Genomic DNA, 72089 nt, shown 5'->3' on the forward strand with positions numbered 1-72089 from the left:
AGTTTAGCTGTCAAAATGAAAAATTTTATTTATTTATGAGCTTAATGCATATCTCTGGCACTGGAGAGGTAGATAAGAACAAAAAGACAAGTATAATTAACATTCTTCCCTTTGCCTTTTGGCAAGTAAGAGCAGGAGATGCCCAGTTAAATCTGGAATTTCAGACAATGAAAATATTTAGCACAAGTATGTCCCATGAAATACTTGGTATATACTTACACTAAGAAGCATACCTCATTGTTTATCTGCAACTTCTATGTAACTAGGAGTCCTGTATGTTACTTAGCAACCTTACTATAGAACACTAACTTTTTCTTTTCTTTCTGTGCAAGTATTGGACTTGAACTCAGGGCCTGGGTGCTGTCCCTGAGCTTTCTTTTCAAAGCTGATGTTCTACCACTTGAACCATACCTTCACTTCTGGCTTTTGGGTGGTTACTTGGAGATAAGAGTCTCACAGACTTTTCTGCCTGGACTGGCTTCAAATCAGATCTCATTCTCCTGAGTAGCCAGTAGTATAGGTGTGAGCCACTGGCATTTGGCAACAGACTTTTGGATGTTATTGTTTTTAGTATACTTTATTCCATAGATGCACATAGTATACTCTAAATGAGTTCACCCCCTCTACTATATTTACCTAACCCTCTGCCATCCTTCTCATTTTACAAACCATTGGATGGGTGAACTTTCTCATGTTATCCTCATAATCACTCACACACACACACTCACACACACAAACACACACGTACATCCCCATATATATATATATATATATATATATGTATATATATATATATATATATATATATATATATATATTACATTAGTCCTCTTCACATACCACCCTCTCCAAACCCTTTCCTTTCCTTTCCTTTACCCCTCACTCCTGACTGATAGCTTCTAGGACAGATTTTTAAACACTTACAAATTAAAGAGGTAGCCTGGGTTAGTACCTCTAGAGGTAGCTGATATTTCACGAAATTGCACATTTCAAATCATTCTGGGATCTGCCACTCTGTGCAAAAGTGAAGTTCCACATGCACCACTCACATCCCTTTTTCCCAGCACACTGTAGTAAGATGTGAGACTCATCTTTCGCAAGATCAGCCAGCCAGACAGCCTGGTAGGGGGGAGAGGGGGAGGGGAGAGGGAGCAAGCTGTGTGTGCTAGCTCAAGCAGCTGTGGGCGCCCTCTGGTCTTTAATAGTGCAGATCGATTTTGTAGGCACAGAATCTGAATTCATTATGTAATCAGTGATTACAAAACCAAAGCTAAAATGTGCAACAATACCATAGCCATCACAGAAAACCATAGGAAAGGAAGGTTGTGCAAGACAGTATCTTGCCTTGGCATCTGAGGCCAGGATCCCTTCTCATCAACCTGGTTTAATGAGAGGCTGGGTACTGAAGTCTCACCGTGCAGCAGGGAGCCTCATCTCAGAAACAGAGCTGTGCACTAAGTGTGAAGAAATGCCAGCCGAGTCTCTGCATATTAACATAATTTGGCCACACACTCAGCAGTTGGAAGATACCTTGTCAACACAAACTATAAGATTAATTTTTCAAGTCTTCCCTCAGTGGCTACATGGTAACACACTTGTGGTTCTTAGGTAGGAAATGACCTTCAGCTCAGGTGTCCTAGGCTGGCAGTTGTGGCAGAGATGGCAGCAGTGACATGGAGGTAGGAGGGGGTTCTAGCGAGATTTGGTAGATCCAGAAAGAAGCACCATTTAATTAACAAGCATAACTGAGGGACATATGATTTCAAATGTACCTCACAGCAGCATTGAGTAGCAGTTTCATCTGTTATGTTAAACAGACATGCAGTTATATATCTTTGTATCCTGAGGAGTAAAAACCAAATGAAAATCAGAACATAGGGACTGGAGATGTAGCTCAGTGGTAGAGCATTTGCCAACACCATGAGTTCAATAAAGAGAAAAGAAAAACAGTATATGGTGAGATTAAGAACATGGCTAATGGGCTGGGAAGGTGGCTCAGTGGTAGAGCGCTTACCTTGCATGCAGGAGGCCTTGGGTTCGATTCCTCAGCACCACATAAGCAAAAAGAAAAAAGCCGGAAGTGGTGCTGTGGCTCAAGTGGTAGAGCGCTAGCCTTGAGCTGAAGAGCTGAGGGACAGCACCCAGGCCCAGAGTTCAGGCCCCACGACCGGAAACCGCCCCCCCCAAAAAAGAACATGGCTAAGTGCTGGCCACCAGTGGCTTATACCTATTTTCCTAGCTATTCAGGAGCCTGAAATCTGAGGACTGTGATTCTAAACCAGAATCAATCAGGAAAGTCCATGAGAATCTTCTCCAATTAGCCACCATAAAGCCAGAAAGGGAGCTATAGGTCAACCGGTAGAGCACTACCTTTGAGAGAAAAATTTAAGGGACAGTGCCCAGATGCTGAGTTCAAGCCCCAGTACCAGAACAACAACAAAAAAAAGAATATGACTGATTACAGGGTAATCATATGTAGCTGCCATGAGTAAAACTTGTTGAACAACTACATAATACTTCTAACTGCAGAGAAAAAGGAAGCTCATGGTGTTTGAGGACCCACGGTGGGCCAGGTGCTTTGTTTTTAATCAACTCATTTTTTTTTGTACGTGTACACATTCTGGGGCTTCTTCCCTACCTGCCATATTAAATTTCAGTTCACAAAAGAAATATTCTGCCTTTTTTCTCTCTCTGTTCGTTTCTAGCTCTTGCTGCTCTTCTCTTGCTCTCTTGCTGCCCCCTTTTTTCTCTCTCCGTTCGTTTCTAGCTCTTGCTGCTCTTCTCTTGCTCTCTTGCTGCCCCCTTTTTTCTCTCTCTGTTCGTTTCTAGCTCTTGCTGCTCTTTTCTTGCTCTCTTGCTCTCTCTCTTTCCCAGCCACGTGGAGTGCCAACCTTGCCTGGTCCCAGCAGGTCTACCCCTTACCTGCCAACCTTGCCTGGTCCCAGCAGGTCTACCCCTTACCTGAATACCACGTGAGTGCTACTGTTCTTACCCCTCTCCCTCTGCTCTTTTCTCTCTCTTTCCTCTCTTCCCAGCTCTCTCTCATTCCCAGGCCTTTCCCAGCCACGTGGAGTGCCAACCTTGCCTGGTCTACTGAATAAACCTACCCCTTATCTGAATACCAAAAAAAAAAAAAAAAAAAAAAAAAAAAAAAAAGAAATATTCTGACCCTTTCCACTAATGAAAGGAAATCCAACAATGGTCACAGTACCTTTTTTTTTTTTTTAAAAATATCATTTTAGAATTACAGAAAATGTACATAACTAGCACAAAGGTTTTCCTAAATGTTCTATAGCAATTTTTCTGATGTTAACACAGCCCCATGATTAAAATTCAGAAGTTGGGCTGGGAAAGTGGCTCAGCAGTAGAGTGCTAGCCTTGCATGCATGAGGCCCTGGGTTGGATTCCTCAGCACCACATAAATAGAAAAAGCCGAAGTGGCGCTGTGGCTCAAGTGGTAGGGTGCTAGCCTTGAGTTGAAGAGCTGAGGGACAGCGCCCAGGCTCAGAGTTCAGCCCCCACAACCGACAAAATAAATAAATAAATAAATAAATAAGTAATAAAAATAAAAAAATCAGAAGTTGACATATGGACAATATTATTTACTAAATAGATGACTGACTTTATCATTTAGATATTTTTTTCCCCTTACTAATGTTTGTTTCCTGTTCTCAGTCGTATCCAATCGGGGATCCCATGTTGCATGTACTTGGCATACCTCTTGGATGGGCTCCAGCCTGGGCAATTCCTTAGCCTTCCTTGTTTATCATGATCTTGACACTTTTTATTTTATTTTGTCGGTCGTAGGGCTTGAACTCTGGGCCTGGGCACTGAGCTCTTCAGCTCAAGGCGAGTACTCTACCTCTTGAGCCACAAGCCATTTCCCATTTTCTGATGATTTATTGAAGATGAATCTCATGGACTTTTCTGCCTGGGCTGGCTTTGAACTGGGATCCTCAGATCTCAGTCTCCTGAATAGCTAGGATTACAGGGGTGAGCCACTGGTGCCCAGCTGACCTTGATACTTTTGAAGAGCATATGTCAGTTTGTAGATGTCCACCAATTTGTGCTTGTGCAATAATTGCTCTTGATTAAGTTGAAGTTGTGCATTTTTTTGGCAAGCATACCTTCCTCAGTTAAAAATACTAGGAGTACTTACATTGATATATCTTAATGATGGTGTCATTAACCCTGATTACAAAATTACAGTGATGTCTGGGATTTCTTCACTGTAAAATTACTGTATTTCTCTTTGTAATTAGTCACTGTAATGGGAAAAAATACTTTAAGGTTATGCAAATACCATGTTTTGTTTTTTTGTTTTTCCCTCAAACCTTCAGTTAGAACTTTTAGCATCCTGGGGCTGGGAAGGTGGCTCAGTGGTAGAGAGCTTGCCTTCCATACATGAGGCCCTGGGTTCGATTCCTCAGCACCACATAAGCAAAAAGAAAAAAGCCAGAAGTGGTGCTGTGGCTCAAGTGGTAGAGCGTTAGCCTTGAGCTGAAGAGCTGAGGGACAGTGTCCAGGCCCAGAGTTCAGGCCCCATGACTGGACCCTCCCCCCCCAAAAGAACTTTTAGCATCCATCCATGGATCTTGTCTGTATCCATTATTATTGTAATACTATAATAACCATTTTCTACTTTCTTAAATCTTTCTACATTTACTCACTGAAATTCTTTCGTAAAGAAGAGCTGTCCTTCCATGCCCCCATTTATTATTTATTTTGTTATTTATTGGTATGAACCCATGGATATTTATTTTATACTTTGATGCTTAAAAAAAAAACAACTAATCCAATGTCACCATTATTTCTAAAATATTTCCTTCTCTTTCTCTCATGCACATTCTTTCTCCTCTCTCCTGTCGCCACAGCTTTGTTGGTTCCCAGACCATGTGGTTCCTATGCCTGCTGAGCCATCTGCTCTAAAGGAAAGAGAAAGTTCACAGAGAGCCGCCATTCAAAGGGTGCTCCAGGATGCCTCTTTCCCTGCTGGGGAGGAGGGAAGGCACTGGGGAGGAGCCTTCTAGGGGCTACTGTGACTCCCTGGGAATGAGAGTTGAACACCTGAGGCCCAGAGGAAGACAAGAAAGGGGTGTGTGATGTTTTAATTTGGGGTTGTCAATGCAGTTGAATGAAGAGATACCTAGAGGAGTGGGAAAACATTATTGCTGGTTGTGTCATGAACATATTTCCAAGGAACTTGGTGGGCAGTACTCTCCAATCAGTTGGAACGGGGAACTGTGTGCTTTTCCTGGTTCTTCCTTCAGCAGTGAAGAGCATTTATCTGCTGCTGTCCTGGGATATCAGATCAATCTTGTAATCCTTTCTAATATAAACATTCTACTGATTGTGTTTCTTTGGAGAACCCTAACACAAGGGAATCCTCACACTTATGAGCAAGAAAGAGGACAGGAGTGGTGCTTTGGAGCACCTGGGGTTGTGGTATCTTCCACCTGGCATTTCTCAACTCCTGTGGCTCTGGTATGAAGTAAGGTGATCATGTAGGTCAAAGTCTCCAACTACAGAAACAAACCAAGTACTAACTAGGGGTAAACGCAAAGCCACCCTATGTAATGACTTGTTTGTCTTTATCATAGTTCTGATTTGAGCATATGAGGACAAAGTAATAATTTGGATGAAAGGTCTGTTTTATGAATGGATGTATTTTGAATAGTAGCAAGCAACCCCTTCTCCTAGGTGCAATTTAAAATTACTCCTGTGTAAAGGTGAAAGTCTATCTGGGATCTGGTAATCCAGCTAAAAACTGGGTTCAGGGTGAGAATGTCAGAACTTCAGAGTTTGATCTGGGAAATAATAGAGTGAAAAGAACAAGACAAGAACCACTTCTTATCTAAGTGGGATTTTTTTGTTCGTTTGCTTTTCTGTCTTCATTTTTTGGTGTCCTGGAGGATGAATGCAGGACCTTGCACTGTCCTTGAGGGTATTTTTGCTCAATGCTAGCACTCTACTACTTGAGCTATAAAAGCACACCTCCACTTCTGGATTTTTTGGTGGTGAATTGAAGAGTCTCACATCTTTCCTACTGAAACTGCTTTTGAACCCTGATCCTCAGATCTCAGCCTCCTAAATAGCTAGGATTGCAGGTATGAGACACTTATGCCTGGCCTTCTTTTTCTTTTTTTAAATATATTTATTATTTCAAATTGGCCCATAGTGGTTGTATATACTTACGGAGTTCAGGGTGATATTATAATCCATATATAATAAAGGTCAGATTAATGTAATTGACATATTCATACTTCAAAGTATCCTAGTGATTTTTTTTGGTATGGAACTTGAAGTCAGGTCTTGGACACTGTTCCTTAACTTTCTCTCTGTCTCTGTCTCTGTCTCTGTCTCTGTCTCTGTCTCTGTCTCTGTCTCTGTCTCTGTCTCTCTCTCTCTCTCTCTCTCTCTTGGTCATGGGCTTGAACTCTGGGCCTGGGTGCTGTCCCTGAGCTCTTCAGCTCAAGGCTAGCACTCTACCACTTGAACCATAGCACTACTTCTGGTTTTGTGGTGGTTAATTGGAGATAAGAGTCTCATGGACTTTCCTGCCTGGGCTGGCTTTGAACCGGGATCCTCACATCTCAGCCTCTTATGTAGCTAGGATTACAAGTGTGAGCCACCAGTGCCCCACTCTCTTTTTCTCTCTCTCAAGGCTACTATTCTACCATTTAATCCACACACAGCTCCACTTCTGGCTTTGTGGTGATTGACAAAAGATAAAAGTTCCATAGACTTTACTGTCTGGGCTGGCTTGGAACCACAATTCTTAAATCTCAGCCTTCTGAGTAGCCATGGCACCTGGTATTCTAGTGATTTTAAGTGAAATAAGTAGTTGTATTTCCCAAGCCTTGACAAAATGCAAGGCATTGCTGTGAGCACTTGACATATTCTTTCACCAGGACTTACAGTTTCCAAGGTATAGATCTCTTATCCCTCTCCAGATTCCACCTGGATTCAGATATGATTGAATTCAAAATTGTTCATGTGAAGAGACAAATCTTATATGCAAACTGAATTTTTTGTAATAGCCCAACCAGGTCTGGGGCAGTAGCTCCATCAAACATCTTAACAAGTCTGCAGCCAGTCTGTGGGTAGTCATGCTTACTGAGATGAATTAAGAGCTTAGAGCTCAGGTCAGGTTTTGCCATCAAACAGATTTCCTGCCAACTTAAAAAACAATTGATTTTTTTCAGAGTCCTTTGGATTTCAGAATTGCTGATAAGGGCTTATAGATCTTGAATGATATTATTTCTGAAGTACAGATGAGAAAACAGAGATTTGGAGACATGAGGAACTTTCCAAGGTCATAGGATGAGAGGGTGGTGGGACCTGGGCCTGGTCTAGCTGCACAGCTCCTTCCAACTTCTGCTTTGACACCAAAGCTTCCTGTGGCAGGAGCTAAAAGCATTCAGACCCCTCCCACATCTACAGAAGGAACCATCTTTTCTTATAAATTAATAGGCTGGAGAGCACTGAAACCACACACCAGTCAGTCTGGAGAGAGGAGAAAGGCACATGGAACTTTCCCATTCTTAGTAAGAAAATAGTGTGTCTTTCTATTATTTCTGTACTTTCTTCTTTTTCTTCAGATTTAAAAAATTTTTAAAACTGTTATGATAAATGTGATGTACAGAGGGGTTCTAGTTACACAAGTCAGGTAATGAGTACATTTCTTTTTGGATAGTGTCACCCCTTTCCACTCTCTCCCCCTGTTTTTCCCTCCAGTTCCCACCCACAAGTTGCACAGTTCATTTTCAACATGATGTCTTGTGAGTGCCACTGTTGCCTTGGTTCATCCTTTGTCCCTCCATTTCAGTGCCCCTCTTACCCATCCCCCCAAAAGATAAATGAACAAACAAGACACAAAGAACAACAACAGCAACAAAGAAAAACCTCTTGTATCCATTTCTGTACTTTCTTCTTTGGCTCCATTTTACATTAGTTCATAGAGTTAGAAGCGCTTCTGGTTTCTGTTCAGACAGATTCTAGTAATGCTGGTTTCCCTCTGCTGGCCACCTTTGCTGCTGAAATGTTTCTTGTTCTTTTTGCTTGTCCTTCTTCTCTCAGCTGAGGCCTCTCGACCACTCATTCCATTGGCCCCATTGTTCAAATACTCACAAACCCTTCCTCATGCATTGATTTCACTGATTATGGAAATCTGGTTTCCACAGTCACCTGCTGACTGAATGTTAGAGAAATGGAATAATTTCATATAAATATCTTCCAGCTTCATTCTAGAACTGAACTACTTGCCATTCCTGTTTTAGGCCAGAAGTGGTGGGGCACACTAGAATTCCAGCACTTGAGAGACTGAAACAAGAGAATGAAGAATTGGAGGCCAGCCCATTCTACATTAGAGACCTTGTCTTTAAAAAAAATTTTTTTAAAGTCTGTTTCAGGAGATGGTAGAGAACAGAAACAATTGTAGTAGCGTGAGTATCTATTACTGCTATTCTGCCAAGTCCTCTGTCTCCCTCCAAGACCAAAAGAATGTGAGCACCTGGCCAGCTACTCAGCAAGACCTCAGCTTCCAGGGAGCAGAGTGGAGTTGAGGGAGGTACTGATTAGCCCTTAAATGTCTGCATTTCAGCTCACCTGATCCTCTAGTGATAGCTACTTGGCTAACTGCTCTGGAGGACAAGCTCTGTGGTTGTAATAAATTGACATAAATAATAATAAATAATAAATGGACATGGCTGCCTTTGTCTTTATACTTTTTCAATTAAATATACTAACCTTCTTAAGGCAATCTTGAAATACAGTCAAACTTTAATGGAGCAGAGCAATTGCTGGTATTTGTTCAGTTTATTGGGTGGAGTTTGAGGCTGAGGAAAGAAAAAAGAATAGAAGTGAATTTGTTTTCAACAGTGATCTTTTTCTTGTGAAATCCTTTTACCCTGATGAGCTTATGAAATACACTCTTTTGTTCTTTACATTATGAGAAAACAGACCACAGAAAGTAACTACAGTGCTACTGATTTTCATTAAAAACTCATGATCATGTAGATCAAATCTCTTAATTACAAAGATCAAAGGAGACTAATATAGGCATCTTATTTTTATTTTTTATTTTTTTGTTGGTTGTGGGGCTTGAACTCTGGGCTTGGACACTGTCCCTCAGCTCTTCAGCTCAAGGCTAGCACTCTACCACTTGAGCCACAACACCATTTCTGGTTTTCTGAATGGTTTAATGGAGATAAGAGTCTCACAGACTTTCCTGCCTAGGCTGGCTTTGAACCGTGATCCTCAGATCTCAGCCTCCTGAGTAGCAAGGCATGAGCCACTGGCTCCTGGATAAGACCAATATATTTTAACCCAAGGTTTTTTTTTTTTTTTCTTTTCTTTGAAACAATGGAGCCCAGTGAGAGCAAGTATTCCCTAACTCAATCTGTGACAATACATTCCATTAGCTAATTTACTCAGCTCGGTGCTTTGTTTAGAGTGTGCTGGTGTAGTGGGCCTTACCCTCCTTGTCCTTTTTTTTTTTTAATATATATTTTTATTGTAAGAATACTGTATAGAGGGGTTACAGTTACATGAGCAAGGTAATCAGTCCATTTCCTATGGAGCATTGTTACACCCTCTTTTATATTTCCCCTACCATCCCTTTCCTCCCCACTTGCCCAAATCCTCCCTCCTCTCTTCAACCCCCTCCCGCAAAGTTGTAAAGTTCATTTTCAACATACTGTCTTGTACATCTCATTGTTACAATGGGTCATCCTGTGTCCTTATTTCAGCATTTTGTTATTTTCATTTCCTCTCCCCAAATTAGAAAAATGCATATACAAGATGCAGGACACCAGCCTCCCTGTCTTTTCATGCTAGTGAAACACCAGCAGGACTCACACAAGGCACCATTACTGTAACAAGGCATTCCCTCACGCTTTCCTTGTGTGTATATTCCAGGGAAACTGGATATTCCCAGGCTCACAGTCTCCTCAGACCTTCTCTCTTCTAGCCTTTGGTTCTAGGTATTTTCTGAGGTGACCACTGTTAGGTAAGTTAAAGTAGGTAGCCAATATATGAGAACACCACACCATGTGATATTCAGGCAGCAAGAGAAGTTTATTGTGTTACTGAAGTGCTGCCCCACCTTGCATGGTGGAGAAGTGCATGGCTGGAGGGACAGTCCATCCCCAGGCCAGGATTTACCTAGGCCAGAGATGTGAAGAGGTGTGTAAGGTAGATTAAATAGGCAGGTTTAATTAGGTAGCCAATAAAGCCACGCAGTATTCAGTCAGGAAGAGAAGCTTGTTTTACCCAACTGCTTGTCCACCTGTGAATGGTGGAGAGGCAGGGCCTCTCCTTGAATTAAAATATATTTGTCTTCTTTGATCTTTGTAATTAAGAGATTTGATCCACGTGGTCATGAGTGTTTAATGAAAATCAGTAGCACTGCGGTTACTTTCTGTGGTCTGTTTTCTCATAAAGGAAAAGGGTGGGGCTGAGGTCTCACCTGGGTTTAAGTAGGGAAGGGGTGGGGAGAAGGTGTAGCCAGGTGAGGGAAAGTGTGGCCACACTGGATGCAGATGTGACCCCAGGGCCTGGGACCCTCCCACAGTCTTATGGGAGGTGTGATGGGGATGGCCCGAATGTGACCTGGGAGGAGGGGGAGGTGACTGCCCAGGTATGCCAGTTACCTGGGTAGCACAGGTACTGGGTGGAGACTTAGTCTTCCCAGGGGGGACCTTCTCACTACTACTGTTTGGTCCTCCGCATCGCTTTTCATGGAGCCTCAGAGCTAAGAACTGAATGCCCTCTCCTGGAACTTCCGTTGGGTTACACTGTAGTCACTTGAAGCCAGTGTACTCCCAACTATACTTTGTGGCTCAGAGCTGAGCATCAAACACTTCCCAGCCCCTCCCTACCACACCCTTAGTTCTTCTTTAACCTGTTCTTTCTGTCAATCTTCAAGCCCAATTGATGGTCTCACCCTTTTACCTGTCTCTTAAGCCACAAGCTTCTGTGGTCACCTCCCACAAGCTCTACATCCCTGAAATCCTTCCAGGAATGCTATGTTACATTCGATCCTGCTTTCTCACCATTTCCTGTAATTCCTCCCACAACCATGGTCTTCCTCCTCCCTTACCTGGCTATACTCTTCCTGTCACCAACTTCTATATTCCTAGGTTGTCCTTATTCATCCTTCCTAGCCTTACCCCACATCAGCTTTCCAGATGTGCTCTTCACTGTGTTCTCAAGCACAAAGCTGATCTTTTCCTTCTTCCTTGTAAGTCTCCAAGTGGAGAGGGAAAAACTAGAAGAGACTGAGGGGAAGGGTGATGTCCAAAAAGAAAGGTGCTCTTTACCTGACGTATGTAACTGTAACTCATATGCACAGTACCTTTATAACAACAATTTAAAATAAATAAATAAATGCAATTTTTTTTAAAAAAGTCCCCAAGTGTACCCCAGTACCAATGGCTCCTGCCTGTACCTTAGCTACTTGGGTGACTGGGATTGGGAAGATCAGATTCAAAATCAGCCTGGGCAAAAAAGTTCTTAAAACCCCTTCTCATCTGAGACCTGGGTGGCAAGACCTCTGTCTAATATCTTTGTATGATAAGAAGCCTACAACAGGCGAATAGTGGCCCAGGCAAGAAGACAGACCCAATTTCAAAAATAACCAGTGCAAAAAGGGCTTAAGGTATGGCTCAGCAGTAGAACATTTACCTAGCTAGCCTAAGACTCTGGCTTCCCCAGTACTGCCCCCAAAAGTCTTCAGCTATACCCTTTTATTTACAAAATAAAGTTCTATCTATGTTCAAGGCCTTCTTTCTGCCTCCATTATCTCCTATTCTTGATTTTGGCCTCCTAAGACTGCACAGAGAGCCTACCCAGACTGACCCTGAGCTTCTGACTTAAATCTAGGGGCTGACAATGTGGCTTAGTGGTAGAGTGCTTGCCTAGCATGCATGATGAAGCCCTGGGTTCGATTCCTCAGTACCACATAAACAGAAAAGAAAAGCCAGAAGTAGTGCTGTAGCTCAAGTGATAGAGTGCTAACCTTGAGCAAAAGAAACTAAGGGACAGTGCCCAGACCTTGAGTTCAAGCCCCAGGACTGGCCAAAAATTAATTAAAATTTTTTAAAAAGACAATGTGTGTTGTGGTGGTGGTTTGGAGACAAATTCTGCTATGTTGTCCAGGTTGATTTTTTTTTTTCAGTTTGCTGTGAGCTTTTATTTGCACAAAAGAAGATAGACAATATCGCTTTGCCATCATAAATCTTCTGGTATAAAAATTCAAACAGGTAACAAACCATCAAATCAACTATTGGAAATGATTGTCTACAGATGCTTGACTATTTATTTGCATTTTTGTTATTGTAAAAGTGATGTACATTTACATAAATCAGGTAAAAAGTACATTTCTTTTTGAACAGTGTTACCCTGTCCCTCACTGTCTCCCAGTTTTCTCTCCTATCTTCTCCCCCAGTCCTTCACTGTCTCCCAGTTTTTCTCTCCCATCCCCACCCATAAGATGTAAAGTTAATTTTCATCATAGTGTCTAGTGTGTACCACTGCTGCTTTGTGCAACCATTTCTGTGCCCTTCCAAAGATAGATAAAACAAACAAGACAAAAGAAAAAAGAAAACAGAAATAGCAACAAAGAAAAAAAAACTCTTGTTTTCAATAAATATTATTTTATATGATCAGATGCACATAGTTATTGCACCTTTGTGATCCTCCTAAGAAACATATGTTTCAAGGTTTCCCTCATTTATGGTTACTAGAATGTGTCCATAAATCTACAAGTAAACACACTGAATGTTCAAAAAACTACATTGGGACATAAAGTATACAGTTCTGTACACATTCACATAGAGTGAGACAAGACTGATCTTCATCTCCTGAGCTCAAAGTAGTCTTCCTGCCTCGTGTGTAGCTGGGACTATAGGTTAGCTCCATTATGCCCAGCAATGAGAGTGATGCTTTAAGTGACTAACTTTTTGGAAATTTGTTATATACTAAGAAAAAACAATGCAGGCTTGTGTTTAATTCCTTCTCTCTAATTACTGCTCCTGTGATCTTGGACTAACCTCTTTGAGCCTCTGTTTCTTGTAAAATGGGGATAATAATGCCTATTTGTTCATGAGATGTTCTCTCTTGAGCCTTTTTCCTGAGCTAGTCTCCATCCCCAGTATGAATAAATATGAATCCTCAGATATCTGCATTGGTGGACACTGATGGCATTAGTGTAGCGTTTTTTCCAACTGTGACTACAAAATAAATTTTGGTCAAATAATAAAGATAAATTTTATTTTTTGTACTTTCTTTATTGTAAAAATACTGTATAGAGGGAAATTTTATTTTTAATGTGAATATTAATATATAGTTTGATAAACTTCCTTTAAATTCCTGACAATAGGAGGAGTATTATATGACCTAAAGATAGAAATGAAGAAGTACAGTATTTATACTTAAGAGATGATGAGATTTTCTTTGATTAATGTTTCCCTCTGAGATGGCATGGAAGAGTCAGTCCCTAATATTTGGCAGAAGTAGGTGCTAAAGAATCCTGTCGGAACTGTTTCCATTGTAGTTTGTACAGTGTAATCTATGTACATACATACATACATAAGCTGGATTATAAAGATGAGCATAAATATTGACTTACCATGGGGACGTTTGGCAATTGTCTTTGGATGAAGATCCTAGGGGGAATCCTGATTACCATCCAGGGAACCAGTCTATCCTCAGAGGTACCTGTCAATGTCAAGTTTGGAGCCTGACTGACCTGCATCTGAACAAGAGGGAATAAAATGCCTTCTTAAAGGAACATCTTTGTGGAAGTCCGTATTGCACCAGCTTCATCTCTATTAAATCTCTCAGTCAAGACCAGAAAATACGCTCCCTAAGAAGCCTAGGAAAAACTTGTGAAGGATGAGGTCTAGAGTGTGTGTGTATGCATACCTCTGGAGGAGACATAGTGTGGGTTGCAGTGTCAGTCACTCATACCAAGCCACTCCTGCCCCTAACAGACATTCCTGGTTTCCCTGCTTTCCAAGGGGTGGGAAGAAGATGGGAGAACAGAGAGGATCTTGCTACGATGAGCAGAATCCTAAGGAGGAAAAATTCTCTCTAGGATACTCAACTGCCCAGTCTTTCCCTCCAAGGGAAAAAAAACCCAGAGAGACCAGGGAGCTGGTTGGAGGGAATAGAGCTGGAGATGTCTACATTCACCTAAACAGAGAAAGGAGAGGCTGGATGCTCTTAGTCCCCAAATATGCTGGGGCCTCTGACAGCCTCAGAATCCACATTCCCATGGGGTTGCCAAAGCCAAAACAGCCCTGGAAGGTAAAGTTTTCACTACCGACTGCTCTAACCACTGGGCTCAGAAACAAGACCAAGCACACAGGACTCCAGGGCCTGGGAGAGCCTTGGTTTGGGAAAGGCTCTCCCTTCTCCTCTATGTCCATCACTGTTATTTTATCATTATATAGAGGAGAAAACAGTTTTTAGCAAAGTCAAAGGGTCTTTGCAGGATGGTGCAGTCAGAAAAATGGCCTGAAAAAAAAAAAGACCCAGAACTCAGCTCTTCATAGCTAGATCTTTCAATCCTGTACTCTATCTTATGTTCTGCGGTAGGAAAAGAAGCCTGGGAAAGAAGCAGGTACATCCTCAGGAAGGGACCTCAGGAGCCTCTCCACCACCATGATTGCTTGGGCCACATTGCCAGTTAGGTGGGCAATAGCATGCAGTTCGATCTTCCCCAGTTCTCCGGTACAGCTGGTTCTATGAATCTCAGTCATGGGGAGCTTCAGAATGGCCTGTCAGTGACACAGGTTCAGAAGGCTTCTGGGGGGACTGCTATGGTTTAGATGGAGAATGTTGTTCAAGAGTCCATATGTTAGAGATTGGGTCTCATAGTGGTCATAATGGAAAGTGATAGAAGCCTTTAACAGAGGGGCCTATTAGGAGGTTTGAGTTATTTAGATCATGAGGCGTTTTCTCAAAAGGGATCATGGGAGGCCAGTGTCTTCCTATCTCTTTTATTGTTTGTTTCCTGGCCACCATGAGGTGAACAGCTTTGCTCTACTATGTATTTTGTATCATGACATGCTGCCTTGCCACCGTCCCCAAAGCCTGTAGGCCAGTTGATTATGAACCAAAACCTCCAAAACTGTAAGTTGAATCAATCCTTTTCTCTTTATAAGCTGACTGTCTCAGGTATTTGTTATAGCAATGGAAAAATCACTAATACAAGGCCACAGCACTTCCTGCATGGTAGTGGAGGTGAGGTGCTTAGGGGATGTAACAGGTGCCAGGGAGATGTGAAAACCTTATTTCCCTTATACCCTCCTCCCAAAAGCTGGAAGAGCCCAAGTCCAAGATAGACTATAGAGTCAAATGGTCTTAGAAGCCAGGTGCTGGTGGCTCATGCCTGTAATCCTAGCTACTCAGGAGGCTGAGATCTGAGGGTCATGGTTCAAAGCCAGCCTTAACAGGAAAGTCCGTGAGACTCTTATCTCCAAGTAACCACCAGAAAACCAGATGTGTCTCAAGTGGTAGAGCTGAAGAGCTGGGGGACAGTGCCCAGGCCCAGAGTTCAAGCCCATGACCAACCAAAAAAAAAAAGGTCTTAGACCAAGTTCTACCTCTGCAACAATCAGTTGTATGAACTCAAGCAAATTTGTTTTTTCAGTTTTTTTCCCCCTAAGCCTATAGTTCCTCTATAATAGAAATGAGAAAAAATAGTTCTACCTCTTTCATGTTGTTAAGGGGATTACATGAGACAAGGAATGTAAAGCACTAAGCACAGTGCCTGACCCATTGAAAGAACTCCTTAGTGATACATCGCACATACCATGAGACACCCATTCATTCATTTAGAAAGAATTCAATGAATGCTATAGCTCTGTTCAGCCATGTACCATGTGCATGTATAAAGCCATATGGACTTTACACTCTAGTCTCTTTTAGACTCTTACCACACTAAGGGTCTTTACCTATCAATATTATAACATCAGCTAATTTCAGAGACTATAAACTGGCTTTTGATGCTTAAGTTATTTCTACCTTTCACTCTTTTTTCACTTTCAGCTTCTGGACATCTTTTACTCCTCCAATACTCAGCTTCTCAGCCGCAAAACAAGAAGGATCACATCTTCCCCTAGGATTGGTGATTTAATGAAACAATAGATAAAACAAAACACAATTGTTTAATCGCCTCTACATTTTGGAGTGGACTAGGAATTAGCAATGCCGGGTTCTTCTGGCTTTCTTGGTTCTCGTTCTTCTCTCTGATGTCTTGGGGCTTTTAGGCTGGAGATTTCAGAAAAGAATGAAGAGAAGGATATCAAGCAGGCTGTGGAGGTTGTGAGATCTTAGATTGGGGGCCACAGCGGCAACAGGCAGGTAGAGGACACTGGAAAAATCTAATATGTTCTCAGTTAATGGCATTTTAACAATACAAGGAAAACAGCAGAGGAGTTTGGGAATTATGTTCCTTTGTGTAGATTCATTTGCTTTTTTGTAGTGATTGTAACTCCATTTGAGGGCCTTGTAAATAAGAGGGCCGTTGGGACCCTATCACCCTTCCTCATCTCTGTCCTGATAAGAGCAAAAGGAACCAAATTTTGGAAAATTCATGATGGAGCAATAGAAACAATCTGAATTTAGGTTCTCAGTTAAGAAGAGTTGGCTTCATCCATTGTGTTATTTCAGTAACTATCAGTGTATTGTCTGTACTTGGGGTGACAGCTTCCGTTTCAGTCTGTGAGAGTCCAGCACTCACATTGCATAATTAACACAGACTGTCCCTGGGCCTGACACCATGGGGATTTGCCTAGACAACATTTTTATATAATTTTTGTGTACTTCACATTTATTTTCTGTGTGTGAGACAGTACTGGGACTTGAACTCAGGACCTCTCACTCTCCCTTGGCTTTTTTCTTTTTTTGCTTGAGGCTAGAACTCTATTAGTATATAAGCCACACCTTCACTTCCAACTTTTTGGTAGTTAATTAGAGGTAAATGTCTCAAACTTTTCTACCCACGCTGCCTTTGAACTACAGTCCTCGGATCTCAGCCTCCTGAATAGCTGGGATTCTAGATGTGAATCTTGGGCACCCAGCTTAACTTGCCCTCTTTAAAAAAGATTTTCAGGGAATTGTACCAAACGAACAGCCTCACCCTTCCTCTTATGGGACAGGCTAAGTGCAAGGTCTAGTCAGAGGGTGAGTCAGAAGGAGGGATGGGACAGGGCACACCTGCTTCTGCCTGCCTGTGGGACATCACCCCTGCCCGGAAGACAGGGCAATGGTGTAATTTCTCCACAGCTTATCTGTTGAGTAAACATTGCTTCGAGCTTGAGCTTTCTGATGTTTCTCTAGTTTGGGAGGAAGTAAGTGTTGCATAATTGAAGCAAAATTATTGTTTAGGAAGTCCCACAGGGTCATCGTCTTTCTCTCATCTTCTACCCCAGTGTGAGGCAGCAAAAGTCATCTGTTTCGCTTAGTGTCCTGTTATTCCATCCCTAGAATAACACAAACAGCTTTGGCCAGTTGTGGCCAGCTGTTTGTCCCTTGACTTCCCTAATTGATACCAGCTCTATCCCAGAGTTTTCTTTACTGGTGGACTCTGCTCTAGTCTGAGGAAAGAAGCAATCACTTTTCCCTCCTTACCAAGAATAAAAGCTATACTTATGTAGACATCAGGGAATTTAAGGTTTTACAATGATAAGAATAAAGGGGAAACACTCCCAAAGATAAGAAAATAGGATCTCTGATTCTATTAAAAGTTAGTTTTAGCGGGGCAAGGTAGCTCAAGGTAACTCACAATCCTAACTACTCAGGAGGCTAAGATCCAAGGATTCTGGTTTGAAGCCAGCCAGGACAGGAGAGGCTCTTATCTCTAATTAACCACTAAAAAGCTGGAAGTAGGGGAGCTGTGCCTTAAGTGTTACAGCATCAGCCTTAAGAGCAAAAGCTATGGGACAGTGCCCAGGCCTTGGGTTTTAAGTCCTAGTACTGATATTAAAAAGAAAGCTAATACAGCCCCAAATAATTGCTTTGTTGCCAGTTGGCCTCCATTGCTTTCCAGGTTCCTAGTAAAAAATGGCATAAATATTTTTAATAGATAGATATGAGTGGAAGCAGGTTTGGTTTCCATTTTTTCCTTTAGCAGATAGTAAGTCATGAATGCGTTCTTTAAGAATACTTGTAAAGGTGCCCAGAGGTTAGTGAAAACTGAGAGCATATGATGCAGCAAATAATACCAGCTTTGTGTGTTCTCTTGGAAGTCCTCTGAGCTCAGGTCCTAAGCTGGAACTATTTTCTCCAATATCCTAAAAGATTATATAAAACAAAAGTCAGAGAAGCTTGTATAACCTAGAAAACTAATACTTTTGAGCAAATAAAGGTACTTATTAATGATCTGTGGGTAAGTAATACTCAGAAAAGAAAGTCTCAGAGCAGCTAAAATAGTTGGGATAAAATTCAGGCCTTTAAATATTACTAAGAGAGAGGTCCTTCGATAAACCTGCAGGGATTATGTAGTTTACACTCTTTCCTATGAGGTGTAGTTAGCGGACTCCAGTTTCCAGACCCCAGTCAGTAGGAGAACAAACATTTAGGAAATCGAGAGTAAAAGCCAGTTCCCATGGTTATAATCCTACCAAGGAAGCTGAGATCTGAGAATCACTGTTCAAAACCATCCCAGGCAGGAAAGTCTATGAGACCTTCATCTTCCAATTAGCCACCAAAAATCTGGAAGTTGAGCTATGGTTCAAGTGGTAGAATGACAGCCTTGAGCAAAAAACTTAGACAATGTCCAGGCTGTGAGTTCAAGCCCTAGTACGGGCAAAAGAGGAGGAGGAAGAGGAGGAGGAGGAGGAGGAGGAAGCAAACATCAGATGACAGAAATGAATGCTGAAAAGAAACAAAAATTAATATATGTATTGCATCATTTAAAAAATATTGAAATAGTAGTGTTGCTGGGTACCCGTGCTCATGCCTGTATCCTAGCTACTCAGGTGGCTGAGATCTGAAGATAGTAGTTTGAAACCAGCCTCCCTGGCAGGAAAGTCCGTGAGACTTATCTCCAATAAAGTACTCAAAAAAGCCAGAAGTGGCTAGGGGGTGGTGGTTCATGCCTGTGCCAGTACTCCTAGCTACTCAGGAAGCTAAAACCATTGTTTTAAGCCAGCCTAAGCAGCAAAATCCATGAGACTCTTATCTCTAATAAACTACTCAGAAAAACCAGGAAGTGGTGCTGTGGCTCAAGTGGTAGAGTGCTAGCCTCGAGCAAAAGAAGCTCAGGGACAGTGCCCAGGTCTGGAGTTCAAGCTCCAGGACTGGCAAAACAAAACAAAACAGTAATACTATACAATTATTATCCATCATGTGGAAAAATTTTTAATTTAAAAAAGATTCCTTAGCCATACCCCAAAGCATGATTCATCAAGTTAGATCATGCACATCACCCTCCAAGCAGGGGTAGATGTAATCATCTGTTTTAATTCTTCCATCTAAAGTGGTGACAAGGCTAAGCTGCAGGCATCTGAGCCATCCCCATAGGTGGAATGTGGCATTGCTCAACAGGAAGAGTCCGTGGGGACATCCTTCCACTGCCAGGCCAATGGAGCAGTCCAGGCATTTACTTCCTCCCTGACTCACTGTTTATAGGCAAGCCATTGGCTTCTCCAGCGCTTCTCCTCCAGTAAAACTGGAGGAAGCAGCTCCTGAAGGCTGCATGCAGACTGGAGACCTTTCTTTGATGGTGAATTCTGAAGCAATGTGAGGCTTTGTAATAGGGCAATTAGTATTTAGGCTGACCAGCATGGAGACGCTGAAAACAACCTTTTCAGAAACAAACACAATGACATGAGGTATTTGGCAATAATGTGAAAAACTTAGGGGCTCAGGGGCTCGAGGGAAGTCCCCAGGACCATGGGAGATGGGCCTGAGAGACAAGTGAGATCTCCTAAAGCTGGTGAAGGCAGATGGTGAAATAGCCATATAATGACTACCCTCTATGACCCCCCCATGCTCCTCCCTACCCTACCCATTCAACTTGTTCCTCTGTGCCCTTCCACATCCTCCACCTATCCCTGCAACTTGTCTCCTGCTTTTCTACTTCCTCCTCTGTGGCAAGATTGCACTGAGAGGTGTATTAGATCCTGGAGATGTCTAGATGAAAATGGCTAGGTGACATTTTAGGTTACCCATGGAACCTGTTAACCCTATTTCCTGGCTCTAGCCTTGCTGTCCACAAAGCCATCACCCACTTGTGGCCACTGAGCCTGGGAAGCGTAACCTAAGTGTAAAACACACACCAAAATCCAAACACAAATTCAAAAGTGAAGGCCAATTATCTCATAAATAACTCAAATGCATGTTGAAATGATGATTTGGGACATATCTAGTTAACGACAACAAGAAGAAAGTCAATGTCACCTATTACTTCTCACATTTTAAATGATAGTAGTAGACAATTTTGGATTATAAATGTTGACTTGCGTTAAAATGTTCCTGACGGCCACTGTCTTCTAAGACAACTCAACTTGTCATCCTGGGCTAACCTTCCTTAGGGATGACTCAGAGCAAAGGAGTATTTTATGGCTTTAGGTTGCAATTGTCTGGGCCTTTGAAGAGAAGGAAGCACTCTGGCAAAAGCAGGAGAAAAGTCTCTTATCATTTAGGGACAAAATTCGTAAGCCAACTTGGCATCTCTCCCACCTCCCAGATCAGGTGAGGAATGCTCAGCTAGAGGAGTAACCGAAGAGTTTAGGTTCTGGTGTGTCTCTTGAGAATGGGCCAGGGGCCAGCCATGCCTCCAGTTATACAGAGTACCTATACTGTGTGCTAAGCACTGATCTAGACGCTGAGCTTCCAACAGCAAACAGCAGTCCCTAGCTGGGTGCTGATAGGTATACTCAGGAGGTTGAGATCTAAGAGTCGCAGTTTAAAGCCAGCCCAGGCAGGAAAGTCCAATTAACCACCCCCAAATGCCGGGAGTGGAGCTGTGGTGCCAGTGGTAAAGCACCAGCCAAAAAGGAAAGGGTCAGCCTCCAAGTCCTGAGTTGAAGCCTCAGCACTGTCACCAAAACAAAACAAAACAAAAAGCAGCATCTGTCCCTAGCGTGTGCAAAGCAGAGATTATACATGGGAAAATTTCAGGCACTGCTCTGTACTGATGGTGTTTGAAATTCAAGAGCAGGTATGGGCCTTTCTCAGGAAAAGCAGAGCAGAAATAGCTGTGTGATGAATTGGCAGACCACTCAAGGCAGTGCCCACCTTTGCCTGGCTCACTGTAGTGAATGGGCAGGAGAGGGACTCCAGGGTGCCTGAGAGAGCTGGGCCCCGGAGGCCACATGCTGAGAAGTGAGAAGTGGCTGGTGAGGACCGAGGCTAAGGGACTCAGCGAGACATGAATGAAGCCCCTTTGGAGGGCTAACCACCACGATTAGTCCTGAGTAACCCAGGTTAGTCTTCTGCCTGCATAGCTGTCCATACCATAAATAAACAAAGCCATTAGTGTGGTATGTGATGCTCTGAGGACAGACCCTGGTACCACCAGCACCAGGAATGTTTCTGACATCCTGATACTAGCTTCAGATCAACCAGGTGCATTCCAATGTGGATGAAGTCACTTTTGTCCTGACCCTTTTGTAAGTCCCTGCTTCTCATCCATATATTTTTTTTGGGGGGGGGGGCGGTTCTACCTGGTCTTGCTGCCACCTGGGACCACATTTCTTTCAGCCAGTCTCTAATAAACTACACTCTGAAATCCTGGATCTGTCTGTCTCATTGCTTGGACTCATGGCACTTTGGGGTCAGTTCTCATATACCAGGTCCAGAGCTGTCCTAGAAGAGTGCCCACTTGTGTCTAAGCTGCAAGTCATGACTTTTTGATGCAGCAGAGCTTTGCCATAACGGAATGCATGCTTACTGTTACATGTCTGATTTCTCAGGAGAAATAAGAAATCCGGACTTGATGTGAAATATTCTAATTTTTTAGTTGGCTGAAAAAAAATCCTGCTATGTAGGCCCAATGAAACTTACCTTCAAGTCAGATGTGTCCCCAAATGCCACATCCAGCTTAGTCTTGTTAAGAGAGATCCATGTGGTGATCTGGTCATCTCTCCAACTTCAGACACCCCTTTACCCTTCTCTGCTCACTTCACCTGCCCGCCCTTGCAGCGTCCTTCAGCTCTGTGAATTACCCCATCAAAGAGATTATGTGCAGAGATCTCATTGCTACCCTCCACCTTTTCCCTCACCTGTCCCTTTTGCTGGCTCACTCCTAGTCGCCCCCTGCATGGCTGAGGAGAACATTATTTTCCAGACTTTCCTAACTGTAGCCTAGAGTAACATTGCTCCCTCTCCCCAAAAACAATTAGAAAGGAACTAACTATGGAGCAGAGGATGGGGGCTTTAAGGCTAGGAAATGAGCAAGAAAAGGAATTAGCAGGCAATGTTGGCTTACACCTGTAATCCTATCAATTTAGATCTGAGTATGGGGTTTGAAGCCAGCCCGGACAGGAAAGTCTGTGAGTCTCTTACCTCATATTAAGCACCCCCAAACCTGGAAGTGGAGGTGTGGCTCAAGGATTAGCCTTGAGCCAAAAAAATTAGGAACAGCACCCAGGCCCTGAGTTCAAGCCCCATGACTGGCACAAAAAAAAGAAAGAAAGAAAGAAAAGAAAGAAAGGAAAGAAAGAAAGAAAAAGAAAGGAAAAGAAAAAAAGAAAAGGGGAGTTAGGTAAAACTATAATAGAATAATCCAGCAAATATTTATTGAGCATTGATTATCTGCTTGGTGCTGAGCATATGAGGATAAGAAACTGCACAATTATGCTTGAAATATAAACATTTATCTAACTACTCAAATGATATTTCTGATCTCAGGGACCACTGGAAACTAGCTGTCATGGGGGAGGGAGGTTAATGATTATTTATAAGGTTCATTAAAACAATGACATTTGACTTCTGATGAATTATTAAAGTATGCAGAATGGTGGTGGTGGTGAGAAAGGGGTGGGGGAGTTTGTTTTTGATAAACATCATGTAGTGTTTGACTGTGGAGTAGATTCATACCCAGTCTAGTTGACTTGTCTTTTGTGATCACATTCTGTGTTCTACTTGTTTTCTCTAGGAATATACGTCCCATCTTGCCTGTTCTCTACCTCAGTCTGTGTCATACACATAAGCTGTGACCACCTTTTAATTTTCCATGCTTCTTGTCATAGTTGCTGATCAAACTTTTTAAGAATGTCTGTTCTTGTTCTGGCTCTTTTCACTGATTTGTTAAAATTCCACTTGTTTTGTTAATTTGTAAATTTAGTTCATTTACTTAATTTTTTCAACTTTGCATCTAATATGATTTCTCCTTTGTAGATATTTTTCTTAACAAATATGCCAAACCAGGAAGTCTGCACTTAACATTTAGGCTTTCATGCTACAGTTAGGGTTAAAAATGTGTTGCTTGGAGCTGGGAATGTGGCTCAGTGGTAGAGGGTTTGCCTAGTATGCATGAAGCCCTGGGTTAGATTCCTCAGTATCACATATACAGAAAAGGCCAGAAGTGGTGCTGTAGCTCAGGTGGTAGAGCGCTAGCCTTGAGCAAAAGAAGCTCAGGGACAGTGCCCTGAGTTCAAGCCCCAGGACTGACAAAAAAATGTGTTGTTTAATATGCCTTACAGAGCTGCCCTGAAATTTCTAGACTGTTTTGTAATTATCTAGTCAGTTTAATATTAGACTATTTCTTCATATTCATAGTCTAGACTTTCCCTTTCAACTTTATTTCATTATGTTTGGTGATGTCAATTACACCACATTACTTAGTTCAATAGCTTGTGTGTGTGTGTGTTGAACCAATAGACACTCAGGCCTCCTACTCCACAGGCAGCACGGGGCAGCTGAGAGCTTTGGTCTCTCAAGTATCAGAAACTAGTCTCCTAGAAGAAGTGCAGCTTGAAGCTGGGTGCCAGTGGCTCACACCTAGTTAGACAAATCCCCAGAGACACTTATCTCTAATTAACCAGTAAAATGCTGGAGTGGAGGTGTGGCTCAAGTGGTAGAGTACCAGCTTTAAGTGATAAAGCTAAGGGAGACTATGAGGGTCCTGAAGTTCAAACCTCAGCACCAACACACACACACACACACACACACACACACACACACACACACACACACACTGTAGCCTGATCACCCTAAACATACAAGTAAATTATAATCACTGGCTTTTGTTCCCTCTACTTGCCAAAATAGAATTGTACTCTACAGTTAGGCAGGCCTTCAAGAGCTAGCTTATCACCTCTACAAAAGATAAGCAAGGAGTTGGAACTTTGTATCCAATTGTTTTAAGGGGAAGATCTACATGTGACATGTATTACATCTGCCCTCAGGTTCCTGAAAGAATCATTTTGTGCAAAGGGGCACTGGGAAATGTAGTCTTTGCCTGAATGGCCATAGATGTAGCTCAACTCTGTTCTTAACAAAGGAAGGCCAGCCAGCCACAGGAATCGTAACCATTCCCAAGTGGAACTAAGAACCTGAAGTCAGAGCCAAATGCCCAAGGAGAGAGCTAGGAGTCTCACAACTGTCTCTGTCTTCATCTCTTTGCCCCCTAACGGTATTGTGCAGCCTCTGAGGCTGCTGCAGGACTCTGTTTTTTGGGGGGTTTTTTGTTTGTTTTTTTTGGGGGGGTCTAGTCGTGGGGCCTGAACTCTGGGCCTGGGCGCTGTCCCTCAGCTCTTCAGCTCAAGGCTAGTGCTCTACCACTTGAGCCACAGTGCCACTTCCGGCTTTTTTCTTTTTGCTTTTGTGGTGCTGAGGAATCAAACCCAGGGCCTCAGGCATGCAAGGCAAGCGCTCTACCACTGAGCCAACTTCCCAGCCCCGTGCTGCTGCAGGACTCTGTGAGGGCCAATTAACTTGTTTCCCACCAAGTTATTTTGAGGATTTAAGTTCTTCAGTCTGTCCTAGGCTGTCCTACACATTAGGTAGATTGTAGCTGATCTTCTTCTGCCTATACTGATCCTATTTTTAGATTAGCAAAGAAGAACATGCACACTGACACGTGGTTTGATGTTGGAACAGGATACCTAAACATTTCTGGAAATTTTAGCAGGTACAGTCACCCTGCTGCTCTCATACTGCCACATCCTACTCCAGTAGTGGTCCATGGAAGGGCCTGGGAAGACGCATGTTTCCTAGTTACTATTCACATAGCTCCACACCCCTTCTTGGCAAGCCACTCTTGTGCAAAAACACAATGGCAAGCAAGCATAGAAGGAACATTAGTTTCCTCAAATCGATTGATTCCCCATTAAGAGAAAAGGAAAGATTTTGTAGTTGGATCTCTACAGAAGTCATTAAACAACATGTTCTAGAACAGGACAAAGTCAAAGGCATTCAGAAATATGGAACAGAAGAGACCCAGATAATTAACTGAAGAAAAGTCAATATCCTTGGGTTCGACCCCTCAGTTCCAGAGAAACAGAAAAACCAGAAGAGGCACTGTGGCTCAAATGATAGAGTGTTAGCCTTGAGCAAAAGAAGCTCAGGAATAGTGCCCAGGCCCTGAGTTCAAGTGCCAGGACTAGCAAGAAAAAAAGAAAAGAAAAGAAATTCATATTTCGTAGCCTGGCATTTAGAACCATCAAAATTAAGATATTAATCTCCTTTACAAATTTAACTGCAAAGAAAGTAAATAAAATACTTTTAAATTGGTACATTATAATCGACTAGTGGATGTAAGAATTGTTCAACATTAGGAACTCTACTAATATAATCAAATACATGAATAGATTAAAGAAGGAAACACATTTGACTACCTCCATAGATACTGAAAAATCATTTGATTAAATCTCACACATATTGCAATTAAAAATTCTCAGCTGAAAGGACACAGCCACTGGAAATACAGAAAACATGGCACTTATTGGAGTAAAAGTCAAGATTTTCAAGAAAAGCTGGAGTTTTCCCCAGTCATTTGCTACTATTTGTCCTTATCTACTGGAAGTTTCAGTAAGCTACAAGATAGATACACAAAAAGCACTTAAAAGATTCAAGGGGAGGAATCAACTGTCACCATAGACAATATCATTGTCTAGATAGAAGATGTAAGGGAGTACAATGAGAAGTAATTAAGCTAGGAAAGATACAAAATCAACCTATTGGAAGACTACAAAAAATGCTAAAATATTTAGGCATTAATATTCTCAGAAATATAGGATATGTATATGTATATATATATATATTTGTGTGTGGATAAAGTTATAAAAGTTGTTGAAAGACAGAAAAGAAGTAGAAGGGTGCTGAAAGGCAAAACATCATTGTATAGAGATGTCAAATTTCTTGAAAACCAATGCATACAACTCAGGACCAAGCAAAATTTTAATTGAACTTTTAGTAGCTTTAGATAAAGTTATTTTAAGGGTGTGAGTACGGCCAATATCAAGAAGGGTGGATGGGAAGCTAGTAGTAGCTGAATTGTGGAACAAAGAGAAGTGAGACTTAGGAACAATTTACCTCCTGGGTCTTTGTATTTTGTACCATCTACATGCTTTCCCTAGAAAAAAATGCTAAACCAAGTCAAAAAAGGAGATAAACTATTTGAAGAAGGCATCATTTTAGGGGGAAAGAAACTGCAATGACATCAAATAGGAAAACATAAAACATTTCTGCTATTGCAGAAGAAATTGAACACTACAATAGAATAGAATCGAGAATTTTTAAAAAGAAGTCACATGGGGCTGGGAAGGTGGCTCAGTGGTAGAATGCTTGCCTTGTATGCTTGAGGCCTGGGGTTTGATTCCTCAGCACCACATAAGTAGAAAAAGCCAAAATGACACTGGCTCAAGTGGTAGAGCGCTAGCCTTGAGCTGAAGAGCTGAGTTCAGGCCCCACAACCGACCAAAAAAAGAAAAAAGTAGTCATATACACACATATATGGTGATTTACTTTAGGATAAATGCAGTACTCTAAGACAGTGGATAAAATAATCAACTCTTAAATGAATACTGAGTCTTTCAGGTCTGTAATGGGGCATGTGACTACAGAGGAGTCAGCCATAGAGGATTATAAAATATTATTCAGCCTCTTAAAAAGGGAAAGAAATCCTGAAACATGCTAAGTCAGGATGAAAATTGAAGGCATGTACACTAAATTAAATAAAGCCAATGACAACAAGACAAACATTGTATTATCTTCCTCATATAAGAGTAGTGAACCAGGAAGTGGAATGGTGATTACTGGGGCTAAGGATAAGAGGAGATGAGGAGCCATTTTTTCAAACATTTTTATTGTTATTATAATGGTGATATACAGAGGGGTTACAGTGACATAAGGAGGAGCCAATTTTTATTGGGTACAGAGGTTGATTTTTGCAAAATGACAAGAGTTCTAGATGATGGATGGTGGTGTGGTTGCACATCAATGTAATGGTACCTAATACCACTAAATAGACACTTAAAGGATTAAAAATGGTAAATTTTTATGTGCTATTTATTCCTTATAATTCTACATTGCTGGAGGGTTGCAACAAGTTCAGAATGTGTCAGATATTTTTGCATTCTGTTTTCTTTTCGTATTGTATCCCTGCAAAGTGTTGGCAAACAGGACACAGATGAGCAATGCCAGCCTTAGCAGGGCATGCGTTTAATGATAGGACCTAGTGCAATGCTTTAATGCCTGTGACATCTTTTCTTAAACATTTTCCAAGAAGTCTCTTTTAAAATCTATTTTTTAAAAGGTGGAGTAGATACAGAGGGCTTAAGTGGCTGCCACTTTGAGTCAGGAGGCCTGAGCAAACACAGGTGGCTGTCGGTGTTGGTAGTGAAAACAACTGCGGGTGAGCAAGTGGTGGGCAGGCAGCAGCCTCAGCCCCTCTCAGCAAGGTGGTAATGATGCATTAGAATGGGACAGAAGGAGGAGGAGAAGGAGGAGGAGGAGGAAGGGAGGGAAGGAGGAAGAGAAGGAAGGGGAGCTGGAGGAGGAGGAGCTTCCCATGGCTGTCTTTGGGTCATTTTTGGTGTCATCTGCTTTCTCTGTTGTTCAGTTTACTCCCAGGGTTTCTTTGTCAGGGTTTCTAAGCATGGATGAAGAGCAGAAAGGAGACATTTTACAGCCCATCTCTGGACTGAGTCCAGCTCATTCCTCTGGCTCCCCTTCTCCACAGTAAGTGTCCACTTCCCATGCCTGCCTGCAAGTCCCTGAGCCCTTTCCCTTCTGGCCACCCCACAGATGAGGATGCATTTAGACCTGCCTGTCCCCTCAGTAGAGTGTGGACTCCTCAAGGCCCTCTGGCCACATGTGGCCCAGGATACAAACAAATCTTTGGCTGGAGAATTGTCAGAGGACTTCAACAGTCCGCTCTGTAAATTTGAAAGTGGTAACTGCTACTCAATATACGGTGGGGTTGGAGGTTACAAGTGAGTTTAAAAAAAAAAAAATCACTTCGGTGGTATCTTTTTCTCCCACTAAGCGACATTCCCAGCTCTCAGCAGGGAGTTGAACTGAATCCAAAGTAGGAAACTGATATTTTAATTTGAATTGAAACTGAACTCAAAAAACAATATTGTTCTCTCTTTGAAGCTTGAACTAGATCTGACCTGGACAAAATCCAGAAATTTTCTTACCCTATTCCATCTCTCCAAAAACAACCCACACGACCAGTCTAGGTCTCTCAGAGTTCTGAAACTGCTTCCTACTTTGTTATATTTTTTTCCAACTGAGTTGAGGAATATGTCAATAACGTAAAAAAGAAAGCCATCTTATTACCCTGATAAGAGCATGAGATCTAAAAGATTATCTTTGCTGTTGAAAGAATAATAAAAATAAGTTGGTGAGCATTAAAGATTTTTTATTAGGAAAAATTAAGGGATGGATATAAGATTCATTTCAAGTTCCATATTGTCATTTCATGTACACATGTATACTCATAATCCTTTTTTAAAGTGATGAATTCAAGCAATTACACACACACACACAAAATTGAGTGACTATTGTACTCCTCTATTTGTGTTTCTGGATCTTTAAGTCATTTCAGCGTAAGAGTCAGGTGGCAGGAAGTATAGGCTTTATGAGTCAAAGCAGGATCTCCTCCAGATGAAGCATATCTAGAATAAAGCTGGAGCTCAGTACTTAGTGTTGAGGGAACGGACTGACAGGAAGTTTCCTCAGTTGCCTTCAGATCAAAGACTCTGCTGTATATCCTTGGGACTGATTTCAAACGTATGCTCAGCTCAGTTTAGCTTCGCTGTGTGTGTGTGTGTGTGTGTGTGTATGTATGTATATGTATGTACACCTGTACTAGGGCTTGATCTGAGGGCCTCTTACTCTCACTTGGCTTTTTCACTCAAGGATGGTGTTCTACCACTTGAACCATGCCTCCACTTTCAGCTCTTTGGTGGTTCATTGGAAGGTAAGAGTCTAGGAATTTTCCTGCTCGGGCTGGCTTTGAACCGTGATCTTCAGATCTCAGCTTCCTGGGTAGCTAGGACTACAGATGTGAGCCTCTACCACAGTTCCTCTAGCCTCCCCTTGGTTCCTATGTTTCTTTGTCCTTCAAACTGCTCCTTTTTGACATCATCTCCTCTTCTTTCCCTCCTGCAGCACCTTCTCTGTTTCTGTGTCTAGTATTTAGTATTTCCAATTCAATTCCAGTGACAAGTACTGTCTTGAAATTCATGCCAGTGAATTTCCTGTACTCCTGAACTCCTATCTGTGCATAAATATGACACATGGACCCTACTGTACAGCAGTTAAGTCATCACCATGTATATGTGTGTGACCCAGTGCAATCATTCCATTGAGACATGACTTGCCATCCATTGCCTTTGGGGCATAGAGCAGGTCTGTGAGGCAGCACCTCCAAACTCTTTCATCAGAAACATCAGGTATCTGTCAATCAAGGTGTTTGATTCTTAACTGAAAGTGACTATCTGATCTGAAGTCAAAGGCTCCTGTCCAGTGGAAATTAGATCAGAAGCCATGTGACACAAAGACCCTGCTGTGGTCTTTGTTTATGTCCCCACAGAAACCCTTATGTGGAATCTTTTTTTTTTTTTTGATCAGTCGTGGGGCCTAAACTCTGGGCCTGGGCGCTATCCCTCAGCTCTTCAGCTCAAGGCTAGCACTCTACTACTTGAGCCACAGCACCACTTCCAGCTTTTTTTTGCTTATGTGGTGCTGAGGAATCAAACCCAGGGCCTCATGCATGCAAGGCAAGCACTCTACCCCTGAGCTACCTTCCCAGCCCTCTTATGTGGAATCTTAATGGCCAATGTGATAGAATTAAGATGTGAGCTTTAGGAGGTGATCTGATAACGAGAGCAGAGCCCTCATGAATGGGCTTGTATCCTTATAAAAAGGCAAACACCTGTGTATTTTCCCTTTCCACTATGGAAGCCAGCAGAATTGTAATAAAATTTTGTTGTTTATAAATCACCCAGTGGAAGGTCTTTTCTTACAGCAGCCTGAATTAGCTAAGACAAATCCCCAATGGCAAAGCAAGTCTGTTATACAGGGCAATTGTTTCCTGGATCACTGGAGCCACCTTCGCTCCTGTCTTTGCTGGGGCCTTTCCTGGTGCTTTGGAGGATACTGGGTTAGCCTTTCAGTGGACTTCATTTGCCTTCAGTTTTCCAGAATTCCTTTCTGTCATTTGTAACCACAAAGCCCTGGTGATCAAAGTGTTTGCAATAGTTTGAAAGCTTCCCTGTGCTTTATCCCACACTCTCCTCCTGCTTCACAGAGCAGTGTGGATCCTCTAGCCATCATGAGCAGATTGTTCATCTCCTCACTCTGAGGTTGCCACCTCTTTCCCAAATGCCAGAGTGCTCACCTGTGCTTCTCTGGATTTGGATTCCGCTGCAGGTTGTGGGCTAACCTGTTTGTATTAAACTTGCCATCACTTTGGGATGACAGGGGAACATTTCCTTGCCATTTGGAGAACAATTGGAACTTTACTTCTATTTATTTACTTAAGCAGAAACCAGCTAAACCAGAATGAAACCGGCCTACCAGAATCCTTCCCACACCACTTTCCACCTGGCCTCCCTATGACAACAGGTGGCCTTTGGGTAAAGCTGGCACAAAATGCCAAGGGGGGAGGGGGGATTCCTAATGGGTTGACATTTCCAGCATAGAGCAAGTCTTTGTGAGGCAGCCTCGGTGGTTGCTCCCATCAGGAATGTCAGATCCATTGTCTGGGGCCAGCTTTCCACCACCCTCCTCCCTCCTCCTTCATTCCCTCTTCCAGTCTCTCTGGGCAGAGATGGTGATGGGCTCAGCTGGCTTTCACTAGTCTCCTTCCTTTGAAAAACTAAGGTTCTTCTGTGTCGGGCAGTGGTCTGGGAAGTGTCAGGGACTCCTAGAGCCCTCAGGTCAGGATCAATATAGTCTTCTCCTTTAGCTCTTGGCTGGCCTGCTGGGCTTGGTGGCCTTAGGCAGTAACCGTGCTGTTCCTTCTTTCCTGTGGCCTGACAGCAGTCACCCTAGCAATTTTTGATACTGCCAAGCAACTGCTCATGTTAGTTTGATGTGCCCTCCTGAAAGGCCTTTCTAGATCTGGTTCCTCTCTCCATTCTTGGCTGGTGGAATTGCTGGTTTGATTGGAGTAGAACAGAATATACATAGCTACTTAATGTTAACCACTGGGCAGCATGAGATTCATCTAAGCAAAGTAGGAAGAAAGGAGAATCTCAGCGGCTTTTCTGTGAGCGGTTTCAGAGCACCAGTCCTGGGCTATGGGTGTAGGAGGGCCGGGTCTGCTATACAGGCAAATTCCTTATGTGTTCTGAGCCTTATCTGTAAAGCAGAGATATTAGTGCTGCAGTTGTTTTGGATTCTAGTGATGAATAACTGAGTTAGAACCCAACAAGCTCCTAGCTTGGAGACTGGCCCACAGTAAGAGTCCACTAAAAACTAGCTGTTGTTATTCTGTGTATGTGTATGTGCTGGTCCTGGAGCTTGAATTCAGGGCCTGTCCATTACCTTCTTTTTGCTCAAGGCTAGTGCTCTACCACTTAAGCCACAGATTCACTTCTGGATTTTTTGGGGGTAGTTTAGTGGTGATAAGAGTCTCATAGGCTTTCCTGCCCAGGGTTGGCTTTGAACTGCAAGTCTCAGATCTCAGCCTCCTGAGTAGCTAGGATTATAGACATGAGCTACAGGTACCCAGATAGCTATTGTTATTATTGGTAATAAAATCACACATAACTGTCACCAAAGATGAATGCGCTATGTGCATTGGGCTAGCACTTGCCCCCTGCCTGGTGCTTGTGAGGGCTGTGAATCAGAATTGAAGCTATCTGAAAGTTCTCTGCCTCCCCCGCTGCCATGGAGGGCAGCACGGGACAGAGCAATGCTGTTGCAGAAGTCCTGAGAGTTAGCTCACCTGGCAAGGAAAAAGAGGCTAATAGGATTCCATTGGCTACACCTGTGAACGTTTGTCCTGGCAGGTGTGAAGCAGAGAAACAGAGCGAGTTGGCTCACTGTCAGCCTCCTCTCCTGGAGGGAGGAATGGCAGTCTGGTCAAAAGAAAGCAGAGAAGGGGCAGAATTGGCTTCATCAGCGGATGGTCTCTGTTGCTGGTGTTCAAGCAGGAAGCTGTTGCCTGGCTGATGTCTGACTTGCTGGCAGAGGACAGGTGCTGTGGTTTGGATGTGCTGGGTCTTCACCAAAGCTCACACTGATGATGGAAATGGGGTTCCTAGTATAGCAGTGTTAGGAAGGATCTGTAAGAGGGATTAATATCTTTCTTGCAAAACTGAATTCATTCTCTAAATAGTGGGCATTATAAAAATGGGTCCGTTTCTTTGTCTTCCTCTTGTTTGCATGTTTCCACTCACCAGTCTCACATGCTCTTCTGTCCTGTCCTGTCATCTGCTATGTTATGAGACAGCTTAGGTTCTTGCCAGATGCAGCTCCTTGGTCTTGAACTTCCAAAACTGTGAGCTAAATAAACCCGTTTTCTTTATAAGTTTTCCAGTCTCAGTTATTCTGTTAGAGCTAAAGAAAAGAGACTAGTATAGCAGGGTAGCTTGATGGCTACAGAGTTGTTGAGCTTGTAGATTGAGAGTCAGGTGGAGCAGCAATGAAAAAAGAACTGGAGCCTGCAGACATTCCCAAGTAAACACTGTAGAAGAGGAGGTGTGGCTCAGTTGATAGAGCACTAGTCAATGAGTGAAAGTGTCACTTATCAAGTTAGAGTCCCAGTCTTGGACCAAAAAGGAGGAAAGGAAAGGAAAGGAAAGGAAAGGAAAGGAAAGGAAAGAAAAAAGGAAAGGAAAGGAAAGAAAAGAAAAAAGGAAAGGAAAGGAAAGGAAAGGAAAGGAAAGGAAAGGAAAGGAAAGGAAAGGAAAGGAAAGGAAAGGAAAGGAAAGGAAAGGAAAGGAAAGGGGGAGGAGGGAGGAAGGAAGGGAGAAAAGGGAGAAAGGAAGAAAGAAAGGAAGGAAAGGAAGGGAGGGAGGGAAGGAGGGAAGAAGGAAGGAAGGACGGAAGGAAGGAAGGAAGGGAGGGAGGGAGGAAGGGAGGGAGAAAAGACTTGTTGGAGAGTTTCAGAAGGGGGAATGCTAGAGAGAGACTTTAGGACTGTGATGACTGAAGAATGCTGATATAGGAGCAAGAATGGGTTGAATGTGAGAGAGACAGGTGAATATTCATTGATTTAAGGTGCTCTGGAGTGATTCCAGCACAAATATAAGGTATGCTGTTAGAGATGTGATTATAGAGCTAAATTTTTGCATTTAAATTCTCTTCTCTAAATTTTTATCTCAAAACTTTTTTACTTTCTTAAAAATTATTGAGGGCTGGGAATGTGGCTTAGTGGCAGAGTGCTTGCCTAGCATGCATGAAGCCTTTGGTTCAATTCCTCAGTACCACATAAACAGAAAAAGCCAGAAGTGGAACTGTGGCTCAAGTGGTAGAGGGCTAGCCTTGAGCAAAAGAAGTTCAGGGACAGGTCCCAGGCCCTGAGTTCAAGCCCCAGGACTGGTAAAAAAATTTTTTAATATCTTTGGAGTGGAGTGGTACAGGCCCATAATCCTGGCACTTGGGAGGCAGAAACAGGAGGATCAGAGTTCAAGACCAGTGTGAGCCCTGTCTCAAGAGAAAACAAACCATTGCACACCCAAAGCACTTTTGATTAGATGGGTTTTAGCTATCAATATGAATGGCATTAGGCATTAGAAATGAGACCTAAACTATTAACTAGCTTAAAAGTAACAATGAATCTATTGTACACAAAGATGACAACATTACTACATGTCTGTAAAAATAATATTTTATTTTACCTTGTCATATGAATTTACAAAATACTGCTGGATTCTTATAGCTTCTTTTCTAGTCAATTTGTTGTGAAGTACATGGTTTTACTTGAAGCAAATGAAGAAAATCCTGATTCACAAAGATACATGTACAGAAGGAAGGATCTACGAACCCTTCCAGAGAGGGATCCTGGGGCTATACTTTGAGAACTGCTGGTCTGGAGAGAAAATCACTTTAGATAAATATTTTGAAGTGATCGTCCAGGAGGTAAGGATGGGTAGAATGAGAGGAGAACTCTTCCTGGGAGAAGCAAGAAAGAGAACATCACGGAGAGAAGATCTGAGGACCGGGGCACATTTAGTAAGCTGATCCTAATTATTCAAAAATTCTGCATTTGCAAATTTGCCTACTTGCTAAAATTTATTTGTAACTCTAGAATCTATCCTTGTGTCCTTTGGGTGGTGACTTACAGGATACTAAATAGGTGAAAAAATTGGATCTTCCAATATGTATGGTTTCAAATCGTAGTGCAAATGAAGAAGTCTTCCAAGACTAAGTATCTCTCTGACCTTCTCTCTGACCTGTTGCTCACCCCCATTCTCTTCCCCCCTCCCCCGCAAGTCTTACAAACTACAATGCCTCTTCCTCAAAGTGGGCCAGAGAAACTGGAACTTCTTTTCTTGAAAGCCGGCCATAAAAACCTCAAAATAGTACTTTCATGTTTTCCCCATCTTTTTGTATAACTGGCCATAAAGAAATAAAGACCCTAGGGGGCTGGGAATGTGGCTTAGTGGTAGAATGCTTGCCTAGCGTACATGAAGCTCTGGGTGCGATTCCTCAGTACCACATACACAGAAAAAGCCAGAAGTAGTGTTGTGGCTCAAGTGGTAGAGTGCTAGCCTTGAGCAAAAGAAGCTCAGGGACAGTACCCAGGCCCAGAGTTCAAGCCCCAGGACTGGCAAAGAAAAAAAAAAGGAAAAGAAATTAAGACCCTCACGCCAAAGAGGCCCTTACTCATTTCTGGAATGTTATAACTCAAAGATCAAGGAGAATCTTGGCAGATAGATGCTTTCCCTTAGCTTGCAGCTTTGTGTCCAGTCATAGTTTTATAGCTGTCTCTGTGTCATAGAACCTAAGCAAAGGAGTGACAGTCCACCGTTTGTCTTCTGTCTTCATGTAAAATTGCAATAAATATTCTGGTGGCTCACATCTGTAATCCTAGCTACTCAGGATGCTGAGATCTGAAGATCAAAGTTCAAAGCCAGCTTGGACAAGAAAGTCTGTGAGACTCTGATCTTTAAATAACCACCAGAAAACTGGACTTGTTGCTGTGGCTCAAGTGGTAGAGTGCTTGCCTTGAGCTGAAGGGCTCAGGGACAGTGTCCATGTCCAGAGTTCAAGCCCCACAACTGACAAAAATAAAGAAAGAAAAAGAAAGAAGGAAGGAAGGAAGGAAGGAAGGGAGGAAGGAAGGAAGGAAGGAAGGAAGGAAGGAAGGAAGGAAGGAAGGAAGGAAGGAAGGAAGGAGAAGAGAAGAGAAGAGAAGAGAAGAGAAGAGAAGAGAAGAGAAGAGAAGAGAAGAGAAGAGAAGAAGACTCTTAACTATAATTAACCACCAAAAAGCTGGAAGTGGAGTTGTTGATCAAGTGGCAGGGTGCCAGGCTCAAGGTTCAAGCCCCAAATCTGGGGCTTACACACACACACACACACACACACACACACACACACACACACCTCTATAATCACATAATAACTTAGTTCTATTTTTCACTTGTTAGCCTATCTTTTCAGATACAGCTGTCAGCCATGGCTCTTTATGGTAGGCAGGAAAGAAATGGCCCCTTTTTATAATCCTCCAGATCCAGCAAGATGAAGCTCTGGCTTTAGCTCTTTTCTGTCTTTACTGTTGCTTTTTAACTTTATTTTTGTGATTTGTTTTTCAGGTAATTTTTTGTTGTCATTTAATTGGTCCCAAGCCTGGTGGGAGGTGCTGTGGGCTCCCAACTGCAAGCAGACTGGGATGCCATGGTGTCTAACTTATGTATTAGGGAAGTTTAATCCAGACCTGAGTTATAGCAATGCTGCCTTAGAGTTCACTGTTAATCAATATATATCAAATAAAGGTCTTTGCACAGAAACACACACACATACACGCACACAGCAAGACTATTTTGATCATTTGACAAAAATGCGATCAGAGGCTCATAAAGTTACATATGTCCCTATGAGCTCAATTCCCAAGAGTTAGGATTTACTAATTCATTATCATGAAACAAAACAAGCTTGAATAAAAGAACTGACTGCACAGGTAAAAAGAAATCAGGGAAGGCCAGAAAGAGTGTGAGGAATATCTGCTGTGGGACATAGCAGGGAAGTAGAGAGAAAGTGCTCAGTCTCTTCTAAGAACAAGCCTGTCATTTCCCATACTCTTGCACTCTTTTTTTGGGGGGGGGGGGTCCAGTCGTGGGGCCTGAACTCTGGGCCTGGGCGCTGTCCCTCAGCTCTTCAGCTGAAGGCTAGCGCTCTACCACTTAAGCCACAGCACCACTTCCAGCTTTTTTCTTTTCACTTATGCGGTGCTGAGGAATCGAACCCAGGGCTTCATGCATGCAAGGCAAGCGCTCTACCACTGAGCCACCTTCCCAGCCCCTACACTCTTATATTTATAGTAAATATACTACTCAGGGGGTGCAGTCCATTCCAGGAAAATAAGAGAGTAGATTTATTCTTGCCATGTAAGGGAGGACAGAAAGAAAGGAATACAAAACTAGAAGAGAGCTGATTGGAAAAGGAGGGCTGGAGACTTGCAGGTTGGTTGGATGAGAGCTCTTCACTTTCTCAGAGCTAGACAGAAAGGGAACTTTGTCTCACTGCTGCTCCGTGTGACGGTACAGACTATGTCAGCCAGGCATTGCTAGAAAGGCAAGCCCCTCTTTGATTACTCTGGTGGATTGTGGCTGCAAAGGAAGAGTCAGGACGCTATCTTTCAGGTAATGCATGCAAGGTGAACTGGCTTCTCTTGCCATGGTTAGATTCTCTAGGCATGGCACACTTCCACCACCTGGTGACCGCACAGTTAAATTGCAAAACCATTTTTTTTTTTTTAAGAAGTCAGGGAGACATCTTTTGGCTGAATGGAGAAAATGGATAGGGATGAAGGTATAGCAAACAGTTGCTATTTTTTGTTCATCTATAAATAATAACGAGCAATTCTAACTGAGCCTCAAGTGATTATTCTTAATGTCTTGGTTAAATATGCATTAGGTGGTCCCCTCTCCTCCAGTATCTGGTAGAACCTGAACGTTCAAACCATGCCTCAGATGCAAGAAGCTAGAGCGCAGTCATTTTCTCCAAAGACAGAGTCTGATTTTGCTCTGCTGATAGGATCTGGGGGGAAATGCCATGGACGACTTTGAAGTTAAACATATTCCTTCCTGGCAGGTGTGAAGTACTCTAAAATTGTTGCATTAGTAATTAGTTCTATTTCCTTTCCGGCCTTTCGCTTTGAAGATGTAGACACCTATGGTGAGGAATGAGCTGTTAAACCATTGACACTTTAGTGTGAATAAGTGTCTTAGTCACTTTTCTAAGGTGAAACTTGTGGCTTCCAGAGGGTCTTAGAAAGAGGGTCCAGGAGAGGGCCCTAAGTGGGAGGAGGGGTCTTCCAATGTGGGCTGAGAGGGTCAGAGACCCTGCTGTGCATGGCAACCTCCCTGCCCCCAGCCTCAGGAACTCTGATAAACAGTGATGCTCAGCTGACCAAGGCAAGCAGTGTGGTGTGGGGGCTTCTGGGAAGATACAGGACAAATGCGGAGAAAGACTCAGAATCTGGCCTTCTAGCTTTTGCTAAAAAAGAGAATAATCTGAAGAAAATGACAAAGAGACTGACAGTTTCATAGGACAGGAACTCAATGGAATGGGATGGGGGCTGAGTTCTTCTTCCCACACTTCCCAGAGGCTCCCTTGCTGCCTTTCTGGTCCTGGCCTGACTTCTGAAATCATTTGAAGTCAGGACCCTAATTTTCAAATACAAATGAGAGCCGGGCACTGGTGGCTCATGCCTGTAATCCTAGCTACTTAGGAGGCTGAGATCTGAGGATCGCGGTTCAAAGCCAGCCCGGGCAGGAAAGTTTGTGAGACTCTTGTCTCCAATAAACTACTAGAAAACCGGAAGTGGCACTGTGGCTCAAGCAGTTAGAGTGCTCACCTTGAGCTGAAGAGCACAGGGATAGCGCTCAGGCCCAGAGTTCAAGCCCCACAACCAACCAAAAAAAAAAAATCTAAATCAAATACAAATGAGAATCATTAAAATGACAATAAAAGAAATGAAAATATCAGCACTGATCAGTTATTTAATGCTTCTGTAAGCCAAATAATAACATTATTGTGATAGTACAGATTATCTCTGTCTTATAAAACAGTAATATTTACATTGCCAATCATATTGGTGATAAGAAAACCAAGGGACAGGAGGAGTGGAATATTCACATTTTTCATATCATATTCATGTGAGAATATTGTTATTGTAGTTTACTTGGTATTTATTACATATTCTCTATTTATTTGTGTTTATTCTTAAGGGTAGAATTAAAGCCAAGCAGGGCAGTCTTGGTTGTGATTTGGGTATTAGAATCAGAGTCTTTTTTTTTTTTTTTTTTTTGGTGCTGGTACTGGGGCTTGAACTTAGGGCCTCTTGCTTTTGCTTACCTTTTTCCTCAACTCTGGCACTCTACCACTTGAGCCACAGTTCCACTTTCTTTTGGGTGAGACTTAAATGAAAGACTCTTTAACATAGATATTACTATTTCCCTGATGTTATCATTAGATAAATCCCACGTTTAGCTAAGTGCCAGTGTCTCACGTCTGTATTTCTAGCTACTGAGGAGGCTGAGATCTGAGGATCATGGTTCAAAGCCAGCCCAGGCAGGAAAGTCTGTGAGACTCTTATCTCCAATAAAAACCACTCAGAAAACTGGAAGTGGTGCTGTGGCTCAAGTGGTAGAGCGCTTGCCTTGAGCTGAAGAGCTGAGGGACAGCGCCCAGGCCCAGAGTTCAAGCTCCACAACCAAAAAAACCAAAAAACAAAAAAAGTAAAAAACCCACTTTTATCCAATCATACTTTTTGTATGATAGCCTAATCTTTATCGCATATATGCATACATATATATATAAGTTCATTGTTTCCTTGGGTTTCTATTTCCAAAGGTACTTTTCTCTTGTTAACCTATGTTTTAGCTATGACACCAAAATGTGAAGAGAAGACATTTCTTTTCTCCTCTATCTCTGTCATTCCCAAATAATGAGAACAATTTTTGGTATGACAAGTATTCGGTATTGTATTGGGCAATTGGAAGTCAGAAATCATATTGTGATTTGTACAGAACAAGTTTAATGTAAAGAACTATGGAAAGCCAGGCAATGGTAGTTCACACCTGTAATCCTAGCTTCTCAGGAGGCTGAGATCGGAGGGTCACCATTCAAGGCCAGCCTGGACAGGAAAGTCTGTAAGACTCTTATCTCCAATTAACTACCAAAAAAGCTGGAAGTGGAACTGTGATTCAGTAGAGCACTAGCCTTGAGCAAAAAAGCTCAGGTAACTGAGTTCAAGCCCCCAACCACCACCACCACCCCAGAACAACAACAAAACAGAACTATGGAGCCAGACATGGTGGTACACACTTTTCATCCCAGCTGCTCAGGAAGCAGAAGCAGGAAGATCATCATGAATTTGAGGGTAGCCTAGGCAAAGGTAGTAGCAACAAGACAATAGTGAGGCCTTGTCTCTCAAAATAAAAACAAACAAGCACAAAGCAAATCTCTTCCACCTGTTCCCCCAAAGGCCTGTAAGTATTACTTAAGTCATGGTAGAGCACATGTCTGCAAGCACAAGGCCCTAGGTTCCATCCACAGAGCACATGTGTGTGCCTGTACATACATACATACATATACACGCATACACACGCACGCATGCATGTGCCCATACAGAATCATAGCCACACATTTCCAAGGCAAAATTGGAGCCTCTAAAGGAACAAAGGTCTCAATCAAGGTCATGTGGAAGGCATAATGTCTAGATCAGCTAGCACCCAAAGCCTTCTAGAAGAGCAGGTAATCTCCTAGGGGCCAAGCAATTCCAGTCAGTTTAGGTGAATACAGGGAGAGGTGAATGTGCCAAAGTGGGGAAGGGGCACTAGACAGAAAGGGGCAGAATAAACTGTCTAGAAGAGTAGAGTCTGGAAAGATGGGGCACGGGGGCAGATGAGGCGTGGCTCTTCCTGGTTCAGGCCCAGCCTACTGCAAAGGCCTGTGGGTAAGACAGCCTCGGAAGTGGGCTCTTGCATCAGGCAGGGGTGGCAGGATAGAAGACTGGAAGCCTCATCCCCATGTGTGAAAATCCCTGGCCTCTCTTCACTCCTGACTGCCCAGGACTTTGCAGCTCTGCTTCTGTTTCTTCCTCTCCCGCTCCTTCTGCTCTAGGCTCAAAACAGAGCTGTCTCCTCTCAACTTGTGTTCCCACATTATCCTCACTTGCCTTAGACACCACAGATGAATTCCTACCTGCAAAGCTCAAAACAAAATGGAAGACAAAGAATAAGGTGAAGAGAGGTGATCACATGAAAATCCAGAATTTTCCATATAACCTGCGGTGGACTGAATGTCTGAGTCTCCATCTCCAATTCATGCTCTGACACCCCCAACTCCAAATGATGGCATTTAGAGAGGAGGCTTTGGGGCGGCCCCTGGGCTCTCAAGATAGGATCAGTATCCGAATAAGTAAAGATACCAGGGTTTCCTTCCCTCTCTCTACCAAGTGCGGACATAGTGAGTAGGTTGCCATGCACAAATCAGGAAGTGTGACTGTCAGGACTTACACACTGCCACCCTCACGTCTGACTTTTAGTCTCCAGAACTCAAAGAAATAAATTCTTGGTTTCCTTTTTTCTCTTATAGATATTTTTTTCTTTTTGTTGTTGTTGTTCTTCTGTATTTGCTTTGTTTTTAGTTTTGGGGTGTGAACTTGCCTTAGAACACAGGTACTTTACTACTTGAGTCCTATCTTTAGCCCTTTTTTCCCCCATTAGTCTCCTTCCTCCATCAGACTGGCCTCAAGCCATGATCCTCCTACATACTCTTTCCTCGTAACTGGGGCCACAGGCATATGCCATCACACTTGGCTTATTGATTGAGTTAAGATTGGGGGAGAGAGTCTTGCCTTCTCCTAAATAGCTGGGACTACAGGCATGAGTCACCATGCCCAGCCCAGAAATAAATTCCAGTTTTTAAGGTACCTAGTCTATGATATTCTATTGTGGCAGCCAAAATAGATTAATACACAGACTAAGCAAAATTTAAAAACCAGACTTGTGGGGAAAAGTGTATACACACACACACACATACACACATATATAAACATATGGGATAGGCAACTTGCTCAAACTAAAAATACTTAAGAAATTAAAATTTAAAATATTTAAATTCTTTTTAATTTAAAAATAAAAAATTAAATCAAAATACAAATACTTTCCATTGGAAAATGAGGAAAAAACAGCTTATACAAGTTAAGGGATGAAGGCAGAGTCTAAGAGTTGACAAGGCGAGGAGACAGATTCTTTCTTCCAGCTTCCAGAAATAAATTCATTCCACTGCCACATTGGTTTCAGCCTGAGAGACCTGCTTGCATTTCTGACCTCAAAAAAGACACGTGACACAATAAACTTGTGTTGTTTTACAGCAACAAACTTGTATTGTGGTAATTTGTATAGCAGCAACAAGAAACTAATAGTTATTAGTCGAAGAAATAAAAAAATTTAAATAATATTTTTTGCCTTTAGATAAGCAAAACAAAAGAGGGTTAGTGTAGTAGATTATAGACACATATATACTTTCAGGAGACATAGAAATTAGTATGCCCTTTGTGGGGTGTCATTTGACAAGATATATAAAATCTTTAACTGTGTATACTCTCTAGTCATTTTATTTTTCATTGATCATTCCTAATGTACTTGATTTCTATCTTCATTTATATTATGCATATATCTATATTATATATCTCTATTGTATTGTATGTACACATATATAATAATGAAATACTATTCAGCCTTAAAAGGAAAAGAAGAAACCTTGTCATTTTTAACAGTGTTGGTGAACTTCGAAGATATTATGCTATATAAAACAAGCCAGACATAGAAAGAAAAATACCACATTATCTTACTTATCTGTGGAACCTTAAAAGTCAAACTCATTTAAACAGAAAGTAGAGTAGTGGTTTCTAGAGGATGAGGGAAATGAAGAGATGTTTTGATTAGCATCAAAACATCCATTTTCATTTAGACAAGAGATTTATTGTATAGCATGGTGACTATAGATAGTAATAATAGGGCTAGAGGCTCAAGTGGTAAAGTACTTCCCTAACATATACAAGGCCCTGGTACTAAAAAGGAAAAAAAAATTAGAGGGCAAAATGGTAGATTAGAAGCTTCCTTGGTTTGATTCCATGAATGAAAATGAGAGGGTAACAGAGAAAGACTATATTTTAAAGAGAGAAAGAGCATCTGAAATTAGAAATGAAAGATAAGACTGCTAAGAAACATGAAGAAACTGAAAGGAGTCAGAGAAAAGTAGGAAACAGTTTGCAGATGCATCCTTGGCTCCATAGAAGGGAAAGGAAGCCAAAGACACAACTACATGTAAGCCAGGCAGCTCTGGTGATAGACATGCAGACTTAGCCGTGGAATAAACCCGTACTTCCTGTAAGCCCTAAAAACAGCGCTGGAATTTGCTATGACAGTGAGTACTCCTGCATGACAGGCTAGATTTACAGACAGACAGTTTTTATTGTTCCTCCAGCCTTGCTATGTTATAGTCAGGAGCCCATCTTGAGAAAAGGCCTATTGTTTGAGATTGAGCTACTCTAAAGAACTGGAAACAAGGGACACTCATGACCAAGGGAGCCTAGAGACATCTTGTCAATGTCAAGATGGGAGATGGTCATGAGAGGAGATATGGAAAAGGATCTGAAGTGGACCTACTAAGAAGTTTAAGCTGCAGGGAGAGCAGGCAGAGACAGACAGGGTGGTTTGTAGTAAAGAGCAGGACCCATCCTGAGACTCACTGCAGAAAAAAAGAGCTAGCTTTAGTGGGAAGAATGCTTGACTGCTACTTCCAACTATATGCAAGTTGTTACCTGGTTAAATTGAGAGCCCATGTCCCAAAAAAGCCAAATTATTTTCCAGCTTCATTCATCCCACAGGGTGGTTAATGGTTAGAACATGATAATGTTCAGACTGGCAGGCAGAGAGCCTGTGTCTCTTAGTTCCCAACCCTCCAGTCCAGAACTCAGTGCATTGTTTTATTCCTCTACTTTCAGGGTGTGTGTGGCGTGGGGGAGGAGATCTCTAGGCTTGGATGCTTCCTGTTCCAGGGGCACAAACTCAGGACCCTGAGGAACAAGTGGAAACCTACCCAGCACAAAGGCTGCAAAGCTCTCAGCAGAAGTGGCTTCCAGTATACAAAGAAATAAAAACATCCCTGAAGGGGACAACTGACCTTTGAACAGCCCTATCTTCAGCCCATATACAACACCATCCTGTACACTAGGAACTACAAGAGACTCCAGATAGTTTTTTGTTTGTCTCTCTGAGTGGTACTAGATATCAGACCCAGTGCTCTGAGCACTTGGACACATGGGAGAATGTTTGGCTACTGAGCTATACTCCCAGTCTAATGGTGAGAAACTGAACATCAGCCTTGACACTACCTAGTCCTGTCTCAACATTGAGAATACACTAAATAAGCCTCCAACCAATAACCTGACCTCAGATGCATAAATCTCAATGCAGAATAAGAAATGTGAAAAAAGAAGGCATTATAAACTATCCAAAATTTAGTAATTCCACAATAACAGATTCTAATGATGGTAAAGACAATGAAATCTCAAACAATTCAAGAGTGATTACAAGAGTAGTGAGTAACATTAAAGAGGACATGAACAAATGTCTGAGTTAATTCCAAAAGAAGAAGAACAAACAGCTAAGTCAAAGATAACACAAGCTAAGAAAGAGGAATTAAATGAAGACAAAACAATCCTGAAAAAAAAAAACAAACACATAAATTGAAATTCTGGAAATGAAAATCTCAATATGTAAAAAAAAACCAACACTTGAGAGCCTCATTAGTAGACTGATGAAGTAGAATGAAGACTATCAGGGCTTGAAGACAAGGGAGATGAGTTGAACATACAGGGAATGATAATGAAAAAAAGAAAATACAAATGAAATATGTAAGACTGTTGAGACATTATTAAAAGACCAAACTTATGAATCATGAGTATTGAAGAAGAGGTAAAAGCTAAAGACATACAAAATGTATTTGAGAAGATAATAAATGGAGGAACAAATGTGAACAAACACAACAGTATATTTACTAGATGCTGTGTTGAAAATGAACTATATAATTTGTGGGTGGGCACAAGAGGAAAAGGAAACTGGGACTGAGGGAAGGGGTAACATTGTCCAAGAAGAAATGTACTCTTTACTTGACTTACGTAACTATAACCCCTCTGTACATCAACTTTATATAATAATAACAAAAACTAAAAACTAAGAAATATAACAGAAACATTTCCAAATATTGGGAAAGAGATGGTACTAAAGGCTTAAGAACACCAGAAAAGATGAGAAAAGTCTTTGCATAGCATGTGTTAACATAGTATAGCAGAACAAAGAATAATAAGAGAGAAGCACTAAGTCAAGATACAGGCAACCTATTAAATTAACAACAGACTTCACAGCAGAAACTCTAAAAGCAACAGAAGTGTGGAATGATGTATTCTAAGCCCTCAAAGAAAATAATTTCCCACCTATATCTCTATATTCAGCAAAACTATTCTTTGTAACTAAGGAGAAATAAAAATATAATGATAAATAAACTATACAGAAATTCATGGTCACTAAACCAGCATCGTTGAAGATACTTAAAGGAATCCTACACAAAGAAAAGAATAAACATAATTAAAAGAGATAATTTTAGAAAGCTCACGAGGCAAATAAATAATCAAATGATGGTTAATAGTCAAACATTACAAAAACAACAAAGGACTACAGGTAATTGAAACCTCTATCTAGTGACTTGGCCTGAGATACACAAATCTCAATGCAGGTAAACAAGAAATATGAAAGTAAACAATGCAGCATGACTCCTCCAAAATAAACAATAATACCACCAAAACATATTCTGATAATAGTAAAGACAATAAAATCCAAAGAATTCAAAAGAATGATTATAAAAATGACCACTGAAATTAATATTACTATCAATACTGTTATATACCTTTCAGTAATAACTCTGAATGTTAATGATCTTGTTTCTCCAACCAAAAGACACAGATTAGTGGGTTGGGTTAGAAAGTAAGACCTCACCACTTGTTGCCTATAAGTAATACACCTCAATGGCAAACTCAAATATAGCCTAAAGAGGAAGAACAGAAAAAGCTATTCTAAGCAAATGGAGCCAGAGAGCAAACAGAACAGTTATTCTCATATCTGAGAAAACAGATTTCAAACAAAACTAATGAGAGGAAATAATGTAGGTGATTTCATAGTGATAAAGGCAACAATCCATGAAGAGGATATAACAATTATACATATATATAAACCAAATATTGGCACACAAAATTTCATAAAACAATATTATTAGACTTACAAGCACAGATAGACCCTTACACAATAGTGAGTGACTTCAATAACCCATTATCAACAATAAGTAGGTCAAACAAGCAAAAGAAAATCAACAAAGAAACCTTAGAATTAAGTAACATCTAAGTCAAAAGGATTTAATAGATATCTACAGAATAGGCCACCTCACAGCTGAAAGCATTCTTCTGAAGTCAGGAACAAGAAAACTCTTATTCAATATTGTGTTTTAATTCTTAGAGCAATAAAGCAGGAGAAAGGAAATGAAAGAGATACAGTTTGGAAAAGATATTGTCCAATGATTCCTAATTGGAGATGATATGATCCTATATATATATATATATATATATATATATATTTTTTTTTTTTTTGGTCCAGTCGTGGGGCCTGAACTCTGGGCCTGGGCACTGTCCCTCAGCTCTTCAGCTCAAGGTTAGCGCTCTATCACTTGAACCACAGTGCTACTTCCGGCTTTTTTCTTTTTGCTTATGTGGTGGTGAGGAATCGAACCCAGGGCCTCATGCATGCAAGGCAAGTGCTCTACCACTGAGCAACCTTCCCAGCCCTGATCCTATAATTTAAATACCCTAAAGACTCTACCAAAAAGCATTTACTTGATAAGGTATCAGAATATAAAATCAATACACAAAAATAGAAGTTCTATACACCAATAAGAAACAAACTGAGAAAGAAATAATAAAAACCTCATTCATAATAATCTCAAAAGAAAAAAAAAAGCCTAGGAATATCTTAACTGAGTAGGTGAATGCCCTCTACAATGAAAACTGTAAAGCACTGAAAAAAGAATTGAAAGACACTAAAAGACTGTAAGACCTCCTATGTTCATGGATTGGCAGAATTAATAATGTGAAATTTTCTATAGTACTGAAAGCAATATTCAGATTCAGTGCACTCACTGAAATTCTACTGTCATTGTTCACAGAAATTTTAGGAAATTAATCCAAAAATTCAAATAGAAGCATCAGACTCCAAATCATGTAAGCAATCTTCAGTAATGCTGGAGGTACCACAATACGTCACTTTCAAATAATACTATAGAGATATAGTAACAAAAAACAGCATGGTCCTGGCACAAAAACAAAGCAATAATGTTGAATATCTTTTACTGGCCCTTCTAACTACTCTTCCCACTTTCCTTTCTGCTCTGGGCCTGGGGAGGTTGATCTCCACAGACCTATCCAAACACTACCTTGAGGCTGACTTAGTGACCTATCCTAGGCTTCTGTAGTGAAATTTCCTGATTCAGTTAACCCCAGGACACTGCATGATTGATCTCTTGTTAGTTTAGTTTCTGTAAATACTACCCTAACTTTGTAAATTAGCCCTTTTTTGTGTATGTCATCTGTTTCCAGCAAGGGTACTTACTAATACAAAAGTTATCTCGGTGTGTATGGTGTGTGTGTGTGTGTGTGTGTGTGTGTGTGTGTGTGTGTGTGTGTGTGTGTGTGTGTGTGTGTGTGTGTGTGTGTGTGTGTGTGTGTGTATTTGTCTACTATGAAGAGTATGAAGAGGAATGTTTTCCTTCAAAATATCTTGAGTCTGGGACTCTTTCTTTTTCTATTTGATCTTGAATCTTTTGTAAAAGCAATAACAAAACATAGCTATAGCACATTGCAATACTCATGTAAGTACATACCAACATAAACTTTAAATTTTTTAATTGTTATTATGAAGGTTATGTACAAAGGAGTTACAGTTATATAAGTCAGGTAATAAGTACATTTCTTTTTGGACAATGTCACCCTTCCCTCTCTCTCTCCCAGTTTTTCCTCCCATCTCTGCCCATAAGTTGTATAGTTCACTTTCAACATAGCCTCTAGTGAGTACCGCTGCTGCAGAGTCTGGGAGTTTTAACTAAAATTCCATTTTTTCCCCCAACAAGTGTGCAATAGACATATATCTGTTACACTTTTATCCTCCTCCAGCTTAATTCTATTTTATGTCTCCATTCTACAGAAGAGTCAAAATTTAGGGTCACTCTGGTTGCTCTTAATTCTCTACCCTTTCTCCTAAGTTTTATAAATAGGATAAGATCTCTGTGTGTGCGTGGGTGGGAGGCAGGGGGGAAACAATATCATGGCTTGAACTCTTGGTCTGGGCACTGCCCCTGAGCTCTTCAGATCAAGGCAAGTGCTCTACCACTTAAGCCACAGCAACACTTCCAGTTTTCTGGTGGTTTATTGGAGATAAGAGTCTCATGGACTTTCCTGCCTGGGCTGCCTTTGAGCCATGATCCTCAGATCTCAGCCTCCTGAGTAGCTAGGATTACAGGTGTGATCCACCTGTGCCCAGCAGGAAAAGATCTTTTTGTCTTTGGTACAAGTAGTGAAATGTCACTTGGTTAGGCAAACTCTTGCTGGTGTGGATGGAGAACTTCCCCCCCATTTCACCGGTGGAAGTGGATCTGGTACAGCTTCCTTGGGAAAGTTTTCCAGAGTCTACCAAAGTTGAACAAATATCCCCTGTGACTGAGGCAGTCCAAACCTATTTATTTCCCCTAGGAAATATATATATATATATATATATATATATACAAATATAGATATGTATGTATATATTTCTTTCTATCTATCTATCTATCTATCTATCTATCTATCTATCTATCTATCTATCTATCTATCTATCTATCTATCTATCTATCTATCTATCTATCTATCTATCTATCCATCTATGCAAAAGGAGAATGTGAAACTAGAAACAATTCCTGCCCATTGGGATAAATAACGCATTGTGTATTCACACTGTAGAGTAGTGTATGCCAATGAAAGTGAACTATTTCCATTGTATAGCAATGTGGATGAATCTCATGTATGTTATGTGAAGCAAAAGAAGGCAAGCACAACAGAAAGAACACTGGATGGCTGTGTTTGTATAAACCTTTACTAAACAGCAGGAGCTTTTCTCTGGCATTAGACTCAGGCAGTGGGGGATGGGGAGGGAGACAGTGGGAAGAGCAGAAAGACAATAATTGGAAAGAGGCTGGGGAAGGACTGGGAACTCCTGAATTGGGGAGATCCCACATTTCTGACATCTGCACTTCCTTGAAGTGATGTTATATACTTCCAAAGTGTTTATTAAAAAAAAAAACATGCATTTAGTTTATGTCTCCAAAGGGTGAAAGTTTTGAAAGTGAAAAGTTAAAAAATAAAGTACTACAAACAGTCTCTCAACAGACAGAAAACAACAATGCTCTGAGGAGATGGAGAAACTGGTTATTTTAAAAAGAGTACTCTCTGATTCAATTAGTATATGTTCTGCTGTAAAAATCAATTATAATAATTATGAAATTGTTGGCAAATCTAATCACATCAAAAAGTTCTGCATAAACTGGGCTCACACCTGTAATACTAGCTACTCAGGAGGCTGAGATCCGAGGATCGTGGTTCAAAGCCAGCCCAGGCAGGAAAGTCCATGTGACTCTTATCTCCATTAAACTACTCAGAAAAAGCTGGAAGTGGAGCTGTGGCTCAAGTGGTAGAGTGCTAGCCTTGAGCATAAAAAGACTCGGGGACAGCACCCAGGCCCAAAGTTCAAGCCACAGGACCAGCAATAAATAAATAAAGTAAATAAAATAAATTCTGCATCGTGGCAGGTGTGTGGAGGAGTGATATAGATTCGGTCTGATTTTATCTGGCACACACTGTGTAAAGTCGTGTTGTGTGCATTAAAAACTTTGGGAAGAATGGGCTAAAGATCAACCTGGGGAGCCTTTTTATTAGATAATGCCACACTCTTGAAAAATGGAACACCTATACCTTCCTTTTCCTCCAAAGTAGTTTTACTCCAGGCTCCCAATGTGGGCATGTGCAGACGTGTCAATTAGTTGTCCAAGGGAACTTCATTCTGACGTGTCCACATGCACCCTGTGTAACTTGATCAGACGCATCCCTCTGATGACTCTCCCTCACCCTAACTCTTCTCCCTTCCCAAGCCAATCTCCACGAGCTGCGGTGTCGCATTTTCACACGTGTGCTTGTGAACCACATTCACTCTCTTCTTCCGCCTCCCTCTCCCTCCTAGAACTTGCACAGGTCGCTCTTGGTGGATTGCTGCTGGGGCTGCGCATACACCTTGCTGCCGCTAGATGGCTCTGGGCCTCACCGTGGCGCGGCGCAGAGGGTTTTGTCTATTTATACTGACGGATCGCCGGCCCTCCTGTTACAGTTTCATAATCCTCTTACGTAATGCTGGCTTGTCAGGGGCGATTAATCATCACCCGGGCGAAGGGAGGGGCGGGGACACCTCAAGGACGCGGTGCGCCCCACACCCGCCTGGAAGGAAGGTGAAGGACGGAACTGTGTCTGGGTAACCAAGCCGAACCCCCATCCACCAGACTTTGCAGAGACAGGTGCAGGATGGGAGACAAAAAGCGGGGAGCAGGTGACCAGCAGAAGGCAGGGACCAGCCCCCCCCTTCCCACCCCCGCTTCTTACCGTCTGCAGCCAGCAAGGAGCTTGGAAGGCCGTGCGTTCCTGTCCTGGTTGCGCACACCTTAGCCCCGCCTGGCCCCCCAAGCGGGACAGCCAAGGGCCTGCAAAGCCTGCCTGGTACCATCAAGGGCTCGCCTTGGGCTAGTTGGCTACAGTTTTCATATTCGAGCAAGGACTAAGAAGACACACGGCCCTCATCAAACTTTGCAGCACAAAGCACCGCAGCCAATCCTTTGCACACAGTAGGTGCACGGGAGGCGTCTGAGGAAGCCGATGCAGGGTGAATGGAAAGTGCCTGGAAGGCTGATGAAGTAATTGCTGACAAATTCGTTGATCTTTTTTTTTTTTTTAAAGTGCCTATCCTCCAATGACAGATCGCCTCTGATCAAGGGCCCCCAATGTACATCTGGACCATATCTGCAGCTCCCTGCATCCTACTCCACGAGGGGAAGGCTGTACGTGAGGGCTAGAGCAAGATTGTTGGAGTTAAATTTCAATGGCCATTAGCTATGTCACCTTGGGCCAGTGATTTTTGTCTTCTTCCTTTCAGTTTGGGCATCTGTAAAATAGGAACATATTAATACTTACCTGGGCCTGCTGTGGACACTAAGCAAGTTAATCCCCAGGGCATGAGTAGCACAGCTCCTGTGTCATAGTAGGAGCACAATAGTAGCTATAAGTGAGGTCCAAGCAAAAACACCTACAAAGTGGGTGTGGTAATGCATGCCTGTAATCTTAGCACTTAGGAAAGGGGATCAAGATTCTGAGCCCTATTCTGGTCCCACCTCCAAGAGTTCTTCCCTTTCTGTGACGTCAGCTCTCTAGGCCTGACTTTCTTCAGTAAAGTGAGGATGACAGAAGTTATAAATTGGTATGTAGAAGAAGTGATAAAGTACTCATTAACCCATATTAACCATCAGCAGAGAAGACATTAACTACCCACCCAATGGGCTGGACAAGCAATAAGGAATGTGTCATTACACTAACTTTTAGAACAGAGTTTGCCTGACATCTCCACCAGCTTTGCATCTACAGATCTGTCCCACACAAGTGGATCATCTAGTTAGGCTCACGCTAGTTGTATCTGTATTGACCAGTTACAGACTCTGCTGTTATTCTCTATCCCATACTGTAGAACAACTATTACATACGATTTACAGTTAGAGTGTTCAGATGACTTACAGGACATGAAGATGTTGTAAAGGTTATTTGTAATTGTTCCTGTCATTTTCCGTAAGTGATTGAATGTCCTTGGATTCAAGTATCTTAGGGGTGTCCTGGAACTCATCCCTAATACACACAGAGGGATGTCTTTACCAATATGCCATATCTTTTCTTTCACTTCTTACTTTTTTATAATTTTATAAAACATTGGTAAGCTGGGCACTGGTGGCTCACTCCTGTAATCCTACCTACTCCGGAGGCTGAGACCAGTGGCTCACTCCTATAATCCTACCTACTCTGGAGGCTGAGACCCGAGGATTGTCATTTGAAGCCAGTCCAGACAGGAAAGTCTGTGAGACTCTTTATCTCCAATTAGCCACCAGAAAACCAGAAGATCTGTGGCTCCAAGTGAGAGATTGCTGGTCCTTGAGTACAAAAGCTCAAGGACAGCAGCTAGGCCCTGAGTTCAAGCCTCATGACTGACAACAATAAATAAAGAGTAAATTAGTTGATTTTATATTTCTCATTAACTTATATTTTTCATAGGCCCCTGTACCTCATTTTAATCCTATGGTAATTAGTGATCAAAAGATCCTCAGGATAGTGAAGTGGTGTCAGGGCACAAAGGGAAAGCTAATGATAGAGACACTGGGTATGGAGATGAGGGCGGGAATATACAGTGTGATTCTGGGCTTCATCGAAGCCCGTAGTTTGTGCCCTTTTCTGGTTGGTGGAGTTACTTATAGGTCTTCTAAAAGGGCAACAAAGCTATAGATACTAACCCAGGAAACTTTATTTGAACATTATTTTTTTTAGAGTCATGGGAGAGATTGAGTTTGGTGGCAAGCTATAATTCGGCATTTCTTTCCAATTAGTTTTTGAGAAACTGGTGGCATCTATTAGTGATTTATATAGCAAAGAAATGTATTTTATGAAGATAAAGTAAAAACATACTATTACTATTGCTGTTGTTTTTTATTATTATCCTTAGTAGTTGTACAGAGGGCTTTCAATTCAATATGTCAGTTTGAGTACAATACATCTTGATCTATGTCACCTCCTCAGAGCAAATAATATTATATTAATGCAAATCATACATGTCTTTCTAGTTGAGATTAGAAATCATCTTATACATGCAGTGCTCAGAACTTCTCAAATGTATTGAAAAGTTAACTATCTGGGCCAGGGGCCAGTGAGGTCGCCTGTAATCCTAGCTGCTCAGAGGCTGAGATCTGAGAATTATGGTTCAAAACTAGCCCAGGCAGAAAAATCTGTGAGAGTCTTATTTCCAATAAACTAAACCTCCAAAAAGTTGGGAGTGGGGCTCTGGCACAGGTGGTAGAGTGCTAGACTTGAACAAAATAAGCTCAGGAACAGTGCCAAGGCCCAGAGTTCAAGCCCTAGGAGCAATGTGGGTACCTGCACGTTCTGTCTCTCTGTCTCTGTCTCTCTTTCTCTACACAGTTAAATAACTGATTTCTGTTGAAGAATATAATCTTTGTAATTCTCCCACTCCCTGTGGACATGGCTGAGAAAGTACTAGACAGAAAGAGATACTCTCAGCATTTGTGTGTGTGTGTGTGGGGGGGGTAATGTGTGTTTCTTTTTTCTGCTTGAAGTTGAAAATGAGGGTGACTTAGGTTTTCCCATGTGCAATGATTGTGTGAAGGAACTTTAGCGAGCCAGTATCATCTTTTTATGTCCTTAGTGTTGTTTGGGAACCCTTGATGGACAAACACTCCAACACCTGCCAACCTACCTACACTTCAACTTACAGCTGAGTTTCTGAGAACATGTTAAGATGGGTGGACGAAACACAGGCAAAGTTTAAGCATCAAGGTGGCCTATTCTCCAAGGCAGCTCTTGTTCTACACCTGAAATGCTTAGAAGGGAAGAGGTGGCAAGAAGGGAAAGGCAACTGCCTGAGTCCAAGAATCCACGGAGGCTCAGAGCGGAGACTCATGGCAGATGAGGCTACCCTGGCATCTCCCTGTGGTCTTTGGGACATTGATGTCCCTGGGCACCACCTGGCCTCTCTCTGCAGCCAGCATACTGGTTTGGTTTTGGATTCAGGGCCACGGTGCAGGTTTTTGGTTTTGTTATTTTTGTCGGTCGTGGGGCTTGATCTCTGGGCACAGGTGCTGTCCCTCAGCTCTTCAGCCCAAGGCTAGCGCTCTACCACTTGAGCCACAGTGCCACTTTCAATTTTATGAGTGGTTGATTGGAGATGAGAGTCTCACGGATGTTCCTGTCTAGGCTGGCTTTGAACCACAATCCTCAGATCTCAGCCTCCTGAGTAGCTAGGATTACAGGTGGGAGCCACCAGCACTCGGCTGGTGCAGGTTTTTTTAAACACCAAAAGGACTTAGCACACTCTGAGCGAACTGTGGCGTCTCTCAGCCCTGAGGCCCATGGGGTCTTGATATCAGCTGGTGCTAGAAGCCCTTTTTCCAACCCCTGGGGCCAGGGGAGGGAGGAAAGGGGATGTTGCATCGCTTTTCAAAGCCAGGAATCCATGGGTCTGATGGTTTTGAAGATTTACTTCATCCCCAAACACAGAGTGGTGCTTGTCAGCAAGTCTGGGCCACAGCAAAGGCTTTGTGTGGGGAACAGGGATCAGCAGTCAGAGGGCTGGGGCCTCTGGGGTCTTCTGGCTTGCGGGAAGCTTTTGCTGATGCTGCCCAACCCCAGGCTAGGAGGGGGAATGGATGGCCCAGAGCTGCCCCCAGCCTGGCTGATAGCAACAGTTCAGCAGTCCAGCATTGGAACCCTGCCACGGGTGGCTCAGAGGCCTCCCGGAAGGCTGCATGACGACAGGAGGCAGAGGCTAGCCCAGTGCAGTCTCACAAGCGGAGGGAACCACCTTGCCTGAGAAGTAGTGAAGGCGTCAAAAGCTCAGGTTCTAATCCCCCTCATGGAATCAGCAGCTCTGACCGCCCGTTCCTCAGCCTGCCTCTTCCTTGTGCCTTTGAGGGGGCCTGGGGACACACTTGGTTGTCAATTCCAGCACTCTCTACCGCCCTGGGGCTCTGAGCAGGGCACTGCTGAGCAGTTGACAGGCCCCAGGCTGGAGCTGTTCAACCCCACTGCCTCTGTATCCCCAGGAGGGTGAGAGCAAAAACTGAAAAGCACACAGGCTCTGGCCCTGGCTCCTGGAAGGGTCTGCATGCCCACTTCAGTTCTTGAGGCCAGCCAGAGCTGAGGAGGAGGGGCTTTGAGCAGAAGATATGAAATGCTGGGAGGTAAATAGGTGTCTCTGGGTACTTCTAATGGAAAACTCTCTTTATGGTAAAGGCCAAGGGTGTGTGTGTGTGTGTGTGTGTGTGTGTGTGTGTGTGTGTGTGTGTGTGTATGCTGGACTTAGTGATTCTGGGCGCTGAGGCAGGATTGGTTTCACCACTGAAGACCCCGGGCTATGGCTATGAAAAATCAGCATTCTGTGCTGTCTCCTACAAGTGGGGAGACTGCTAGGGAGCCATGCTGGTAGCAGTCTCCATGCTGGTGTTACTAGAGAATACAGACGTGGTTCAGAGAGGAGGCCGCAGAGGTCTCTCCAGGGTGAGTCCCAGCTTGGGAAAATAGCCACTAGAGCCAGAGCCCACAGAGAGACAAAAGTGGCCAGAGGCAGGGCCTACTCCCCAGCCTGACTCCCGCTCCGCCAGCAGGGGCTGCTGTTCCAAGCCCACCAGGAGCCTGCGTGCACGCGCTGGTCTTCAGCCCCTCTTTCTCCTTGTCTCTTTTTCTTTCTGTTGCCCTCTTTCTCCCTCTCTTTCTTTCCCCTTCTCTTTCTTTCTCTCTTTTCTTTTTTCCTTCCTTCTTTTTCCCCTTCCTTCCTATTTCCTTCCTTCCTTCCTATTTCCTTCCCTCCTTTCTCTCTCTTCCTCTTTCTTCCTTTGTTTCTTTTTTCTCTCTCTTTACTTCTTTATCTCTTGTTTGGTTGCTTGCTTTCGACAAAGTCTTGCTCTGCAGCCTAGGCCAATCTGGCTTTGAACTTGTGATCTTACCACCTCAGACCATAGGCATGTGCCACCACACTTGTCCAGTAGTTTATTTTCATCTTGACCAACTATTTGCTGGAACATAAATTCATATCTATGAATCATCAAATCATCAAATCACTTGCATTGGGGGAGCCCAAAATAAAAAAAATATCCAACCAATCAAGTAAGGAAAGAGCTCTCCAACTACAGCTTGACAGGTCACTGATTTTTCACTACTAAATGTCTATTTGGCCAGGGGGAGGGGCAATACTGTCTTTGCATAGCAAAGTGCTGGCATAAGCTCAGCACTGATGTTTACCAGATGTGTGACTTTTAAGAGTTACTTAAACTCTCTAGTCTCAGTTTCTGCATCTGTAGAATAGATTTACTACTAATAACTACCTCATAGGAACAGTATATAATTGAAATGAGTTGTATATATAAAGTGCTTATGAAAATAGTTATCACATAGTTACATGTGTGTTATATGAGTGTTAAATATGGTAATTATGAGCCGGGCCCCAGTAGCACATGCCTGTAATCCTAGCTACTCAGGAGGCCAAGATCTGAGGATCACAGTTTGAAGCCAGCTCAGGCAGGAAAGATTGTGAGCCTCTTATCTCCAATTAACCACCTAAAGGCTGGAAGCAGAGATGTGGCTCAAGTGGTAGAACACCAGCCTTGAACAAAAGAGTTAAGGGAGAGTTCAAGTCCTAGCACTGACAATAAAAGAAAAAAGAAAAAAATGTACATGTGTATTAAACAAGATATCAGTGCACACTATGGTAGCTTTGGCATGTGACAACATGGCTAGGCTGAACCACATTTCCCAGCATTTAGGTTAGGGTGTGCCATGAAAGAGTCTGCAGAGATTTGGAGGGTGAAAGAGAAGCAGCCGTCAGTCTGCAGTTAGGACATCTGGTGGCTATCTGGTGTGCGGCAGCCCCTGGCTTCAGGGGCACCAGGGGCGTGCAGGGAGGGGAAGAACTCCTGCTCTCACCCCAAGGGCTCCAGCTAGGCTGTGGCTCCCTTGCCCTCGCTCTGCCCAGGCACCCCGGTCTTCCTGCCTGGCTCTGCTCTCTGCACTGCAAGCCTATTTATGCCTAAGAGGTTGACTGTGGTGACTGTGGGAACTAAAGGTCCAACATAATTTTCTCAAGCTGCATGACCCAAATCTTCAAAGCATAACATTCATCACATAGAAAGAGCCTTTAGAAGGTAGGTGTGTGTGTGTGTGTGTGTGTGTGTGTGTGTGTGTGTGTGTGTGTGTGTGTGACAGAGAGAGAAAGAGAGAGAGAGAGAGAGAGAGAGAGAGATTGATTAGAAGGTATGTTTGTAAGGAAGAGGGGAGGAGAAGGAGGAAAAGGAAGAGGAGGAGGAGGAAGAGAAAGAGCAGGAGGAGAAAGGGGAATACAGAGACAAGCACATCTCAATAACCACACAAATTTGAAAGAAAAAAAAACAAAACAGACTCACCAGAATTCAGAGAGATGCAAATTAAAGTATTGCCATCTCTACGAGACTGGAAACATATTGTAGTTGGGACCCTGGGTTGGCCGTGGGAACAGAGAAGAGGGACCATTTGCACATGCTCATTGTCACTGCACCTGTTACCGTCATGTGGGAAGTCATCTGACAGCATCTGTTTCAAAGGTGAATCTCAGCTTTCCACTCAGCAGTTCTTCCCACAGAAGTCCCAGCTCTGAGGCTCATGGAGGGCAGACTCAGAGAGTGTGAGAAGGCTGGGACAGGCAGAGAAAATGATGGGCTTCTGCATAGTGGCTTTGCACAGATTGGGGAATTGGTGCAGGTTCACAAGCACTTGCATGTTGAGCCAGCTCCTCAATGTGGAACTCTATACAGTACAGAATTTACCTCCTAACACTAGCTCCATCCTTCCTCACCCTTCTCTATCAAGTTCCCTGGGCCAAATGCCCTTTAGGAATGATCTTGTGGATACAGTGAGAGCTGAAGGAACTCTGGGAGACCTGGATATTGGAGCTTGACACTTTACAAACAATATCTACCTTTCTTCAATAAGAATTCAGTGAGCAAATGTTCGCAAAAGACTCCATGCAGTTTCTCACACATCCAGACCTTCTACATGTTGGCTGAGTTGAATTCTTAATCTGCTTTTGCAGCCAAACAAAGTCAGGAAAATGCTGGCTGCTACCAGGAAAACTGCAATCCAGCCGGCCTACAATTCTTCCTTAGGGAGTCACAGAGCAGCCTGTGGAGTGAGTTCTGAGCAACAGCACATGGCAAGGGTCACACATGAAATACAACTGGTGTGGAGATGGGGGATCTCTGAATGAGAACAGATTAGCCACAAGAAACCACATGTGGTGTTGGGAGTTAACTATGTCAGGAACAAATGGACATGATGTTATTTTCTACAAATGTCAGAGTTAATTGGATAACCACAAATTCACCAGTGGCAACACCTTGGGTCAAATCCAGACTGTCAGCTAAAATAAAGCTCTTTTTACTGCCTAAGTAGCTCGTGTCAGGTACTTAATTATAACCACATACAGCTGGCTAAACAGGAACCAGGGACAGTTGTGAGTTGTCAGGATTAACACAAAGACAAGGCTAAGAAGATTCACTTTTGACTTTAGTCGAGGCCTGAACTGGGATTGCATCTTGGCTTTACTACTTGTTGGTTGTGTAAGTTTGAATAAAGTCTCCAAACTTCCCAAAACTTTATTTCCTTTCTCTGAAAAGTGGAGGTGACAAAGACTATCCTTCTAAACTTAGGGAGAAAGGAGAAGCTAATTATTTTGCGTGGCGCTTAACACATAGCAAATAGCATCACTATCATTATGATTACTCAATCCTTGGAACTTCAGTCTGTGTTATTTAGGTTGTGTTTGGTTGCAAGCAACAGAAAGAACTGTCTCATGGAGTAGAATATCTAGAGAAAAGACAGCTCCAGACTTGGTGCACTGTAGCTCACTAACACTATTAAGGACTCGGGCTTTATTTATCTTCTTTCATCTCAGGCTGTGAAGAATTTGACCTAATATGAAAGGCCACCAGAGGAGCAAACACCCCACTTCCCATGCAGATCTCTGGGTGCCACAGAACTTCACTTGGAATGCAGGTTTTCATCTAGAAGTCACTGGAAATGTGAGCTGCTTGTTTTTGTTTCTCTTCCTAGGCAAAAAGTTTATTTTCAAATAAATGGTTCATTTCAGAACAAGGCTTGGATCTGACTGTTTAGTCACTTTATTCCAAAGGAGATACAATAGTTTACCTCAGCTCACCCCACAACTTGTGGCTGCTAACCACACAGGCTGCAGCTGGTCCCATCATGGCCGCTGCCTGTCCTGCCTGTGGAGTAGTTATTGGCAATGTCATGTTACCCCAGGACTGTGAATCCCTCTGCTTTGGAGGAAGAGTGAGGATTAAATCATAAAGGTCCACCCTAATGCCCTTATCTTAACTAATTGTGTCTTCAACAGACTTATTTCTGAAGATGATCCCAATCTGAGAAACTGGAGGTGAAGACTTGAACATAAGAACTTTTGGGGGACCCAATCCTTCCCCAACCCAGGCCCCCTGCCTCTGGTCAGTTAGGGAACTTCCTCAAACCATGCCAACAAATTCACTTAATTTCACTTAAGTTCTCCCAGGTCCATTTGTGTTTCTAGGAATCCAAGAACTCTGAATAAATGTAGGATCCCATTGGCGAGATGGAGACAGTGTTGCCTTCAGACACAGTCCTGGCTTTCTGACCCCTCCGGTAGACTCTGATGCCATCTCAACCTTCTAGCATGGAGTTTTCTTTCGGAGTCAATGAGAATTGAAAATTGGCTTTAGTGCCACAGGGGATCTCTTGGGCAAGTGTGACCATACCTCAGAGCATGCTCGAACAGGGAAGTGAGACTATTTTCCTCCTCTCCGTCCCAGCAAGCCCTTGGCTCAGTGCCTGGGGGCAGAGGACCCTGCAGACTTCCAGCAAAGAAACACAGCTATAAGTAACTGGAATAAAAGCCACAAACTGTTAAAGACTGGGTCAGTGGGGAAATAAGTTGCTCTGTGAGAGTCTGCCATGACCTTCAAAATTCCTGAGTTTGTGTTCTCACTTTACACAGCAAAATCTACTCTGTGGTCTCCCCTGATTGGACCACATGGGGCCAGACTGCTGCACTGGGGTCTTAATATCCCTAGTTCTAGGGGGGACAACCCTCTAGTAGCTTCTGCCCCTGCAGTCCTGGACTATGTCTTGCCCCCAGCAATGGTACTGTCTCCATGGGATGAAAGCCCAAGTCCTACCCCAGTGGGATTTCCCAGTCCTTTCCCCAGACCCCTCCCCAGTCCTACCAAGTGGTATATGCAGACTGTTCTGAACTATGATCATCATTAGTAATAGCAGCCAAAAGACAAGTACCTTATCTTACATACTCTTCATGGCAATCATATGAGACTGGTATTAAGCTTATCCATCAGAAGAGGCACAGAGAGGTATAATAACTAAGTCAAGGCCATGCTGCTAGAAAATGGCAGGCCTGGTACATATCCTGTGCACACATGTTCATCTCTAGAACCGTCTTCCTAACCAATATTTGACTTGCCTCTAGGTTAAACTAGGGATGGATGGGTAACTTAGACTCAGCCTGAAGTTCTTTTTGCTTGTTTAAAAAAATATCAGAGTACAGGATATAGATGCAATTCTAATGAAGACAATTGGATGAGCTTCCTATTACAGGCATCTCCCCTTCTTCCTCCCCTCTGATTTCAGGAAGGCCTACCTGACATTCTGTGGTTTGTTAGTCCAGGTGCAATAAGCTGTTAGTGAATAAGGAGCTTGGAACTGCGGCTGGCTGCCTATACTATGCTCAGCCACACTGACACCCAGAAATAACTTGTGAGTCATCTAATCAAACTTCATGTAAGGGCCTGGGAGGTGGGGGCTTTCCAGGACTTTGTCATTTTAGCCATGTCAGTATCCTTTATTAGCACCAGTGTTACATGGGTCCTGGAGTTTCCTGATTATATGTATTTGGGGGCTTTTCATGGGCAGGGCTGGGGAAGGCCTGCATACTAGCTATCCCTCATGCCTCTGGCTGGGGCTCTGGTCATGACAGAGGCTTTGTGAATGTGAGTGCTCTATTTTCTCCAATGTCAGTTTCATATGTGATCTTCTGTATTTGATAAACTATGTATGCTTTAATGTATTCTCTTTCCACATTTGCACAAAAGCCTTCTAAAAAGGTTTTCTAAGTTTTTCTATTTCCAGCCTTTGGGACTTCTGTTAGGTTGATCAGGCTGGTGGCCAGGTAAAAGAATGGGAAGGAACCAGAAAATTGACCAATCACATGTTTGCAGAGGCCATTTGCACGGAAGGGGTAGAAGAAGATAGAACCAGGGAGATGAGAGAAGGAAAGAGTGAGAGTTGAGGGGCTGGGAAGGTGGCTCAGTGGTAGAGCGCTTGCCTTGCATGCAGGAGGCCCTGGGTTCAATTCCTCAGCACCACGTAAGTAGGAAAAGCTAGAAGTGGCTCTGTGGCTCAAGCAGCAGAGTGCTAGGCTTGAGCTGAAGAGCTGAGGGACAGCGCCCAGGCCCAGAGTTCAAGCCCCATGACCAAAAAAAAAAAAAAAATCCTCCGAAGTGGCGCTGTGGCTCAAGTAGTAGGGCCATTAGCCTTGAGCTAAAGAGCAGAGGGACAGTGCCCAGGCCCAGAGTTCAAGCCCACAACCGACAAAAAAAAATCCTCATTCAACCTTCCCTTTTGTTTATTTTCCTATTTCCATCCTGCTAAACCATCACTGGTAGATAATTAGAAATGCAAAATAGAGGTTTTTCTATAATTGAACGTGACTCTACTCATCCTCATTGCTATGTTGAGAGAAATTTCATCATAGTCTTCATGATTTCTTTTCCAACCAATCTTAATCAGAGATGGAAAACTTGATCTTTATTATCCCCATCCCCCACCTCAGCCCATTGCATCACCATCCTCCTCCTCAGCCCATGTGACAGTACGTACGCTCTGGTTTCTGGTGACTCTTTTATACAAAGGTCCAGCTGGTAAATATTTCTGGTTTTGGAGAACAGTCTAGCCCTATGGCAGCTACTCTACTCTGCCCTGTAGCTTGAAAGCCCTCTATTCAACAAGCAAGGATGGGTGTGGCTGTGTTAAGGTGGATGTGAATCCTTATGAACAAAACAGGTCCTGGACTTCAGTTTGCAGATAGCTGGGTTTTGGTTACAAAACCTATGATATCAGCCTTGAAGACTTTAAGGTTGTTTGTGTGTCAGTTCAAAGGTTTGAACTCAGGGACTGGGCTCTGTCCCTTAGATATTATGCTCAAGGCTGTCACTTTACCACTTGAGTCACAGCTCTACTTCAGATTTTTGGTGACTCATTGGAGAAGAGACTCAAGAACTTGCCAGCGTTTTCTGGCTTTGAACCACAATCCTCAGATCTGAGCCTCCTAAGTAGTTAGGATTACAGGTGTGAGCCTCCAGCTCTTCACTGACATTAGCTTTTGATACCTATAGCTAAGCTTTCAAAATCGACAGACTCTTTGGATTCCCTGAATCTCTGGTCCTTGTGTCATAACTACTATTCATTTCTAGTTATTGGCTGTTATTAGTTATTGTTTCTCTGATGAAGATTTATGGAAGTGTTCTTAATGATCAAGAGCCAATAGTCTGACTTTTTCTTTGTTACTAGTCATCCTCTTTCCTGAGTAGAAGCAGGAGGGGCCCCGGGGTAAGACAACATATAAATGAAACTTTGGGTCTCTGCAAGTTTATCTTACTAAAGTCTTCTCTTAAGTTACCTCACCTCTTCTTTTTTTTTTTCTCCATCGTGGGGCTTGAACTCGGGGCCTGGGCATTGTCCCTGAGCTTCTTTTTATTTATTTATTTGTCAGTCGTGGGGCTTGAACTCTGGGCCTGGGTGCTTTCCCTGCACTCTTCAGCTGAAGATGAGCGCTCTACCACTTGAGCCACAGAGCCACTTCCAGTTTTCTAGTGGTTTATTGAAGATAAGAGTCTCATGGACTTTTCTGTCTGGGCTGGCTTTGAACCGTGATCCTCAGATCTCAGCCTCCTCAGGATTACAGGCGTGAGCCACCTGTGCCCGGCTTACCTCACCTCTTCTTAAAGAATGACTCCCCAGACCAGAAGTACTTGCGCCCTCTGTAGATGCAGAAATTCAAAATCTTAAGTCAACCCCACCCAGCAATGCTAGCTTTCAAAATCCCGCTGGGAATTTTGATGCCCCCTGGTGTGAGAACTCCTGAACTGCAGCTCTGTATCCCGCACCTGGTCTTTCTTGCCTTCCTATTTTTTGTCCATCCCCTTTCTTCCTTTTGGAATGCTCATCTTGGGTCTCTGCCATCCTCCTTCAAAACCTTCAACTTCTAAAACTCATCTAAAAGTTGTATACTGTCTCCTACCCTATCCCACACAACTACCATTGTTTCTTCTTCCTTCCTTTTCCTTTCTTTCTTTCTTTCTTTCTTTCTTTCTTCTTTCGTTCTTTCGTTCTTTCGTTCTTTCTTTCTCTTTCTTTCCTTCTTCCTTCCTTCCTTCCTTCCTTTCTTTCTTTCTTTCTTTCTTTCTTTCTTTCTTTCTTTCTTTCTTCCTTCTTTCTGCACTTTCATGTTTTATCTCTGGTGCCAAAGAGAAATAGTGTCTTGCACATCTTGGTGCTGTCATATTGCCTTAAAAACTTTTTGTCTCAGGTCAGAGAGGACTTTAAGAAAGGACCTCAGAGCTTGTGATTATTATTATTATTATTATTATTATTGTTGTTGTTGTTGTTGTTGTTGTTGTTGTTATTATTTGAGGTGGTGCTTGATAAAAATTGTTCCACAGAAGTGGGAAATCAGAGTATAGAGAAGGAAAAATGTTGAGCAAGTTAGGGCCTCACATCAGTGCTGGCCTTGGTTTTTGGGAGCATAAACAACACCCCATTTGAAGCAAGGTGTTGGCACTCAGTACCCCATGTCCATCAGTTATGGGTTATGGACCTCTCCCACCAGACACCACTTCCTAGGACAGGGGAACCCAAGGGCAGAGGTCACTCCTCTCAGAGCATAGAGCTGAGAGCCATGTGCAAAACCACCATGCTCAACACATGTAGGACAGGAATCTGAGCAGGGCTCTAACCCATCTCTGTCTTATACAAAACAGATGTTAAATAAATAGTTGATGATAGGCTGACCTCTCCCCTTTCTGCCCCAATGTATAAAGGAGAATATTACTATGAAAGAATTTTGTAGTATGGGCTAGGCATAGCCGCTCATACCTGTAATTCTAACTACACAGGCAGCAGAGATAGGAGGATCATCATTTAAGGCCAGTCCCAGGAAAAGCAGGAGATCCCATATGAAAAATAAAGCAAAAAATCCTCAAAGAAACAACTGCCCAATAAACAAATGGGCTAAAGACTTAAAGAGAAACTTCTCTGAAGAGGAAAGAAGGATGGCCAATAGACACATGAAGAAATGCTCAACCTCCCTAGCCATAAAAGAAATGCAAATCAAAACAACATTGAGATACCACCTCACTCCAGTTAGAATGGCTAAAATCAAGAACTCTAATAACAACAGATGCTGGAGGGGATGTGGACAGAAGGGAACCCTATGCATTGTTGGTGGGAATGTAAACTTGTTCAACCACTTTGGAAAGTAGTATGGAGGTTCCTCAAAAGACTCCACATAGAACAGAAAGGAACCTTACTTCATTGTTGGTGGGAATGTAAACTTGTTCAACCACTTTGGAAAGCAGTATGGAGGTTCTTCAAAAGACTTCACATAGAACTCCCCTATGACCCAGCAATCCCACTTTTGGGCATTTACCCAAATGTTTACAAACAAGACCACACTAAAGCTACCAGCACAACTATGTTTATTGCAGCATTATTTACCATAGCTAAGATATGGAACCAACCCAGATGCCCCTCAGTAGATGAATAGATCAAGAAAATGTGGTATATATACACAATGGAATTCTATGCCTCCATCAGAAAGAATGACATTGCCCATTTGTTAGGAAATGGAAAGGCTTGGAAAAAATTATATTAAGTGAAGTAAGCCAGGCCCAAAGAAACATAGATCCCATGGTTTCCCTTATTTGCAATATCTAGTATATGTCTGAGTCAAGCAGAAAAGGTCAGATAAGGTGATGTTAGGGAAATGAACCCTAAGATATGTATTCAAATGTTTTTTTTCTTTCATGTGATTGTTTCTAACACATTTATAAGATTATTTCTTTGTTGCTTTGTATGTCCCTCCCCCACAGTATAGCCCCTGCTTTTACTATAATTTGTGGAGGGGAAGGGGAAAAACAAATCATTAAAATAGGGATACAGGTGGACCCATTGCAACAATGAGAATTACAAGTCGTTATGTTGAAAAATGAACTTTACAACTTTGGGGGGGGCAGGTGGTGGAGGAAGGGGGTGGAGGGCGGGGAGGGTTGGTGGGGGGGCGGGGGGAGGATGGGAAGGTATGGTAAGGGGAAACAAAGGAAGAGGCAACAATGCTTGATAAGAAATGTACTCATTATCTTGCCCATGTAATTGTAACCCCTCTGTACAGTATTTTCACAATAAAAATAAAGAAAAAAAAGGGCTGGCAGTGTGACTCAAGTAGTAAAACACCTGCCACTAGGCAGTGTGAAGCCTTGAGTTCAAACCCCAGTACTGTCAAGAAAGAAAAAAAGAAAACATTGCAGTGAGAGTGAGCTAATTAGCTCTTAAAGCATTTTACAAACTCACCATCTGTAAAGAGATACCAAAGTCCCTTTGCAAACTTCCATAGCGGTAACCTGGCATATCCATGGCTTCCTATCTCTGGGAGTGAGCATGGACATAGGAATACAGATAGGGAGAGAGAAAAGTCCCATCTGGAAGCACTGAAGAGAGGCCCCAAACACCAAGCCCTCCTTGAATAAATGCACTGTTGTGTTTCATCTGGAGAATGAGTCAATTCCCAATTTCCTTCCTTCATCTTCTCCAAGTCCAAGTCCTCTGAGTAGGAGCTCCAGATGGCTCACCCACGAGTAGGTCTTCTTGGATGTTTCCGGAAGGATTAATTAGTCACCAGCAGGAATATGAAGACCAAATCAAAAGGCAATATGGCAGAGAGGGAGGGCAGGCACCTGCCATGCAGCCAGCGCAGAAGGGTTTGTGGGCCACACAGACGGCATACAACTCCAGATCCCCTCTGAGAAACCACACACTAGGTGTGCTCAGTGCTCCAATTCAGCAATTCACTGCCCTAGCTGGCCCTGGGGGCATTAAAAAAATACTGAGCAGGGCACTGGTGGCTCACGCCTGTAATCCTAGCTACTGAGGAGGCTGAGATCTGAGGATCACGGTACAAAGCCAGCCTAGGCAGGAAGCCCGTGACTCTTATCTTACCAGAAAGCCGGAAGTGGTGCTGTGGCTCAAGTGGTAGAGTGCTAGCCTTAAGCTGAAGAGCTGAGGGACAGTGCCCAGCCCAGAGTTCAAGCCCCACGACCCACAAAAAGATAAAAGAAAACCATATACTGGTGCCCAGACCCTGTCCTGAGATTCTGATTTCAGTGAAGTATTGGGAACTGAGGGTCAACATTTCTTTCTTTTTTCTTTTCTTTCTTTTTCTTTTATTAAGCATCCCGAATGACTTCAGTATCTACTCAGTGTGGCTACTGTTGTAGCCCTTGAAATTTATTTGAACTGCAATCACGTTTTATTGTACTTCTCTAAGTGTTTGTTATCTGTGTCCAGTTCTGGGGAACATCAGGCAATTGAAAGTGGAAGGAACAAAGAATCTATAGAGTCACAGGTTTGGCTGGGGTCATAGTTCATCTCAGCTGTGTGACTAAAGTCACTTGGTTCATTTTCTTTACCTCTAAAACACTGGGGGGGGGGCTGGGAAGGTGGCTCAGTGGTAGAGCACTTGCCTTGCATGCCTGAGGCCCTGGGTTCGATTCCTCAGCACCACATAAGCAAAAAGAAAAAAGCCGGAAAGTGGCGCTATGGCTCAAGTGGTAGAGCGCTAGCCTTGAGCTGAAGAGCTGAGGGACAGCGTCCAGGCCCAGAGTTCAGGCCCCACGACCGGACCCAAAAAAAAAAAAAAAAACACTGGGGGAAGGGTTTACATGGTGGATACCTTGGGGCTTTCTCATTCTTGGCTCCTGTATAAATTCAGCATTCAATCAAGAAAGTTTACCATTTCCAGAATCCCCTATCCTAAACCTAAAAGAACCTGTGCCACTTCCACATAACTGTCCTTTCTGCTGGGACAGTGGATAGGCTCCTTACATTTCTTCAGCCACTTCAGCCCTCTTGTCCCTTCCCTCTCTGCCCCTCTCTCCTCAAAATCTCCAGAGTCAATCCACTCCTGTACCTTGGTGGCCTTGGCTCTTGCCACCTCTGTCCATTTAAGTTATCATTCCCTCCTCTCTCCCTTCTGCCTATCCTCCAACTAGCACCATCCCCTAAGCATCCCTCTCTTTTCGGACTCATCCTCCCTTGTTGAATTCCTTACTATTGGCAGGGATAATTGAGCAGTTAAGTCTTCACGGCCCTTGTTTTTCCTATTAACTTTGATCTTAATCTAACCTTCATCTCAAGGTCTCAAGTCTTTCTCTTCAGTTGCACTGCCCACCTATGGAGCATGCCTGTTAAGTGCCAGCATTTCTATGTCATTGCTAAACCTGAAAAGCAGATAGATTCAGTCCACATTTGACAAACAGAGAAACTGTGGCTCCAGAAGAGAAGGTCAGCCAACTGAAGACCTGGGGTTAGAGCTGGGGCTCAAGGCCAGATTTGGCTGATTTTACAACTGGTGCCTTGGGGCTGGGAAGGTGGCTCAGTGGTAGAGTGCTTGCCTTGCATGCCTGAGGCCCTGGGTTCGATTCCTTAGCACCACATAAGCAAAAAGAAAAAAGCTGGAAGTGGCGCTGTGGCTCAAGTGGTAGAGAGTTAGCCTTGAGCTAAAGAACTGAGGGACAGCACCTTGGCCCAGAGTTCAGGCCCCACGACAGGACCCCCCCCAAAAAAAAACCCAAAAAAACAAAAAAACAACTGGTGCTCTTTCCACAGCTTCCTCACTACGGTAGTGGGGCATTTCCAAGATGAAGTACTTGAGTATCCATGAGCAAACGCAGGGATACATATGGAAATGACAATCTGGAAGGAGGGTCAGAGAGCCTCTTGGATACCACTTTCTTCTTTCTTCTTTCTTTTCTTTCTTTCTTTCTTTCTTGATTTTTTTTTTTGTCGGTTGTGGGTCTTGAACTCTGGGCTTGGGCGCTGTCCCTCAGCTCTTTAGCTCAAGGCTAGCTCTCTACCACTTGAGCCACAGCACCACTTCCAGTTTTCTGAGTGGTTAATTGGAGATAAGAGTCTCACAGTCCTTCCTGCGCCAGCTGGTTTTGAACTGTAATCCTCAGATCTCAGCCTCCTGAGTAGCTAGGATTATAGGCGTGAGCCACCGGTGCACAGCTGAGTCCCACTTTCTTTGAACAGGAAATTGACACATCTACATAATCTTCACCTGAACATCTGTTTAGTGTAATTTTTCATTTTAACTTAATAAATGATATTCAATCTGACATAGCTACTGAACTGATATAAAAATGATAAATTCCTCAGGAAGGTGACATTGTGAAATGCAAAGAGAACAGGACTCAGACTAAGGGGTATGGGTTCTAATCCTGTCACCTTTGCTGTTAACTTGCTGGGTGTGCTTGAGCAAATCGTAACACTTTCTTGTGTGTGTGTGTGTGTGTGTGTGTGTGTGTGTGTGTGTGTGAGTGTGTGTGTGTGTGTAAAAGGAAAAGGTAAATTTTAGACAGTCTCTTTGTGGTAGCAGACCCATGACTTTGAGGGCCATCCTGTGCTCACTTGAGGGAACCCATTTGAAATCCACTGGGCACTGCTATGAAGACCTCTGGTTCTCTCTCTCACTTGGTTTGGACCAGGTAGCACTCTGTGCACTCGGGTGCTGACTGAATACTTACTCTCAGATCACCAGTGGAAAGTGTTCCTAGATCTTATCCAAGAAGCCCATTTCCCCTAAATGCATGGCTACTTCCTCCTCCCTGAATTCTCTATCCTATCATCGATTAGCTCTACTTGGCAAGTGTGTTTTAGTTTCCAATCCTCTCTGCCAAGTTCCTCTTTCAGGATGAATTGGCCTTAAAGACAACGAGGCAAGTATTCACTGGAGATTGCAGAATGGGGAGATCTTCCCAAACACACATTCCTGAGATTCTTATGATGCTCCTCTGCCCAGGGCTGTGGGGCACCTCACCCAGCCCTGCTCTGGGAGAGGTCCTTCACTACCTACCTCCTCCTCTCGGTGCAGCTGACATCAGTCTCACCAATAGGACCTCAAGAAGTCAGTTTTATCTTGACTATGTAATTGTAACTCCTCTATAGTGTATTTTCACATAAAAAAAAAAAAAAAGAAGTCGGGGCTGGGTGGTGGCTCAGTGGTAGAGTGCTTGCCTTGCATGTATGAGGCCCTGGGTTCGATTCCTCAGCACCACATAAGCAGGAAAAAAAGCCAGAAGTGGCGCTGTGGCTCAAGTGGTCGAGCTCTAGCCTTGAACTGAAGAGCTGAGGGACAGCGCCCAGGCCCAGAGTTCAGGCCCACGACTGGACCCAAAAAAAAAAAAAAAAAGAAGTCACTGTTGCCCTGTCATAGAAGGCTGTGGGAAGGTGGCTCACTGCTCTGAATAGAGCTAGAGATGGCAGCTGTATAGGGGGAAGAAATGGAGGGCCTAGAAGTGTTCAATCTGCCCTTCACTAGACCTATTATTGGACAATGAAGCCATTCTACTGGGTGAAGGGCCTTCAGAAACACAGTCGTGAAGCTGGCAGCCACCATGCTGAACAGCTAGCTCATTGCAGCTTAAGTGCATCAAAATGGCACTGGAGCCAGGCAATAGAAAAAAGCCACAGATGAGAAAACAGTCTTAGGCTGAGGTGACCGACTCAGAGCCTTATAGTCAATGGCAGAGGGCAGACAGCTGGGTCCACAACAAAGCCTCTATGATGTTTTAAGTATGAAGAGCACAGCTGTGGGACCAGATATGATGGCTCCACATGCCTGTGGCCCCAACACTCAGGAGGAGCCCCAGCTTGAGGCTAGCCTGGGTTATATATGTATCTCAAGAAACCAAAAGTCTCATATAACTGTGTCTTGGTAACAGACAAAATCTCTACCTTTAGTTCATTTATCTTGCTATTGGAGGAGAGAGGCAATAAACACATAAACTAATGTCTGTGCATTTGGTCCAAAGAAAATAAAACAGCAATAGACAAAATATGATGAGAGAGAGCAGAAAGTGTCCTAACAGATGATCAGGGAGGCTGATCTTTGGTAGGAGTTTGTGCTGAGTCCTGAGCAAGTTATGGGAAGAAGTGAGAACAGAGCAGGTCATGGGATCTACAAGCCCTGAGTGGCTGAACAGGCTTAGCCCAGGTGGGCAGAGGGAATGCAGAGGCCCAGGCCAGGGCCAGGAGGTTAATTTGTGAGAGAGTGAGGCAAGATATAATGGTAGGAATGTGAGACAAAGCAAAAAGAGAGTAAAGGGGATCCCATAAGCCCCTCTAGAGCACAGAACAATGCCCTAAAGACCTCCCACTAGGCACCATGGGTTTTTATTGTTATTATAAAGGTGATGCACAGAGGCATTACAGTTATATAACATAGTTAATGAGTACGTTTCTTTTCTTTTCTTTCTTTCTTTCTTTCTTCCTTTCTTCCTTTTTTTTTTTTTTTTTTTTTTTTTGGTCGATTGTGGGGCTTGAACTCCGGGCCTGGGTGCTGTCCCTGAATTCTTTTGCTCAAGGCTAGCACTTTACACTTGAGCTATATATAGTGGCACTTCCATTTTCTGGTGTTTAACTGGAAATAAGAGTCACACAGACTTTCCTGTCCCCTCTGGCTTTGAATTCTGGTTCTCAGATCTTAGCCTCCTGAATAGTTGGGGATTAACAGGCATGAGCCACCAGCACCTGGCTATGAGTACATTTCTTTTTAGACAATGTCATCCCTTCCCTGCTCTCTCCACTTCAGATATATTTTTTAAAGGTAAATGAGGATCTATGGCATGGCTATGCACTGCTTTTTAAAGGTTACCACCTCCCAGTAACACCACCGTAAGACAAAGCCTTTAGCAAATGGACCTTTTAGAAGAACAAGTAACAGACTATAGCATTGGGTAGATTATGAATGTTCAACATTTATTACTCACAGTTTTGAAGGCCTGGAACTCCAAGATCAAGATACCAGCTGGTCCAGTATCTGGTGAGGACTCTTCCTATTAGATGGCCTACACATCTCCTGTGTTAGAGGGGACAAATATGCTCCTTCAGCTTTTGTGTATGTGTGTGTGTGTGTGTGTGTGTGTGTGTGTGTGTGTGTGTGTGTGTGTGTGTGTGTGTGTGTACCAGTCTCAAGGACTTTCCTGCCTGAGCTGGCTTTGAACTAAGATCTCAGATCTCAGCCTCGTGAGTATCTAGGATTACAGATGTGAACCACCAGCACCCAGCTCCTTCAGTATCTTTTATAAGACTCTCATTCTGTTCTTCAGGTCTCCACCCATGACTAAAAAATCTTCCATATCATTTCTCTCTGATTCCACCCCATTAGGGATTCCATTTCAACATGAATTGGGGTAGGGGTATGTGTGTGTGTATATGGGGTGAGGTAGGGGGGCACAAACATTCTCTCTATAGCAGATAATTATGGCGATTATGGTATTCTCCTTTCCACCAGGACTTTGTGGAAGTAAATTATCAAAATCTAGACACACCCTTGATGCCAGCCACCTACCATGCTTGGCTCAGGACACATGGTCTTAGAAATGTTTCATTCAATCCAGATCCTTAACATTTGAGAGGTCAAAGACTACCTTGAGAACCTAAAGAAAACTACTGACGCCTCACAAAGATGTGTAGTCTAAGTTTTAAATAAAATTCCTAGTAACTGGGGGAGACATGGAGTCCCTGAAACACATTCCAGAATACTCAAGTCAGGAGGCACTGCCAGAGAAGATAGTCAGCTAGATCCCCTAATCATCTCTCCAAATGTATTAATTTGTAATTTAAGGCTCTGGAATCTCTCTGTATTACTAACATTTATTTTGGTCTCTTATCATGCTCTGCCCTTGAGACAGTTGTGAAATTAGCTTCAGAGAAGAATTCAGATGGGCGTGTCTCTCGCCTATGTGGCAGTCTATCAGAGTTAGGCCCAGGGTACAGAATAAGGTGATATCACTTTGAAAATTCAAATTAAATGACTCAACCCTCAGCTCAATTATAATGGAAACTCAGTTCTTGATTATGAGGCTATTCTCCCCTAAATCATTTCTGAAAACCCTAAGGAATGATTTCCTGGCAGTGAAGCATCTTTTTAGCTGCCTTTTCCATCCACGTACTTGACCTGCTTGCCCTCACTTAGCTTCTGAGGTGGGATAAGATGGGGGCATGTTTGGTTGGTCTGACCATAGACTTCCAGCTTCTTCCCAAATCCATCCCCCCAGAGGTAGCCATCCTACCAGAGGCAGCCCTGGTACTGGTCAAGTCATAAATGCTCCTTAGACGGAAC

Source organism: Dipodomys merriami, unplaced genomic scaffold (genome assembly GCF_024711535.1).
Source record: "Dipodomys merriami isolate MVZ:Mamm:240054 unplaced genomic scaffold, mDipMer1.0.p SCAF_4, whole genome shotgun sequence".
Lineage (NCBI taxonomy): Eukaryota > Metazoa > Chordata > Mammalia > Rodentia > Heteromyidae > Dipodomys > Dipodomys merriami.